The sequence below is a fragment of the Muntiacus reevesi genome, chromosome 5 (assembly GCF_963930625.1).
Source record: "Muntiacus reevesi chromosome 5, mMunRee1.1, whole genome shotgun sequence".
Lineage (NCBI taxonomy): Eukaryota > Metazoa > Chordata > Mammalia > Artiodactyla > Cervidae > Muntiacus > Muntiacus reevesi.
Window position 1 is genome coordinate 83,755,082 of NC_089253.1, and position 67,698 is coordinate 83,822,779.

The following is a 67,698-nucleotide window of genomic DNA, read 5'->3' on the forward strand; positions in this document are numbered from 1 at the left end:
TTGGGACACAAGTGAAGAATCCCCTCCAGTTTCTAATCTCAGGAGGAGACCTCAGATCTGCTTGTGTTCAAGCCCTTGCCTAAGGCCAGAATCCTATACCACTGAATGCATGTAAGATAAGATTTGGGTGGAAAAAAAAATCTAAGGTTTAAGGTTCAGTTCACAAAGCAATTTCATACCCAATCCTTGCAATAACCCTGTGAGGTAAGCAAGGCATACTTCATCTTTATGACTAAGTCTTAGGGAGGTTAAACCCAAGGTCTTTAAGGAATTTATTTTATGAATCTTTATTTATTTATGAATCTTTAAGAAATATCATGTGACATAATTCCTAAGATCATATAGTAGCCTCAGGACTTAAACGTAGGACTGTGTGTTTAAGTCTGTATATCTTACCCCTAAGTAGCCACCTCTACTTGTGCTCTTTGGTCTTGATATCCTAGTTGAATAAGCTCTGCCCTGTGAGTCTGTGTGGGTTGTGCTCTGCACAACTTTGAAGGATTTCTTCTAAGCTACATGAATGTGAATGGCACATCCTCAATTTATGGTGCACATCATGGAGAATTGTTTGCAAATGCCCTAACAAAGCAGAATCTGAGGTGGCTTTGAGGAAGGAAAATGTAATCATTATGAAAAAATGATTCTCATAACATGTAAAAGTTTGTAAGAAAGTTGTATTGGCCACGGTGCAAGGAGTATTTCCAACTAGTTTTTTACACAGGGCCCTATTCTCTTATAAGAATTAAGCCCTTGACATTAGATGAGTATCTGTATGGGTCATCACATGCCATGGAGAAAGAATTTGCTGCAACTGATATTGACAGTACACTGTATTCTCTTTCTGATTTATTTGAATGCACACTTACGAAGTATCAAGTTATCAATTAGACATTCCAGGGACATTACACAGTGTCTGCCTATAACGGGGTTAGAAATGCCCTGGGGAGAAAACACATTTAACGGTAATTTAAAAAATAACAAACTAGGTAATATTTTGTAAAAAAAAAAAAAAAAAAATTGTATTTAAGTACAAAAATTGCATGTTACTAATCTTGCAGTAAGAGGCCAGGAAGGGGAGATTTCCACAGTTTGGACTAGTTAAGGATTAGTTATGAAAACAGTGCTAAGGGTGGGGGATGCCTGAAATGAATCAGAAAGAGTAGATAGAATCAAGGTGAATACGTAAGAAGACTGAGGTGAGGAAGGAGGGGCATTTCAATCATGAGTCAAGACATCTCTTTCCACTTGCTTTAGCTCTTCTGTATGACATCAAAGAGATGCCTGCAGCTGCCATTCTAGTGATGAGTGGTCATAAGAGAAACATCTGGATGGGGCTAATAAAAAACAAACATTAAAACCTCAATCCAAAAATAATTAAAAAAATAAAACCAACAGTGTAGGCTTTCTCTTCTCTTCTTTTGTTTGGTGCTCATGAGCTGCTATATGTGGAAATGAGCCAACTGCGGAGAGATGGCTGAAGAAGGCAGGCAACTGGAGGCAGTTAAATAGGATGGCCTCTATTTATAGAGGCTGGGGCTACACTGCAAATAGGACTTTTCCTGGTTGGAGCAGATCCCCAGTACCACTCGAGCTGGAAAGTAAGGATAACATCATTTTATGAACTGCCCCCACAGTACACTGGAAGGACTAGGGAGATAAAGTGTGATCTGTAACAAAAGTGAGTCTAGAGTTGCATATGTATCAAATTTTCACTCTATTTAAAAGTACATATTATCAGGTACAGCATGGAATTGAAGCTGGATGCCAGAATCGAGAGCGAGAATGAAATCTGCATTTACATTCCATAGTACTCCTTTTTCCCATGGTCTTGGTAGTCCATGGAAAAAAGGCCAAAAGACTGAGCTATTAAACTCCCCACTGCAGGCTGAAAGGTGAGGGATGGGAGATGGAGCAAAGCGGGAACAGAAGGAGCAGCTGGTCATGTTGAAAACTCTTCGGGTGTGCTGGGAAACTCACACTTCCTCTTCAGTGTAGAAGATGCCATTAGCAAACCTTTTCATAAGAGGATTTGAAGGATCCACTGGCACTTTCATATTCCAAGAGTTTTCTTTCAGAGCAGGTCGTTTAATATGCATCAACCGTGCTAAATGAAAAACCAGAGAAAATAAACTCAGAAACTGAAAAACTGCAAAACTTAAAGTGTTGGTGGTAAAGATAAATTGTCACTAAAGGTCAGAAGCAAAGGAACTCCGTATTTCAGATGAGTTACAAGATGCAAGTCATTCAATGAGGCACAGGAATGAGAAGTCAACCCCAAAGCCATGCTCCTCACGATTTCAATTGCTTACCACACAGACATGGTGCTAAAACACAGACCCTGTTCAGGTCTGGGGGGACCTGAGATTCTGCATTTCTAACAAGCTCTTGGGTAATGCTCAAAGCAGCCAGACCTCAGAACCCACACGGAGAGAAATTTTGACAGTACAGACTTTGTCTTCAGATCTAATGAGTATGAAGGGCATTTTGATAGAATTTGAACAGTGGAAAGTCAGAAATGTAGAATAAGACATATTTAAATGGAAAAAAAAATCAGAGAGAATTGAAACTCGTGAAAGGTAGTGCAATAGTAGTTCTGAGGGCCTGATGCTGGTGGGATATGATTTGAGGAGGTGATTAGTTTTGTGAGAAAAAAAAATGACACTTGTGTATGTGTGAAACAATTGTCTTATTCTTGGAAAGAACAAGGGAGAACCAAATAGGGTATGTCTTAATAACACCCTTCAGAAGAAGAACCAGATTCTGAGACTCTGCTCTCATGATGAACTGCCAGGGTAAACCACAGTTCAGCAGCTGCAAGCACGCTTGCCAATTACAGAGATAAAAATGTTTCTGAAAACAAAATTTCACGTATTCCCCCCCACCCCTCTGAGGTTGGCATCGTATCTTCCTGTGTATCTTGGGTGTAGCTTTTACCGGGCAGAATTTAGACACTAGAAACCAAATGAGGTGGTAAACAGAGCCAGTTTGCAGAAGAGTCAAAATAACCCAGCAAGAATTGAAACCACAAATGCCCTAACAGTCAGTCATTCACCAACCAAATGCTAATAGGAATTGGCACAAAGGTCTATGCAGGTTAGCTCAAGGACTTAAAAACTGATATGCAGTGTTGTGTGTGATGTTCATTTTACCTTTGGCTTGTTTTAGAAACACATCCTACCTCTGCCACCCCACCCTTCCTCAGTGTCATCACAGAGTGGTTTCAGTGCAAAAAACTTACAACACTGGGGGAGGTGGGTATCTGGGACTTATTGGGTTGGTCAAAAAGTTCGCTTAGGTTTTTCCGTAAGACCTTATGGAAAAACCCAAACGAACTTTTTGGCCAACCCAGTACAACTCCAACCTCGGTCTCAAGAGATCTGAGTTCTAGAAGCACAGATGTTAAGATCTTCAGATCATGATGGGTGACCTGGATCATGGTCTTTGGATCTAGATGGGTGCAAATCTCAGCTCTGCCATTTATTCAGTGACCTCAGGTTAAGTTAAGTTCATTGGCCCTCCACCTTAAAATGGAAAAATTAATAGTACCTACATTCACAGGCTTATAGGCAATCTTTAATGATGTAAGACATGTAAGACACTCAGAACAATGCACAGCATGGAATTACTGGTTGATAAATGTCTGTTATTATTGTAACTAACTCTGTCACTAATTCAGGCACTGTAAGAAAGATATTTAATTAAAAGGAAAATTAAAAAATTCCTAGAAACAAATGACAGTGAAAACATGATGACCCAAATCCAATGGGATGCAGCAAAAGCAGTTCTAAGAGGGAAGTTTATAGTAATACAACCCTACCTCAAGAAACAGACAAACAAAAAAACATCAAATAGACAACCTAACTTAACACCAAAAACAACTGGATAAAGAAGAACAAAGAAACCCCAAAGTTAGTAGAAGGACAGACATCATAAAGATCAGAATAGAAATAAATGAAAAAGAAAGTTAATTAGCTCAATTATTAAGAGAGTATGAACATCAAAATTCTTTCCAGAACTAAAATTCTATGATTGTATGGTCACTTTGGCCAATAAATTTGAAACATCCCAAGGCATCTGGGCAAATAATTCCTCTCTGCTAGGTCCTTCTAGAATGTCTGGTAAAATATTCAAGACCTGTGTTGATGGAGCAAACCTTTCCTTCCAAGTTCTGTTCACAGTTCCTGTTCACAGCTCACACCATGGTCTCCAGGTAGCTCTACTCATTGGCCCCTAAATGTGCTTTCAGAGTCCCAAGATCATGTCATTTACATCATTTCCTCTCCAGACTGCCTTCCCTGCTTTCTGTTCATACCCCTAAATCCTATCTATCCTTCAGAAACTAACCCAGGTTCCAGCTTCTTTATAAGGTTTTCTACAATCACCATACTTCTGTATTGAAGAAGTCTTCAGTATAGAATTCATTTACCATTACCATATTCTGCCTTCATTCTTCTGAAATTTTTTCCTATATTTGTTAACTTTCTCAACCCACTCCAGTATTTTTGCCTGGAGAGTTCGATGGACAGAGGAACCTGGCAGGCTACAGTTCATGGGGTTGCAAAGTCAGACATGACTGAGCTGTCACTCCTTAGCGTTTCAACTAGATAATAAACTCCCTGAGGTCATGCACAAGGATTTACTCATCTTGGTCAGTTAAGCCTAGTATTTCCCCAACACACAGGTGTTTTAATAAACAGCTATTGATTGGTTTGTTGTAAAAACCTGTGAAGCACTTAATAAGGCAATTAGCTTAATATGGAACTTCACTTAATGCTAATACTCTTCCTGCCAGCATCTCTGTCTGCCCCTCAAAGACATCTGAAAAATTGATCTGCTTCCATCTAGTGGCAATTAAAACACAGGTGGTTCCTGTGGCCAGAAAAGACTTTCACTCAATGGGTGTGAGCGTGAAAGAAATCTATCTTGTGGATTTCCTGCCCACAGAGATAGGGAGGTCAGCCTAGAGAAGGGTCAAGGATTCCCATCTACATTATCTAATGGGAGACAGGGAGGGCAATAAAAGAAACTTCACTGACCCTATGTCCCCATCCAGTTACCCCTCCTGACTCTCTCATCTCACCTCCTTCTAGCCAAGTTTTATAAAACAGATGATGTATATATTCTGCCTCTACGTTTTCATCCCCACTGATTCCTCAACCTCTGGCTATAGGACTTGCATCATGAGCTCAACACTGAAAACAATTTCCCCACTGATACCCTTGTTATATCTAGTAGAAACTTATTGGTTCTCCTTGCAGTATTTGAAATAATTTTCATTTCCTGCTCTCCTTAGGATCATAACCACATATTCTCATTTTCCTTCTACCTTTCTGGTAACCTGTCCCTGTTCTCCTTTACCTCAGCTGACGTGTTGATATTGACCTTCCTCTGGCTCCTATCCTCTCTCCCACATCCTCTTTCCTTCTCACACTGTACATACTCCCTTGGTGACTGTACGTGTTCCTAAGATATGGTTACCTCCTATAATGTGAGGACCTACAGATCCGTTTCTTCTGCCCCAAGGTAGCCCCTTTGGGGCAGAAGAAACGGGCAGATAGAACCAACAGACTGTGGTTGAACCACAGACACCTAAATCTAAACGAATTCAGGTACAAAACTGAACTCGTGATCATCACCTCCAAAACTTCTCATTCTTTTGTGTTCCCTTCTCAGTAAATAATAAAACAGAGATGGTAACCATCCACCAGATCCCAGATCAGAACCATGGCAACTTATTTGAGTCTTCTCTCTCTTAATCAATTAATAATCATATTCAGTTGATTCTACCACCAGTTATGTCACAAACTCATCCTCATTGCTATTGCCCTAGATAGGCATCATTGGCTTTAACCTAATAACTTCAAATGCCTCCAAAATAGTTCTTTGCCCTCAGACTCACTCAACTCCCATGTTTACAAACTTTTATGGATAGTGATCCTCCCAAGATGCAAATTTCAGCATGACATTCACCTGCTTCAACCCCTGTTAGTAATAACTCAATGACCTCAGGATTAAGTCCATACTCCTTTGTATGGCTTATAAATTACTTTTTAATAGCCTCTGTTGCCTTCTGTCTCCCCAGGTTTTCTTTTGTACCCTAAGCTACAGCTCAGTAAACTACTAAGAACTTCTCAATAACAATCTATGGTTCGTAGGATGGTTGCCTGAACAAGAAACCAACCTCCTAAGGGACCATCTTGCTTCATTTCCTCCAGCATTTGAAAAGGAGCCCAGTTGTCTGACTGGGCACCTAGTCTGTCACCAAAGTCTCATCTTTGTTATTCATTTGACTTATACTTTCCTTCCTAAAATTTCAAAGCATGTCACCAAACCCTGAAACTGAGAAATGTTTTATTGTCTTCATTTCTGCCATTTGGGGCCTTATATTTTCATATGTATGTGTTTTTGCAATTGAAGAAATTCAAGACCAAATCAAACAACTTCCCCTTCTTTGGGGGAAGCTATAGGTAGAATTAATGCTCCCCACCTTTCCCACATTTCTGAAGGGCAGTGCTTACAGAGGTCTTTTACCCTCTTGTACTAGTGCTGCAGGCTCAGATTCTGGAAATATATCATTTTCTTAGAACCTGGGATTCATTAGTTTTTCAATAAATAAATCCTTGTTGACTTGATTGTTCACTGAATACTATATTTACCATTGCCCTCATGTTCAGTCAGGATAAGAAGAAAAAAACCATAATGCTTCCAATCCACAAAGAAAATTCTGAAGCAATCAGAAAAAGCTGTCTTTACATAAACTGTCCCTTCTTAATAGAGTATTACTTGTTCATTCGTTCAACTCCACTAGCACTGAAAAACCTGACAGCTATTAAGGAAGCTTAGTAGATTTATTACTTTATCTGGAAACTTCATTTGGGTGAGATCCCATGTAAATAACAGTGTGCTTGCGTGCTCAGTTGCTCAGTCATGTCCGACTCTTTGCAAAGCCACAGACTGCAGTCCATCGGGCTCCTCTATGTTAGTCTTCAGGCAAGAATACTAGAGTGGGTTGCCATTTCCTCCTCCAGGGGATCTTCCCAACCCAGGGACCAAACCCACGTCTCCTGCGTCTATGTCTCTCACATTGGCAAGAGGATTAATTCTCACTGAGCCACCTGCAAAACCCATGTAAATAACTACTAAGGAGTTAATAATGTCTCTAGCTATAACAGGAAGTATCTTACAGAAGTAGAGAATAGATCAACAGATGTAGAAACTTCTTTCTGATCAAACTTACCTTCTCCGAGACTTTTTGCCTAAAAAGAGAAGAGAAAAATGGTATCAGCAGAAATAGGCAATTTCACTATTTTATACTTAGAAGAGAAGGGAGATTCCCTGTCTCAAAACAGTTTTTTGAAGAGTGTTATGTTAGGTGGACCTCATCGGTGTCTAAGGGGATTTGAGGTCCTGGCTTAATGTTCTCATTTGAGCTTTGGTAGATACTCATTCGGAACAGACCCATTAATGCAGATGCTTCTTAGAGCACCATTTCATCCTTGGTGCTGCTCATAAAGACAGAAGGCTAGTCTGAACTGTCTGATGATCAAGGCCCCATGTACCCATTCTTGTGTTTACCTATTCTGATCTGCCATCTCATCCTACCTACAGAGTCTTCCCTAAGCTACTCAGCTGCAAATACTGTAAGAATATGTATTGTTACACCTCATGTCATCTTCTCTGTGAGAATATGCAAGAGAAATTTCACTCAGGTCTCAGTAGTAGGAACGACACACCTCATCTGTGTAACCATTGTGTTCTTATCTTACAAACACACTGAAGAGTATTACTCTTTATGTATCCATTGGCTGGATGCAGGAAAACAGGCCTATCTGAAACCTCTCTGTCCCTGCCTCTGACTTATTTGTGGTATTCTAAACCTTCAACCTTCTTTTTCTTATTTTTAAACTAATTTTAATTTGCTGTGTTGAATGCATTTGAGAAACCATCTTACATTCTTTTTGAAAAAAGCAGAGTATAAATAAGTGAATGAAACTGCAGGGTTAGGCTCCAGAGGAAACAAAAGCAAAAAAAATGCTTTTTGAGGAGAAAAAATATCACTAGGAGGCAATAAATTTCTGTGACTGTTAAGCTGGAGCACTAGATGATGAAATCTGGGTCCAGGTCCCTTTTTGCCAACTTAAGTGTGTCTTTGAATAACTATTTATTCTCTCTAATTTACCATTTCTTCATCTGTGAAAGAGGCTGATAATTGTTTTCCTCTCTGAGTTGATAAAATGTACTCAAGATATTTAAGTCAGGGCCTAGAGCATAGACAGTGCTCAATTCTTGTTTGAAACTTTTTAAATGTTAGAAATTGCTATTTTAATTACTTCTTCCAAAATTTAGCCTGCCAGTGACATGAGCCAAAAGCATTTGAGCAGGGAGAAATAAATCTGAGTGAATTTCAGATTCTGTTCATTTTCATACAAATATATTTTTCTCTCAGGAACAATGAAATGCATAACAATACATGAGCAAGAAGCTGTTCCTATTGAGAGAGTTTCTTTTTCAAGAAAAAGGGAACTGAGGGGCATCTGTTCAGTTTTGTGCCCAGTTCTCAGCCTGTGTGTTGGTTCAGGTGGAAAATTCTTCTCAGGGGGAGGGGGGTGAGGAGGAGAAAAATGGAGCCTCATTAATCTGAAAACCAGTGGTTTTAAGGGGCATATTTTGATGGAAATCTGATCTCTGACCCTGGCCCCTGGTGATATGAAATTTTAGAGATATGGCCTAAAACAGCATTGCCTCAGTTTCCTCATCTACTGAACAGGGCCAGTGATGCTGACTAATCGGAAAATGATGATGCTAGGAGAAAAATATATATATTTCTAGACAAGCCCATACACAGGGAAGCATGTTTCTGGAGCCCACCCTTACTCCTTTCTTAGGAAAAAAATAAAGAAAACTCAGGCAGGGGCCAAGTTCAGAAGATCTATCTGAGGACAGGATGGGGGTCAAGACTCTGGTCATTTTATTGGCTACTCTGCTTAAAATATTCACTTGTCCCTTTTTTCCAGCTTTCAGAACCCCAAAAGCCTACATACAATTCTCAGATTGATGAATATTGGATGCAGGCAGATTTATTGGCTTTGACCTTCCTTCTTATACAGGCATCAGCTCTATTGTATTAGAAAAGCTCTAGGGGCTTCACCTGAGAATCTATCCATCATTTCTAATCATTGTCTCTACAGGAAAAACATTCCTTTTCCCAAGAGCTAACAGCTAAAATTTTTTAGAAGATAAAGCCACTTGAGAGTTAGTGATATCAGAAGGCATTTCACCAGTGAGGATGACTGACCGTGAGACTAAAGATGCCCTGACTTCCTTACAAAGTCAGTGATCTCTCAGGGCTTCTGTTCGCTCATGCTTTTTGTTGGCATAACTGTAACTAGCCTAACTGCCCGTTATCTATTTCCTGTTTGCCCCACACTGATTCCCACAGTGGGGGCACAAAGTTTTCAAGGTATCAGTTTGAGATCTTGTACAGAAATGACTCCAAGGTAAAAAAAATTTAAAAACAACCCCACGGCTTTTCTCACCACTGGTTAGAACACAGCCTTAGGTAGAACCTGCCTCCTGCACCCCACTACTAAATACACTCTTCACTTCTGTTCTTTTTATTCCACTAGCACTTATTGAAATATTTAGTCATTTGGGAATATCTCCTTACTAAGGAACCTTCCAGCTCCACTGTCCTTAGTGGTTATTTAAATAATAGCTGCCTTATCCCAGAGGGCGGAGCTTAACTACCCCATCTATTCTCTACCACCTCACTTCTATCAGTGTAACCCAAGGAAGGAGGAAAGGATGATTGTGAGACAGGCTTTCAGTCTTAAGGGAAAGAATAATCAACAGTAGGAGAAAAAACTCATTTTTCTCTTGCCTTAGTGCAATATTTAAGTAAATAGCATAGTACTGTAAGATGGTGAGATTCAGTCTCAGCTGAAGTTGCAAAAGCAGAAGCAGAGACCCTTTAACTGCTCAGGACTCTTCACTTTACAGTTAATGAAGCTCTTGCACATCGGGAGCACCTCCTTCCATTGTATTTCTGGGTAGGTTATAAAACTGATCTAGTACCCTTGGTCTGGGCTTCCCAGATGGTGCTAGTGGTAAAGAACCCACCTGTCAATGCAGGAGATGCAGGAAAGGCAGGTTTGATCCCTAAGTTGGGAAGATCCCCTGGATAAGGGCATGGCAACCCACTCCAGTTTTCTTGCCTGGAGAATCCAATGGACAGAGGAGCCTGGCGAGCTACAGTCCATGGGGTCACAAGGAGTCAGACACGACTGAAGTGACTTAGCATGCAAGCACCCTTAGTCTTCTATTTGTAATGAAAGATCAGATCATATCAGAGGACCATTAAGGATTGGCAGATAATATTCCTGCAATTGTCAGTGAGAATGGGTGGTGTAGCAGTCTTTACATACTGTATTCATAGAATATAATACATACTAATTAATTTGATGGAAGTGAAATTAAAATGGCCCTCAACTGACCCCATAGAGGTAACACAGAGCAGTTGGTTAGCCATTGTTTTGAGGTCACTGATAGTCCCTGAAGTTGAAGCAGGGTTATCTTTAAATCTGCCTAATAACTATACTCATCATGCTCTTGAATGTTTCTGCCTGATGATTTTGGCCAAATGTGGGAGCACATACAAGGCTTGCCTGATTATGGGCCTATAACCAGCAGGTTGGTTCCACTTGAGAGTTTGGACACACTCAGAAAGGCAGTGAGGGGAATGATGCTTCTGTTCTTCACTGATGGTGTTTTGCCTACTATGCTAAGCAGCAGACACTAACTTCTTGAGGCAGTCCTCCTTATTCTCTTTTCTTTTCCAGCCCAGAGTGGAGGGGAAGCATAAGTATGGGGTGCATTTAGTTAAACCTGTGACCTTGGTGAATAGACACAGGGATGAAAATGTGGGGATTTCCCTAAGGGGAAATGCAACAACTCCCACACATTAGAAGCCAGACAGGTGTCTGACTCTTGACAAAGTAAAGGTATTTGGGAGCAGTGCTTTGAAAACATTGCATGCATGCTCAGTCATGTCTGACTCTTTGCAACTGCATTTACTGTACCCACCGGGCTCCTCTGTCCATGAGATTCTCCAGGCAAGAATACTGGAGTGGTTTGCCATTGCCTACTTCAGGGAATCTTCCCTATCTAGAGATCAAACCTGAATCTGCTCCATCTTTTACATTGGCAGGTGGATTCTTTACCACTGCGCCACCTGGGAAACCCTTTGGGACATTAAATTCACTTCCTAGTAGAATTGCACTGAAATCAAAAGCATGTGGGCTCTTATAGGACCAGATCACACATTCTTTTTTTTTAAGAATTAAATAATAGCAAAGAACCATTACAATTTCTCATATGTCTGTTAATACCCTTGCAAGATGCTCAGATAGTAACAGGTGCTTGAAGATAGTAGGCATTTTAAAAAGACTTGTCAGATGAAAAGAAAAAATTAGCCAACTTATTGTAATGAAAGTGTGTACTGGGCTGCTTCATGCATCTCTAGGGACTGATGTTTATAGAACCCAAAGCTTGGTATTCTGCTTTAGTCAAAGCTCTTATACTTAATTTTCTGTGGGTTTCCACATTTTCTTCCTCTTGAAAGTTGTATTATTTTTACATGAAGGTAAACTCACGTACTTTTTTTTAGTCTCCTTGCCAGACAAATGATAAATATCAACCCAGAGAATACGGTAACCATGACTGCCACCGGGATGAAGAGGGGGTTATAATCACTCTCTTCGTTTATTGAGATAGTCCAGTTTATTTCTGAAAGAGAAATCAGTAAAGCATTTAGATGAGGCCACAAGCATTACTTCCTTAGTGCCTTTTCAAAACATTAAACTTTCTTCCTCCTTACATCTTCTAATAATTGTCCATTTGACGCTATTAGAAAGATGAGGAAACTGGCCTGGGAAAACACATGATGAGTGTATGGCAGAAACAAAGACTAAACTAGCTTTTCTGGCTCAATGCCTACAGAATCTCAATCTTCAGATTTGTGAGTCATAGAATTCCTGGGAGAGGTACCTAAATATTTTGGTAAAAAGTGATCATCATTGTATTTAGCTCCATGATCTTGTTCAGTGCCTAGGACTCAAACACAGAGAAGAACTAAAAAGTCTAGTACGACTACAGAAAAAATAAAAGCCAGTGATCTGGACCAGGTAACTTTTCAATCAAAGCAGTATTAAGGCTTTGAAGCAGCTGTGCAAACATAGGCACATACAATTCCATGCCACGGACTTGCACTAATTTGTCTTTCAAATGCTGTAGTCCTACCATTTCCTCTACTTCCTTCACAAATAAGTAAAAGGATACATTTACATATCCTCTCATAAGGGTGAACTAAGTTTATGTGGGGATCTTTACTGAAAAAAATACTGATACGAAAAAATTTATCATCTGATACCACCAGTTGAAGAAACTTACTTTTGCATATCGGCACAGGGTCTCACTGTCCCTTATTCTTCACATCACTTTGATGAACCCTTTCAAGGTGTTTCCATCCCCACACCCAAATGTATAATCGAAAGGAGGTGCAATTCCCAGAGGATCCTAGGTGCAATTCCCAGAGGGCGCCTAGGGCCGGTAAGAGGTTAAGGCGGCAGACACTAGCCCAGCCTTTAAAGGAAACGCCCACGAAGCCTGCAGTATGGTCCCCCTATAAAGCCCCCAGGCCACCTCCCCAATTCCCTACTCCACTTCCTGGCCCCAGACCACAGAGAGGTCAGCTTCCCTCTTAGCCTCTACAGATCCTACCACTTAAAGACTGCTGCCGTGGGATCTGTAGATCCCCAGTGCTAGGGGAGTAGCCCTGACTTATTTACACCACCATGTATAAGTGTAAATAGCTCGTGGGAAGCTGCTTTACAATACAGGGAGCTGGCTCAGTGCTCTGTGATGACCTAGGTGGGCAGGATGGGGGTGGTTCAAGGGCTGAGAGAGAGGAGACGTGTCTACTTAGAGCTGGTTCAGGTTGTTATACAGCAGAAACTCAGACAACATTGTAAAACATTTATACTCCAATAAAAATAAAATAGAGCCTTTAAAAAAGGCAAAAATAAGAGAGTTCTTTCATTGGTGTTGTCTTGGGGCAGACATGGGTAACTATCCTGCCAGATGCTAATTGAACATGGGTTCGTTTAGCTCCTGTTGCCAGGCGCTGTGTTAGGTGGATGGTAAACAGAGATGAGGAAGACACAGTTCTTCTTAGGCACAGACAGATTTGGGAGGCATCAACTTTATGATAATTGAGAAGTATCCATTACTTTGGGAATTAGGTGGTCATCAGTGACTTCTGTGGAGACATTTTAGTAGACTGACAGAGAACTGAGATTGTACTGGAATAGAAAAATGGATAAGAAATAAGTCAGTAGAGACAGTGAGTTTAGATGGTAAGGGGGGAGGAGTTGAGAACTGGCTGGGAAAAAAAAGCAATCTCTGTCATTGAAGGAAGAGGAAAGAGCAGCCAAGGATTTTATGGTAAATCAATGTATATGAATTTATTTTAAGCTACATATGTCTTAGCAACAAAACTTAAAAGTTTAATATTTTTCCCCACCATCTGCTTATTCATCAAATACCTCTGTAAGTGTTGAACATATTGGGCCAAACTTACTTACTTTGACATACTGGACTAGGGCTGGACCAATTTCCAGACAATCCACAAACAGTTTTTTTCTCCCCAGTTAACTCAGCTCCTTCTGAACAACTGAAGGTGCATGTGGAAGAAAAGCCGAAGTCGACAAGGGGGTGATTACAGTCCATGGTTCCCAAACTGGGTGCTGTTAGAGGCTCACATTGAATCACTTCAATGAAAAAGAAAAAAAAAATCAGTATTTCTGAGCAGAGACCCTCTGTGAGGAACAGCTTTTAGCCAAACTGGGGAACCACTGACATGAATCTAGACATTTCTAATTTCTAGAAATTACTTCTGATGGTGCTTCCAGGCTTTCTTTTCTTGAGAATGATGGAGAGTGGTGAGTCAGAGGTAGAATGGAGAGAACCCAGAAAGCCCATGGTGAGAGGGGAGCAGTGGGGCTGGGGAGAGGAAGGGAGAGCTGGCTGTTTCATCTTGCTTCCCCAGCCCTAGTAACTCTCTAGCTCTTCTGGAAGCACCATGCTATGTGGCCTTGGCCTCAAGAGCTCTTATGGTGCATTATCAACGAAGACAGAGAATTTCCTGCCTTTTACCTGTTCTAACATCAACCCAAGAAGTCTGAAAAACACCCCCATTCTCTGAAGCAAGTTCCTCAAATTTTGTAAAATTTAGCAGGTTTGTCAATTAGTTCTATGATTTCAAAAATGATTTGAATAGTTGCTTTGAGAATTAAACCACTTAAACTAGTGAGTCAAAAGCATAAAGGTTGACTATGTAACCAAAACTTCACAAGTTTAAATACCACCAGTTTTTTTCCCCTAAAGAAATGATCTTGACAGTAAATAAGGAATAAAAAAAAAAAAAAACCACCATGTTTCAAATGAAAAAAAAAATCAAGAAATTGTATGTTTGTCTTTCACAGATTTTGCTATTCCCCTGAGAGTTCATGGAGGAGGAAAGGTAAAACATGATTCTGAGAATAAACCAAATAAAACAATCAATAAAGACCTCCAACCCCACCACCCCTCAATAAGGAAATCATTGGTGTCAAGCAGAACAGCATATAAAATAAGTGTTATTGAAAGGGAAGAACAACCAAAGTTCAACAGCAGTTCAGCAAAACTGATTATTCCATAGCAATGAGAAAAATAAAAATAAAATAAAAAATACAGTATAACCACACTGTTCTGCTGAAAATTATGTGTGTGTGTGTGTGTGTGTGTGTAGTGACATAGTCTCAGAGATAGTTGGTTGTTATTTTTTTGTTTGTAGTTTTTCTTTTAAATTAGAAAAAAATAACCCCTTTGAAAAGTATCAAGGTAAAATCTAAGTTAGGTTAAATTATGTTTCAAAAGAGGATATCGAATTCTTAGCAAGGCTCCACCACATTTTCTTAGTTTATAAATCCAAGATTGCCATGACAACGCCTCTGATATGAACATCGGCTCACCTCGACAGGTTGGTTCTGGAGATGACCAATTTCCAAATGGTCCACAAGTGGTTTCTTCAATCCCCATTATGTCTGTCCCCTCAGAGCAGTTGAAGGCACACTGCGACGTGAAGCTGAAGTTTCCCAAAGGGTGAGTACAGGCCATGGTACCCAGCTCTGGGGCCTCCAGAGGCACACACTGAGTCACTTCAATGAGAAAAGAAAGCACACAACAGAGTTAAGAGGACCTGATAACCGGGTCTGAATCTTAGCTCTGATACTTGATAACCAAGTATCTTTAAGCAAGGTGATTTAACCCTTCCAGCTTTAGTTTCTTTATCTATAAAAGAGGGATCATGATAAATGTATTGACTTCCCAGAGTTTGGGAATTAAATAATTTCATGCAAGTCAAGGATTTAAAGTCTGGTTCATAGGAAACTTTTAATGAAATATTAGCTAATCTGCATGCACACAATCTTATTATCTTTGGCATTACCTGGACAGAGAACTTTCAAATGTAGACAGGTTTAAGTGGGAATGAGCAGCTTGGTTTGGAAACAGCTACCACATTAGAGACCCTAAGTATGCTAGAGTGTTGGAAGTAGGAGGTTCAGAGAAAGGCTGGGTATCCATAACTGTCTTCTCTACAAGAGGAGAAGATAAAAGCTTTAGGAAGCATCTAAACCTGGATTCTGTCTTCACTGTCTCTAGCTCAGTTCCAGAACTTTGGTTCTTCTGATTTTGACAGTCCTTTGCAGAAACTGTGTCTACTTCCTTTCTCTGATCAGTGGCATAATAGATTAAATTAAGACTTGAAATTCAGTCTTCATGTTTTAGGTCCTGCGACATCATTTAGGCAAATACTGCAACTCTTGTGTCTTATTCCTTATCAAATATGAGCCATCACTTTAACCTTGTTCTTAAGAGAATTAAAGAATGGATTCAAGAAATTAGCAGAATTTTAATATTTTCCATCTACAGTACAAGTCCAAATGAAAGTCACTTATGTTGTCCAGTTCAGTTCATGCCCACAAGCAGGTGCCTAAGTCTCAATCTTACAGATGCAGTGATAAATAAAATACTGACTGATCTCAAGTTGCTGTCAGTCTGCTGAGGCATACAGACAACTAAATGGATGATTTCAACAAATGTCAGATAAATAAGAAACAAATATGTGGAGCTATTGGAACACAGAATAGGGATGCTTAGCCTGTCTTGGCATGCAACGAAAACTTCCGGATAGAAATGGTCCCTGAACTGTTGTCTTCCAGTTGAACAGGTATTTTATCCATGTGCAAAATGAGGAAACCATGAGCAAGTCAATGAGTTATAAAGCAATATGGTAAGTGTGGAAGACTACAAGCATTTTGATGTTAATACTAGAAGGAAAGAGGAAGCAGGGGATGGTGTGAGAAGAGACCAGATAGAAAGACAAGTGCTAAGGCAAAAGGCCCCTATCTTTTCATCACTTTAATGAGTATCTACTATATATCAAGCATTATTCTATGCCTTGAGGAGTTCAGAGTCAGATTTAATCCTATAGGACAAATGATAGGTAGAAATTAAATGGTGGATGGCCACATATGTGTGACGTTTACTTGATTTTTTTAAACTGATCAGACTGCCTGTAGTATGAATAATGTATTTGAGGGAGCTAATTTAAAGATGTGGAACTCAACTCAGAAATTATTGCAATAATCTAGGAGGAAGATAATGAAGGCAGTAGTGTAGAGTTAACAAGTAGAAGACAAGTTGGAGAAACATTAAGTTATAAAAATGAGTAGTGTGTTACTTTGCATAAATGTAGGAGGAGGTGAGAGAGTTTTATACCAGAGTACCCATATAAATGGTGATACCACACACTGAGATAAGGGATACAAAAAGGAAAGCTGGCTGGGAAAATTGATTTTTCAATATTTGGGGCATCCCACAGATTATGCTTAGCGTATTTGGAGTTCAGGACTGGAAACAGATTTGTCTATCCAAAGCTCACATAGATGTGTGCATCCACAGAAGTTGCTAGGTTTGATGAAAAAGGACATGTAAAGTGAGAAGAGCAATGGATGAAAGATGGAAGATAAGAAATAGCAATAAATACATGGACTTGAGTAAGTGCCCATGAAGAAACCCAAGGAGAAACAATCATAGCTAGAAAAAAAAAGAGGGAAGAGTGGTATGATGGAAACCAAGACAGAAAAAAAGAATAAAATGTTCAAAAAGGAGTGAAATGGGCATGCTGATGATATAAGAATTTTTTTTTAAATTTAGAAATGGAGTGTAAAGTATTAGAAGTCAGAGCTTTTAGGAATTGAGTGAAATGGGCCAGATCTGTTCCAGTTGGTTGATCATATAAATTTGTTTAAATTTGTTTCACTTTAATTCTTTACTCATTGCAAACACTGCTTTTTTCTTACTATAATTTTCTATTTTATGCCCCAGATACTTCAAATATAGTTTTGAAACTCCACCAATATCAATCAAAGGACTTGAAGTTTTTTCAGTAGTGAGTTGACTAGGTCAAAGACTCCATGTCTTTCAATCTATGTATTCTTTCCTTTCTGTTTCTACCACCACGACTCTGAATGATTTCAGTGGACTCCTAATGATGCTCTCCATCATCCCATCTTCTCTCCTTTTTGTTCTCCGGTCCATCTCATGCACTGCTTCTAGGATAATTGCCCTAAATGCTGGTGTTCAGATACTAAGTGGTTTCTCACAATCGAATAAAGGCTAGAGATTTTTATTAGGCAGTTTAGGAAGTCTTCATAGGCTTCCTCCAGCATGTCTGACTTTCCATCAGATTAAATTATAAGCATAGAATTTCCACTGTGTGCATGCTCAGTCGCTAAGTCATATTTGACTCTCTATGACACCATGGACTCTAGCCTGCCAGGCTCCCCTGTCCATGGGATTTCCCAGAGAAGAATACTAGAGTGGGTTGCCATTTCCTCTTCCAAGGTATCAAACCCCCGTCTCATTTCCTGCATTGGCAGGCAGATTCTCTACTGCTGAGCCACCAGGGAAGCCCATAATTTGCACTAGTTAACTGTAAATCCTTTATCTCTAATAGATTTGTCCTCATCCCCTAAAACACCAGCCAATGTGTTGGATTTATTATTCTATTTTCTGACAGATACTTATATATCTTTATGTGAATTTTTCATTTTGGTCTTGCCTTTGTCATGATCTTGAGGATAATGTAAAAAGACAAGATGGGTGACTCAGCCTTCTAATGATAAATGGTATTGTTTCCTTCAGATTCAGAGTTCTAATGAACCCAACAAGCCCACTAGCTTATGCATTCCTTAACAGCAGGAATCTATCAGGCCTGATTCATTATTGTAATCCTTACAGCTTTTATTCCAATGCCAATGCTCTTGTGGCACTCAAAAGGACTTGTTGAGAAGTGAATTGAAACTTCATGCTGACTTGTGAAATCTTTATGTAAAAGTAACAATATTGTGCAAGCATGGCCTACTGATCAAAACTTCTCTTTTCTCAGAATGGCTAGTATCATTTTCCTCCAACCAACTTCCATAAACTATAATACTTTACATAGGGAGAAACAAAGAAACAAAAGCATCTTACCGAACTGACACTCTGTCCCGTAGTACCCCAAATCACAGTTGCAGGTGTAATTATTGATGACTTCCACACATTGTCCATGGCCGCTGCATGACCAGGGTTTACAAGAAGCTTTAAAGGGGTCAGAAATTATTTTTAGGTGGATACTTTTTTAGTACTCCTAGTCATTTCTTTAGATATAAACAACTTTTTGGCTGTGGTTATTTTAACAAACAGGGAAAAGTACATTTGTACTTTCATACCATTTTTGCATAAAAACCATATCCTAAAATTTTTATTTATACAATATAGTTGTCATACAGCCATAGACATTTTCTTAGAATGAATTTACGGAAGCTTATACTCTATAACATTTAGGGGAAACAGTGATATACATTGAAACTCTTAAAATTTCTTTTTTTTTTTTTTTGAATGCAGTAAGTGGATTAAGTGATAACCCGATCCCAATCACTTTTGTAGTATGGCAATCCCTTTCATTATAGAAAGTACTGAACAAAAATTAGAGAGTCAGAACTTACTAAATTAGTACGTACATGAGTGCTCAGTCATATTCAACTCTTTGTGACCCTATGGACTATAGCCCACGAGTCTCTTCTGTCCATGGAATTTTTCAGGCAAGAATACTAGAGTGGGTTGCTTTACCTACTCCAGGGGATCTTCCCAACCCAAAGATTGAACCCGAGTCTCCTGTGTATTCTGCATTGGCAGGCGGATTCTTTACCACTGAACCTCCTGGGAAGAAGCCCTGCTAAATTGATAGAGTCCAAGTGAACAAGAGACTGAATGAATGTTTCACTGTTAAAAAATAACTTGGAAAAATACTGATTACTTTTGAACTGTCACCATTGTCTCTACAGAAATTTTCACATACCACGGATAATGAAACACTGCAAAGTTTCATTACATAGAATTCTATAAGATTAGGGCTCCCCAGATGACTCAGTGGTAAAGAATCTGCCTGCCAATGCAAGAGATGCCAGAGAAGAGGGTTTGATCCTTGGGTCAGGAAGATCCCCTGGAGAAGGAAATGGTAACCACTCCAATAGTCTTGCCTGGATAAGCCCACGGACAGAGGAACCTAATGGGCTATGTAGTGCATAGGGGCACGAAGAGTTGGACATGACTGAGCACTATAAGATTAGGCCAAGAAGGACACATGTAGCATCAAGTCGCCTGCTTCATGAGGAGGAAACAAGATGTGAGCCTAAGCTCTTGGCCCTCTGCTTCCGCTTCCCTGCCTTATTATCAGAGACACTCACTGTCTAGCTCTTCCTCTTTACTTTCCACATGGATTTGTCATCTTAATGTAAACTGATTCAGGGATATAGATTTGGGGCACAGGGCCTAGTCTCACCCACCAACAACGCTCAGACGTGACAAGACTCAAGCTTACTTGGAGCACTGGCCCTATTTCAGAATGCCCTAGAGCTGCATGTGGGCCCAGGTTCCCATGGGGTCGGCGCGTTAGATCTCTGCACTCTGCGCCCCTGAGAAGTGCAGCGGTCCGGTGCATCCCTACCTGTGTAGCAGAGGGCTGTCTTTGCTTTGTGGCAGGAATCATCATTCCATTTCCCCGAGTCTTTGACCCTCTTGATGTAGATTTCCACACAGTCCTCCTTACTCTTCCTGTTGTTGGGCTCCCCTTCGCCCCAGTTCTTTGCTTCTTCAGTGAGGGATTTGTTGGTTCCCACCCAAGTCCACACCCCTGCTACTTTCCGGATGCCAATCCAGTAGTAAGTACGACTGAAGGGCAGCGTCTTATTCAGGTATTCGATCTCTCCCTTGTTTTGTATGGCAACTAAATCTGTGTAATTTCCCCTGCAGAACGCTCTAGCCTTTTCCCAGGGCATGGGTTTTCTAGAATAATGGTAAGTCCAGCAATCGGTTCCACGATGCGCAAAGAAATCTGAAAGACATCAGTGTGAACTGTGTAGCCTCATGGTTATAGCCGAAAAGAACCCAGAACTAATCCAAGCTGAGCCTGCCACTTAGAGACGAGGAAGCTGACACCTCAGGAGGGTAAGTTACCTACCTGCTTGCCGTTGTGGAATTAGTCATCTGCAGATCTGAAGCAGAACCTAGGACTTCTAGTCCCAGTCACTTTTCACCATAATATGGAATACTTTTGCTCATAGCTCTATTTTAGATGAATTTGGTGGCTCTCTAGATTGATTTTCATAAACTAGTTTTTTCCTCAAAAATTATTTCCAGTAAAATATTTTAGAAATTCATATTTCTTAGTGGCTCTCAATCATTTAAAGTTAATTTAAGTATAATATCATATAACTCTAAAATTTACTGCCCACTCTTTTATTCTGGGATGATCTCCTAAAGACCAATATTTATGTTTCTAAAGGAGAAGTAAAATAAGAACAGGAATAATGGCATACTTTGAAGTAATCTCTTTTATACAAAAAAGATAATGCTTTGCCATAAAAGAGCTGCTTCTGGGAAAACAGACAGCCCAAGCCTTGTATACAAAATAGAAGAAGAACAATTTACAAAACCAGATGAGGTAGGATTATGAAACTGATTTTAGATTTTGTTACACACACACAGATACTCAACTGATGGTGTTTAATAATTACATGGGTGCTTCAAATATGAGGGCTTTGAAGAAATCAAAACCAACACATAATTACACAATGACACTATAATAATACAGGCCATTCTAAGCATGGTATGAGCAAATGAAGCACTACGATAGCATAAAGTGCAAGTTTTCACAGCCATCACCATTTGCTGAGTTTTCACTGTGTAGGGCAAACACTATGGAGAAATACCAAAGAAAACACAGATTCAATTTTTACAGTTTCCTAAGGACTCTGAGCAAGGAATAACAGAGGCAAAGAATACATAATTAATCTTGATAAAATTAAACATATATAAAATGTACAGAGAACAGGGAAACAGTTATGATTAAGGAATAAATAATATTATAAAATAAACCCTGCAGGTGAGGGTGGGTCAAGGCTAGGAGTTCTCTGGGGAAGGAAATATTAAAAGTGAGAGGAAGAAAAGAGATGTTTGTAGAAGGGGTAGAATTAGCAGCTATCTACCTAATACTTTTACCTGCCACTTTTACCTATGTACACTCTGTAGATATTTACCAAAAACTGAACATATGTTTTTTAAAAAGCTTAGCAATATATAAAAATCATAACATACCACAACAGAGCATAATCCAGACCCACAGTTTAAAGACATTCCATAAGCCCCTCTGAGCATTTTGACATTTCCATGGACATAGCTGCAAATAGAATACAAAATTTTACTCAGATTTATACTCTAAATCACCATTTTACAGGTACCTTGAAGAGGTACTTACAACTTTCTCAAAGTTCAAAGTATAACATGTATGCCTACTAACCTTGTCTGAGGTAAGAGATTTCTCAGACATGGGCGAAAAAGTAGAATTAAATTTGCCTCAAAACTGGTATATAGTTGATTTTTTTCTCCTATTTTAACCTCAAGTTGCTATTTTTACTGTTCTGATTTTTTTTTCCGTACATTTCAGTAACTTTTTGTATCTACTTATCAGCCGAGCTGTCAGATAAAGCTATGTATATTTAGTACCTATATTTTTAAAGTGTTCTTTAGTCCTTAATTGGAGAAGGAAATGGCAACCCACTCCAGTATTCTTGCCTGGAGAATCCCATGGACAGAGGAGCCTGGAGGGCTACAGTCCATGGGGTTGCAAAGAGTTGGACACAATTGAGCAGCTGACACTTACTTACTTAGTCCTTAATGAACTATTAATGTCTAGATTTAATATTAAAATCTTACACTTGACTATGATGTGTCAGTACTCCAAATTCCTAAAAGAATTAGGTAACCAAACAGACACTACTGAAAGAAAGGAGTTCATTTTTTCTCAACTAAACAGAAACACATTTTGAGCAACTCAAATGACAAGACCATAAATTTTCTTCACACCGTTACATCATATTTTCTGAAATGTATCAATTCTCAGATAGCACCAGCGTTCAGTCACAAGAGTGCTAATTTCCGCAAGATAATAGAACTTCTTCAGGAACCCTCAATAGAGACAAGTCAAGGAGAAGAAATCAGCTCCCATGAGAAGAGAGATTCTAGGAACACTTTTTAATTTAGACTCAGCAATTTTAGTTTTGGCTTTTTTAAACCAAAAATTAAATGTGCTGCTTCTTGTCCTTTGCCACCTGCCTCTGCATCCCAAGACGAGGTTCTGTCTGAGCATCTGGACATATTTTAGGCTGAAAAGCTTACCATGGCTTTGCTCCGTCCTTTTGTAGCCCTCCAGCCCCTCAGCTCAGCACCACAGGTCTCTGGGTCCTTGCCCAAGGCTGGGTGTGCAGGGAGACTGCACTCACTGTCCCCAGAAAGGCTTACTTTCTTTCATATCTCTAACCAAGGCTCACATCCTCCCCTTCCCCTTCTTCCTCCCCTTCCCCCACCTCGTCTGCACCTCTTTCTCCACCCCTTTCCTAGTCTGCACTCTAACACCAACCCTAAGAGAAAAAAGAACCGCTGACCCAGGATTAGTGCTGGATTTTCCTTTCTTCCCTCCTTTGCTCCTTCCCTCTTTCCTTTCTCGCTTCCTTCAGACCTCCTCCCCACCTCTTCTCCCCCTTCTTCTTCCTCTCTTCCTCCTTTCTCTGTCTCTCTCTCCTTTCTTTCTATAAGCATTAGACTAGCTCCTGGCTATCCATGGTAGAGAGCCCCTGATAGTTTCAAGCACCACACTCTCAAAATATTACTATTTTGGCTGGATTTATAAAGTCTCACACCTCTGTGTCTGTGTGCTCGATTGTATCCGACTCTTTTCGACCCCATGAACTGTAGCCCGCTAGGCTCCTCTGTCCATGGAATTTTACCAGCAACCATCTCCTTGCATTGGCAGATGGATTCCTTACCCCTGAGCTACATGGGGAGGCCCTATTAAACTCCAGTAGAGCTAACCCAACAGACTGGATTAAGGGTAGCTCGTTCTCCTCCCTCTTTCCTTGCTCACCCCCTAGTGGGCATTCTTATCAATGGCACCCCCTGAGGAGAGGCGACTCTAGCTTTTTGCCCTAGCAGGTGTCAGGGCCTACAGGTATCTTTGTATTTCTAGACCTAACATGTAAAGGAGATAGACTGCATATAAAATCAGGACCCATATAGTGGAGGGCAATGTAAAGGACGAGTTACTGACATAGTCAGATTAACATTTTTTGAAAGACAGTAACAACAACAATCGTGTAGAGCTCCACAGTCCATATTTATCACCTTATTTAACCTTTATAAAGCTTAATATCACTGCTCTCCAGTAATTATATTAAATAGTACCACTTAAAAATTACTATATCTAAGCAGTAATATTTTTTCAGTCGTATTAAAACAATAATCCAGTAATTATATTAAATATTACTGCTCTCCAGTGGATATAATTATTATCCCCATTTTTTAAAGTCTCAGAGAGGTTAAAAAAGGTGCTTTAGTCACAAAGGGAGTAAGAGGCAGGGCTGGGGCTTTGAACCAGGGTCAGTCACTTCTGGAAACCATGCTGTTGATGGTTATGCTGCAATTCTGGAAGGAACCCAGAAGACATGTTAAAGTGGGAACCAACCTGGGAGCTAGGAAGACCAAGAAATGCCAGCACTCCTGCTATATATACCCCCAAGACATGTCTAGACCTGTGTTTCCAAGTCCTTCCCTTCAATTCTCTCAACCCTTGTCTATCCAACCATGCGCATCCCTAGACACTGCTCTTGCCAAGGTCCTTCACTTCACTGAACCCAAAAGCCAGTTATCTGTCCTCATCTTATTTGGCTCATCAGCTCCTGGATTTCACTTCCCTAGTGGCTCAGCAGTAAAGAATCCACCTGCCAATGGAGGAAACTCAGGTTTGATCCCAGATTTGGGAAGATCCGCTGGAGGAGGAAAGGCAACCCACTCTAGTATTCTTGCCTGGGAAATCCCATGGACAGAGGAACCTGGTGTGCTGCAGTTCATGGGGTCGCAAAGAGTCAGACATGACTGACCAGCTGAGCACACACACACTCCTGCATTTCCTCCTACTTCCCTGATTAGTCCTTCTCTATTTCATTTGTTGATTCTCCCTCATCTCTCCAACTGCCAGACCTTTGGAGTGCTCCACCGCTCACTGCTTTTTCTCTTCTTATTTACCTTCATGGACTTGATGATACAATCCAGTCTCTACACTTTGATGACCAGCTAAATGCTGATGACTTTCAAATTTATATCTCCAGCCAGGCCATCCTTGGTCCCTAGGAATGCTCCCCATTCCTAGAAAAATGCCTACTTGATATTGCCATTTACTTTCTTAATAAGCCTCTCAAATTGTACATGTACTGAATTGAACTTCTGAACTTCCACCATACCTGGTGGGTTCTTCACACAGCCTTTCCCATTTCAGTAAATTATAACCCCATCCTTCCAGTTACTTAAATCAAGGCTTTGGAGTTAACTGGGACTCCTCTCTTTTTCTCACAACTCATATCCAATATGTCACCATCTTCTGGCTTTTTCATCAAAATATTTTCAGCGTTCAATCACTTCTATTTTATTATTAATCCAAATCATCATCATCTCTCACCTATATTATTGTTGCAAAAGCCTCCCATCTGGACTCCATGTTTCTACTCTTTTCCTCTTATGGCCTGTTTTCAACAAAATTCTTTAAGTGATTCAGTAAAAATGAGTATCATTCAGGGGCCCATGCAGAAACAAAGCTGGCCCCAGATTAGTGAATTCTTCTCCCACTGAGGAGCCTTTCATGGAGGGGCCACTTACAACAGATGAACAACAAGGTTAAGAAAACAAACAAGAGAAAATGAGTATCCAGAGACTGGCAATACAGGAAGCTATTGCATCCTTGGGACTGAAAACTCAAGAACAGGACATAGTGTATCACTTAGGACTAGGACCCTGGGGAGAAGTCCCCCATCAGAAGATGTAGTAGAGGAAGGATGCAGCTGCTTCCAAAAATAGCACCAAAGAGGGAAAAGAGTGGGTAGGAAATAACCTGACCACTCTCTCTTCTCATTTTCTGGTCTCCTTTTGTGGTTGCTTAGTCATTCAGTCATGTCCAACTCTTTGCAAACCCATGGACTGTAGCCCGCCAGGCTCTTCTGTCCATGGAATTCTCCAGGCAAGAAAACTAGAGTGGGTTGCCTGTTCGTTCTCCAAGGGATCTTCCCTGACCCAGGGACTGAAACTTTATCTCCTCCATTGACAGGTGGGTTCTTTACCACTGAGCCACCAGAAAGCCCACTGCCTTCCCCCTTAATCGTACCTTATGGAACCTCAAGGATATTACCTAGTTCCTTTATTTCTAGCCATCAGCTTTCTCCTTTATTTCCATTTTATACTGCACTATTGCCAAATATATTTTGCTCCATAACTGGATATAAAATTTTTGCCTTCTGAGACAGCTCATTCCATTTGTGAAAAGCAGTCCTGCTGCTTAGGATGAGCCCAAAGCTGCTTTTGTTCATACACTTCTTTATTCGTTCACTCAATAAATATTTGTTGAGTGTCTACCATGTGTCAGGAATAGGCCAGCTTCTAAGATTATAGCAATGAATAAGGTAATAAGTTCCTACTCCTAAGAAGCATAGAATCTAGTGGGGAAGACAGATATTAAACAAATAATTATTTAATAACAGTCAAAGAAAAGAAGAAGAATATGGGCTATGAGAGCATTAAAGAGGGGACCTGGTCTAGGGAGTCAATTGTCATGAAGGGAAATTTAAGCAGGGAACCTGAAAGATGAGTAGGAATCAGGGACGCAGAGTAAGGGGTTTCTAGATGGGGAGAGGGAATAACTGCAGACAGAAGCTAGTGTCTCCAAAGCAGGCAGAAAAAGTTCTCCATTGTGGATGGAGTACAATTCCTGAAGTGCTGGTGTGAAATGTGTTTGGGAGGTGAGGAAAGACTAGATTTGTGTGCTTGTTGTGTCAATGACTCGGAACCATAGTACATCCTAACAGTCAACTGAGAACCTAGAAGCTAATGAGTTTGTGGGGATTTTATCATGTAATCCAGGGGTGGTAATAAAGACCCATTCTGAGGACTCTCAGTGGGAATCAGTTGATGAAAGCTATTAGAATAGCTATTGATAGGATTTTGCACTATTGGGAGATCAAGGAAAACAAAACATCTCCTTGATTTTAGACTTTAACCTTATAAACCAACAGCATGACTACATATGTGCATAACTAAAGAGAGAAATATTTTAATTTCTCTTGGCTTAGAATCTTTTGGGAGAGGGCAGTTAAAGTTTTAAGGTAGAAACTATATTTTTTACAACTGAAAGAGGGCCATGAGCTCTTCCTGCTTAGGTAGATTTTTGTTTGCTTTCATTAAACTTCTTTTCTAATCTTTTGATCGGCTGAAACCAAGAATTGTTCCACTTTGCACTACTCTGTGCACTATACTGGTCTATGTCCGTTTGCCTTGGGTATCTTCTAAATGCATTTAATTTGCTCACTTTTCTCTTTGGGGGAACCAGGGAAAGCTAATATTCCTGCTTCCTCTGCATTTCTAGCTGATGTCTCAAATGTGTACCTATTTCAGTCCTACATGAAAACATCCCTAATTAGCAGGATCTATACTTGTTTTTCCCCTTTTCTTTAATTTTATCTTAAGTAGTACTTTGAGCTAAGAAGAAGTATAAAATCAAAGTGAAAAAAACTTTAGCCTGTAACAATGTTATAGCCACAATTTTTTTTTTTTAAGTCTGGCTAACCAAGCCAAACATTAAACCCTGTTTTCTTAGGAATTTCAGATATTCCAATTCTTTGATAACAATGAGATTCACAAGGTGGTTTTTAGCTTGGTACACACAAGGCATTTTGTGTTGACACTATTTCAGCAAAGAGAAGGCACATGTTCTGTGTAGGAAAAACTACTGTCTCTAACGCTGGAGAATAACTGAATCTGGAGGATAAACCAAGATGAATTGGTTGACTTGAGCAACCTAGAATTGAGGCTAGCATGATGCACAGACTCCAGGAGTTTTTGTTTCATTGCGTTTAATGATTGTTTTTAGATTATTAATATTTTTCCAACAACTGTACAATATTGATGCAAAAACCCATATGTATACTATTTCATACACACGAGGGTGGTGATAATCAAAACGACAGGCAATAACAAGTATTGAAAGGAATGTGGAGAAATAGGAACCTTCATCTGTTGCAGGTGGGATTGTGAAAGGGTGCTGCCCTTTTGGGAAACAATTTGGCAATTCCACAAAATGTGAAGCATGAAGTTACCATGTGACCCAACAATTCTACGTCTGGGTATATGACCAAGAGAACTGAAAACATAAGTCCACTCCAAAGCTTGGGCATGAATGTTCATAGCAGTGTTAGTCACAATAGTCAAGAAGCAGAAATAACCCAAATGTCCATCATTTGATGAATGGAAAAAGAACATGAGGCATATTCCAACCATAGAATATAATTCAGTAATGAAAAGGAATGGAGTACAGATACGTGGTAAAAAAAAAAAACAAAAAGGTTGAACCTTGAAAACATTATGCCAAACAAAAGATGCTAGACATAACAGGCCACATATAGTAGGATGATTCTGTTTTTATGAAATGTCTGGAAAGGTAAATTTATAGAAGGAAAAATTAGGTAAGTAGTTATCAGGGGCTGGGAAATATGGAGAGTGACTACTATTGAGTCCTGGGTTTCTTTTGGGGGGTGATAAAATGTTCCAGAGTTAGATAGTAGTGATGGTCACAGGATCTCGTGAATATACCGAAATCCCTTGAATTTTATATTTAAAAACAGTGAATTTTATGGTATGTGAGTTTTACCTAAGTAAAATAGATTTTTAAGAGTCATTACACAGGATAAATATAAACATGTTTATTATCAAACTTTACATGTTTGTAAAGTTGTGTACAATAAGTTAATTACAATAATTATTAAGTATAATATTTGCATATTTGTTAAGTACAATATTTGTGATTGTAGACATTTGTTGTTTAGTCACTAAGTTGTGTCCGACTGTTTTACAACCCCATGGACTATAGCCCACCAGGCTTATCTATCCATGGGATTCTCCACACAAGAATTCTGGAGTGGGTTGCCATTTGTTTTTCCAGGGGATCTTCCTATCTCAGGGATTGAACCCACATCTCCTGCTTGGGAGATGGATTCTTTGCCACTGAGCCACCTGGTAAGCCCAGGTATGATATAAGCTTAATAAATACATACTTAAAACATTTAAAATCATAACTTAAAATACTTGTACTGAATTAAGACTTATGGCATTTATACTATATTCAATGCAAGCAAAAAGAATGCAACCTCTAAAAGCACTTTAGTTCTTAGTCGTTCAGTCGTGTCCTACTCTGTGACCCCATGGACTGTAGCCCACCAGGCTCCTCTGTCCATGGGATTTCCCAGGCAAGAATACTGGAGTGGGTTGCCATTTCCTTTTCCAGGGAATCTTCCCTACAAAGGTATTGAACCCACATCTCTTGCATCTCCTGCAGTGGCAGGCAGATTCTTTATCACTGTGCCACCTGGGAAGGTAAAAACACTTTAAAAAACACTGAATCCCACAGGGATCAAAGTGATTGAGACTGTACTTGCTGTGCTAAATAGAATTTCCACTATTAACAACTTTTCACATGTCATCACCCCGTGGCATTAAACTTTTGTCATTTCCCCCCAAGTCTATTAACAGAATATCTATGACCAGTTTCCTCTACATTCTTGACAATTATTATTCATCCCCATGATAGCAACTACAGAGTCAGCAGCTGAAACACCATGAGGGACAAAAGAAAGAAACAGTGCCACTAAATATTGTATTACCCCACAAGATTTCAAAGTGAGTGAAGGGTGAGTTAGGAAAGGAATTCTGAGATTCTAGAGCCTTAGTCTCTTTGCTTTTGCATGGAGAAGAATATCCTTTCCTTCCAGTAGCCAGCACTGGAAAGGAGAGAATTGAGTCTTTTTTGGTGGCAGACTGGACTTGCTCGTTGGATTTTGTCCACTGAAGTCCTCATGGGTACCATGGCCCCACCTGTAAATGTAGCCAGTGGATGCAGTAGGAGAGAGGAGCTGGAGACCCAAGCAGACCTCTGTCTCTGCCATCTTCAGGGTATTGCTCTCATTCCCTAATTTGCTTGTGCTCCTGCAATGAGAGTGCATGACATCAGGATCCTTAATATTTTGCATACTCACAGCAACAGCAAAATTCCCCTTCTAGCACAGACAACTGTGTGTACTCTCACAAGGCTGGTCCAAATATGAACAGCAAATATGAACACTATCCTATTCAGTTGGGATAGTGAAACTATTCTGTACAATACTGTAATGATGGATACATGTCATTATATATTTGTCAAAACCCATAGAATATACAGAACCAGGACTGAACCCTAATGTAAACTGTGGGATTTACTTAATAATGATGTATCAAAACTGGCCCATCAATTTTAACAAAATACCATACTAATGTAAGATGTCAATAATAGAGGAAATCAGAGGGTATGAGGGAGGTGTGTTGGAACTCTGTTCTTTCTACTGATTTTTTCTGTAAACCTAAAACTGCATACATAAAAATGTCTATTAATTAAAAAAAAAAATCTATTCAGACGTGACTTGAACCTTTCAAATTCTCACAAAGCAAAGCAGAGTGTTTTTAAGAATACAGATTTTAGAGCCAGACTACCTGAGTATGATTCCTGACTATATAACTTAATAGTTTTGAGATGTTAGGCATTACTCAACTTCCCTGTGCCTCATTTTCTTCATATATATATAATAATAGATACAATAGCCCTTATCTCATAGAATCCCTAGCTTAGAGCAGTTCCTAGAACATAGTAAGTGCCATAGAATGGTTAACTATCATTATTATTATTAATTTTCATAAATGAAATGACTCAATGAAGGCAAGATTCTTGTTCCTTTCCTCTCCTACAAAAAGAAAGAAAGAAAGAAAGTGTGCCAAATGTGTTGATGTTGTTATTTTATATTATTTCCATAAAATAACACCAAGGTGGTGATTTCCCCCCTAGAAACTAGCAGGTTTGGAGGGTTCAAAGAACAATAGAATATGTGGGGAACATGTCTTTTTTTCAAAACCATATGTGATTTTCAAATCTTACCTGATTCCTTTGGACTTAAATTAACTCGGAAGGTGCTGGGTAGCCTCCATCTGATTTCAGGCTTGAGCAGCTGCTGTGGAACACATGAGACACCAAGGTAAAGCACTGGTTTCCAACATGAAGAGAAAAATGTGTAAAATGTTCAATGGCATGCTTTACATTTAGGTTGGTACAAAAGTATTTGTAGTTTCGCACTGTGAATTTTAAATCATAACTAGGCTCAAACACATCATTAACAATCAAAATAAGAACCATTACAATCAACATGTTTTTGCCAATGAGAAATAAGTTGCTCTATTCCTGTAGCATAAAAATTTGTGCTTTGGTATTCAGTGAACTCTTGGCAAGGATTTTCTGCCTCAGGCTGGCTGTAGAAGCGTTTTCCCTGCAAAAAGTTGTAAAGCTGCTTAATGAAGTGCTAGTTGGTTGGCAAGAGGTCAGATGAATATGGTGAATGAGGCAAAATTTCATAGCCCAATTTGTTCAACTTTTGAAGCATTGGTTGTGCAACATGTGGTCCAGCATTGTGGAGAAAACTGGGCCCGTTCTGTTGACTAATGCTGACTGCAGGCATTGCAGTTTTCGGTGCATCTCATCAGTTTGCTGAGTACACTTCTCAGATGTAATGGTTTCACTGGGATTCAAAAAGTTGTAGTGGATCAGACAGGCAGCAGACCACCAAACAGTGACCATGACCTTTTTTTGTGCAAGTTTGGCTTTGGGAAATGCTTTGGAGCTTCTTCCTCGGTCCAGCCACTGAGCTGGTTATCATATAAAATCCACTTTTCATCGCATGTCACAATCTGATTGAGAAATGGTTTGTTGTTGAGTAGAATAAGAGAAGACAACAGTTCAAAACGATAATTTTTTTAAAATTTGCGGTCAGCTCACTTATTGAGCCTTGTCACCTTCCCAACTTGCTTCAAATGCCGAACAACCATAGAATGGTCGACATTGAGTTCCTTGGCAGCTTCTCACGTAGTTAGTTGTTAGAGCATCAGCTTTGGTGATACTTTCAGTCTGTCATTGTCAACTTCTGATGGCCGGCCACTGTGCTCCTCATCTTCAAGGCTGCCTTCTTTGCAAAACGTCTTGAACCACCACTGCACTGTATGTTTATTAGCAGTTCCTGGGCCAAATGTGTTGATGTTGCAAGTTGTCTCTGCTGCTTTACAATCCATTTTGAACTCGAGTAAAAAAATCGCTTTGAGTTTTGCCTAACATCATTTCTGTAGTCCAAAATAGCAAGCTTGATGCATGAAGCAGGGCACTCAAAGCTGGTGCTCTGAGTAGGGGGATTCAGGATGGGGGGACACATGTGCACCTGTGGGTGATTCATGTTGATGTATGGCAAAAACCACCACAATATTGCAAAGAAATTATCCTCTAATTAAAATAAATTAATTAATTTTAAGAAAAGAGCAAATAGGAACAGAGTAGGAAATTATTGCTCTTCATTATAAATAAATAAATAAACAGCAAGTAATGCCATTAGCGGGGCTTTCCTAGGGGGCACTAGTGGTAAAGAACCTGTCTGTCAATGCAGGAGACATAAGAGATTCAGGTTCGATCCCTGGGTTGGAAATATCCCCTCCAGTATTTTTGCCTGGAGAATCCCAAGGACAGAGGAGCCTGGTGGACTACTGTCCATAGGGTTCCAAAGAGTCAGACACAACTGTAGCGACTTAGCACACACAATGTCATTAGCAAAAACACATAAAGTGAGCAATGTGCATTAAAATAATGTATAACATAACCACATTTATTTAAGAATGTATTCCAATATCAAACAGCAAATTTCAACAGTGCAAAACCGTAATTACTTTTGCACCAACCTAAATTCAAGAATGCAGCTTACCTGGTAGGAGAAAATTTTTTTGCTGCAAGAGAAAGAGAACTATTAATTGGGCTAAATGAATTTCAAGGACATTTTAAATCCTGAAACAATATGACTCTATTTATCAGGGATAGCAAACTCAAGGCCTTCAAGGCCCCTATAATTATCAGAACACAAGCATATCAGACAACAGGGCAGGGTGAATGCAAAGTGCACATTCATGCAAAGGGCATGGCAGCTTCCTAAGGCAAGCAGATAGCCCATAGGCTCCACCTGCCAAGTTTGTCCGTCTTCCAGTTGGTCATGAGAAATCTCAAATCTGATTTGACATGAAATTTCCTATTTTGTAAGTGTCAGAATTTAGTTCAAAACAATTTAAAGACTCTGTAGGCCAAACAGATCAGGAGTGTGGCTAGATGTGTCTGCATATTCTTTGTGTGTGCTTAGTCGATCCATCGTGTCCAACTCTTTGTGACCCTGTAGCCCACCAGGCTCCTCTATCTATGATTTTTTCCTGGCAAGAATACTGCATATTTCCTGAGATGCTCCCAAATTTAAGCCTGTATTCCAAATACAGTTTTTGGAAACATTTTCTTCATTTTCCCAGGGCCACTAATTATGGCAGCCTCCGTGTAGCAACTCCTCAGACCATAGCATTCAAAGTGAATAGCATCCCCTGGAGTTGTACAATGTTAACCTACTAACATTTGTATTAAAACTCTTTTCCTAAGATTTCTGCTTATTTATCCTGCAGTTTATTCATGTTTATCATTAAATGACTAGTGATTTGCTTCTAATTACTTTTTAAATCTGTGAGAGACAACATGACTCATCAATGAGAAAAAAATTTTTTTTCCAAAACCTTTTCGGAGTACATTCATAAATGCCCTCACCTTTCTTCCGAAGGCGTTTCAGAAGCCAGAAGAGAAAGGATGGTATTGTCACAAGGGAAACTCCAGCAGTAGAAAGTCCAACTGCCAAGGGAGTTTGGGACACAGTGGGAGCTAAGGAAACAGAGGGTGAACTGTCATGAGAAGGAATTAAATTTAAATCTTCCCATTCTGTCCATTTGCCCTTTTCTTTGTACACTGGTTATAATGTGCAAAGGAGAAGAGTCATCTAGTCCAATACATGAGGCAGAGACATGGGACTAAAGGCCTTTGAGATCAGACCAAACCTCTTTGTGAGCTTACCTCCCAAAACAGTCAGGCAGAGCTCTAACTTGCCAAGCTTTTACAGCACACTTTGGTTAACCTCGGTCTCTCTTTCTCTTTTTCACTCATTTTCCTTTCCCTTCCCACTTTTCCCACTAGCTCTCCTTTCTCCAATTGTCAAAATTCTGACAACACGTCACTCCTGTTTTCTCTCTTCCCTATAAAATGAAATATCCATCCATTAAATGTTAACCTGGGTAACCTTTCTGACCTTCCTGGTTTGTATATACCGGATAGTTCATTATTGTAGCCAGATAGCTTCCTTTCTTAGCTCCCATTCTTCTCTCTGATTCCCCCGCCCCAGACAACCAGCATCACTCGTGCTTCACCTTCGCAGGTTGGCAGCATCCCAGACCAGTGTCCTGTGGCACCGCAGGTCAGCACTACAGAGCCGTTGAGCGTCCATCTTTCAGGACATGCAAACGTACACTCAGTGCCAAGCACAGGCTCCCCACTGCAGTTCATGCTGAGCTTTCCAGAAACGTCCAAACGTGAACATCGTACCACTGAAAATGATAGGATACGGGTAGCAATTAAGAAAAATCTACTGGAAGACTTCTAAAACTGACAAAGTCACAGTCTAAGTACTACATAGTTTTCAGTATGGATGAAATTAGAATTGAGTCCTTTGGGGGCAATCTGCAAAGCAGATAAATTTTATGTGGCCCAATGTGCCTCTTCATTGGGCTTCCCTAGTGACTCAATTGGTATAGAAACTGCCCTCAGTGCAGGAGACCCAAGTTCGATCCTCAGGTCAGGAAGATTCCCTGGAGAAGGAAAAGGCAACCCACTCCAGTACTCTTGCCTGGAGAATTCCATGGACAGAGGAGCAGGGCAGGCTGCAGTCCATGGGATTGCAAAGAGTTGGACACGACTGTGCCTCTTCATTAGTTCCCAGACAAATGGGAAGATAGCTGTGTTTTCTTTGAATTCCAGTCCCTCTGTTGACAGTGGTACTAGACAGCCTTTTACAGGATCAATGGCTCCTGTTCTCACATGTGATGAAGTTAGGGTCAGGAGAAAGATTTTAGGTAGTCAGGGAGCAACTTATGAGTCTTGAGTACTTAGAGATGAGGCCAAAAAGAAAGGAAGATAAGCAGGCAGCCACATCAAGTTTATCTGCTTTACAGTTTGGTTTTTGTCTTGTGGTTTTCTGCCACTAGAAATAACTCTGTGCTGTATTTGGCTACAAAAATGTTAGCACCTGATAGTGAAACCTGCTTGTTTTCAACACCCTTGCTCTTGCTTTATTAAACTAAATTTTAGTGCTTATGTATGTTTTAAGGGTGTCTCTAACTGAGACCATACTAGAAACATTTTCATCACTGCTAGTTATGAGCAATTTCAGAAGAAGGGCATGACAAGAGTTTTAGAGTCAGATCATAAGGAGAAGTGGGTGGCAGAGGATGAGTTGGTTAGATAGCATCACCAACTCAATGGACATGAATTTGAGCAAACTCCGGGAAATAGTGAAGGACAGGGAAGCCTGGAGTGCTGCACTCCATGGGGTCTCAAAGAGTCAGACACGACTTAGCAACTGAACAGCAGCAGCAACAACATGTTCTCATAATTCTATTTTGTAAATTTTCTAATGCGATTTCCCTTTAGGTTAAGATTTCTGCTTACTTGATGCCAATGTTTATAAAGTTATGTATATTTACATATTTGAGTGTGTGCTCAGTTGTGTCAGACTCTTTGCGATCCTATGGACTGTAGCCCCCTGGTGACTCAGCAACAAAGAATCCACCTGCCAGTGCCTGAGTCCAGGAGATGTGGGTCCAATCCCTGGGTTGGGAAGATCCCCAGGAGGAGGGCAACCCACCCCAGTATTATTGCCTGGGAAATATGGACAGAAGAGCATGGCGGGCTATAGTCCATGGGGTTGCAAATTTAGCCCAGGACAATGAAGAAGCCAGCAAAGCATCCACTCTTATTCCACACAGTCCTTTCCCTGGACAAGCATCAGCTCCTTTATATGAATCTCAAAAACAAAATGATTGTTGCCCGTCAGATCTGATTATTATAGTTAAGGTAGGCATCTGGTTTCATTTTAAGTGCCCACGTTTGCAGACTGCTGTTCTTTGAGAAAGGAGACTCTCAGGCTTACCTTCACAAACCGGGACCTGCTGTGTCCATTGTCCCTGGGCAGTGCATTCAACCTGGGGTGGCCCCTGCAACACGAAGCCCTCTGCACAAGCGAAGCGGCAGGATGACTTGAAAGCAAACTCTCCAACCGAGGAGTGGCTGCAGTTCACAGTGCCGTTCTGAGGATGGCTGATGGCTGTACAGGTCACAGCTGCAACACATGTCCCCGTTTATATTAGCAAGTCAGGCTTGCCCATTTGGAGAAAAGGTTGAGATGTTACAGTAAATCTTGATGTGGAACCACCTTACCTTTACATATTGGCTGCTTGTTGTCCCAAATCCCAGAGGAGGTACACTGTAGGTGCTGGGGTCCAGTGAGTTTATATCCTTCCTGACACTCAAACGTACAGGTGGTGTTCCAGGGGAGGCTTCCATGGTTTTGGGAACAGTTTACAACTCCGTTGTCCGGATTTGACAAAGCATCACACTTAACCACTAGGGATTTGAAAAAACACCATGATATTTTACAGAGGAGTGAGATATTCACTTCTTATTGAACTTGAGTTTATAACACAGTAAGGAAACTACCTCCAGAGGGTAGAACTCAAAGTCCGAGGTTAACTTCTGGGGACAAGCACACCCACAATAAAGTTGTTATGGTTTTTCCTTGATATTTTTATTCTCTCTGATTGACTTTGACTATGCTAAGTGGTTCCTGATCATTTTATCTGGCTTATTTTACAAAAGGCAAAAACAAAGAAAAATAGCAGATTCTAGATCAGGATTTATGACTAGTTGTGATTAAAAAAAACAAATCCCAGCATGCACAGAACATTCATTTATTTTAGCCCATCAGGACCTGGAGGATGGAGAAGGAAATGGCAACCCACTCCAGTATCTTTGCCTGGGAAATCCCACAGACAGAGAAGCTACAGTCCATGGGGTCACAAAAGAGTCGGACATGACTTGGCACCTGAACAATAAGACCTGGAGGAAAGAGTTTTTCTGTCTTTGGCCCAGAAAGATAAGACAGAGAGAAAAGGATATATTGAGGTTGCTTGGTTATCATGATCTTCCATGGTCCAGTTGCATGGATGAAATTAAACAGAGAAAGGAGAGAGGAAGTCATTCAGATTTTGAGAGGGCAGTTCCACAGTTCTGTGTTCCCTTACATATCACGAGAGCCTCAGAAACACTCATGTCAAATACAGGATCAAAACCTTTCTCAAGGCCAGCTGATACCATATTGGCCCTATCTACGCTGGCTGAGAGAACAAGTTGAATTAGAACTTGTTTAATTAGAACGAGTTTAGAAGGAACTTTCCCTGAAGTGCTGAAAATGGCATGAGTTGGATAAAAATCAAGGGGATGAGAGACGGATTGGAGAATGTTCTGTGCTTTCTGAGAGAGACTTACCATTGCAGGTTGGGAGAGGAGCGCTCCATTCTCCAGAGGACGTGCACCGCGTGGCCTCCGTGCTGCTTGGGAGGTAGCCCTCTGCACAGCTGACGGAGCAGGAAGAGTTGTAGCTGAATTTCCCCAAAGGGTTGCAAACCAGATGTCCATGCTCAGGATGTTTCTGTGCCTGACAGGTCACAACTGAAAAAGGAAAACAAATCAGTTCTGCGCCTCTCTCACCCTGTCGCACGTGGGAAGAACCCTAGAAACCAGAACTATCAGTCAGTCAGTTCAGTCGCTCAGTCGTGTCCGACTCTTTGTGACCCCATGAACCGCAGCATGCCAGGCCTCCCTGTCCATCACCAACTCCCGAAGTCCACCCAAACCCATGTCCATTTTGTTGGTGATGCCTTCCAGCCATCTCATCCTCCATCATCCCCTTCTCCTCCTGCCCTCAATCTTTCCCAGCATCAGTGTATTTTCAAATGAGTCAGCTCTATGCATCAGGTGGCCAAAGTATTGGAGCTTCAGATTCAGCATCAGTCCTACCAATGATCACCCAGGACTGATCTCCTTTGGGATGGACTGGTTGGATCTCCTTGCAGTCCAAGGGACTCTACTATTTATCAAATGTCAGGCACCAGGCTTCCCAGGTGGCACTAGTGGTAAAGAACCTGCCTGCCAATGCAGGAGACAAAAGAGACTTGGGTTCGATCCCCGGGTTGGGAAGATCCCCTGGAGGAAGGCACAGCAACCCATTCCAGTATTCTTGCCTGGAGAATCCCATGGACAGAGGAGCCTGGTGGGCTACAGTTCCTGGAGTCGCAGTGAGTCGTACATGACTGAAGCGACTTAGCAAAGGACAGGCACTATGAAAATGTCGTGTCTGCATTTGTTCACATCATCCAAACCACAAGCCTATGAAGTTGGTACTCTATCGTCCTTGTTTTACAGTGAGAACTAGGACTTGAGAGTTTACCTCTGTTGTCAAGGTGCTGTAACTACTAAGTGGTAGATCTGGGATTCAAACACAGGAGGGTCTGATTTCACAGCTTCAGCTCTTAACCTCCTTCTGACTCTATATGCTCCAGGGAAGGGAAAGCATGCAGACCTGACACCAAAACCAGCCAGGACATAAAATGCTCCTACAACCTCGGGCAAAGGAAAAGTTGAGACCAAGCCTTACCTTGCTCACATTTGAGGCCCTTGAAGCCAGGGTGGCACTGGCAAGTGTAGTTGTTGATGGTCTCTACACATTCACCGTGGCTGCTGCAGGGTGTGGGGGTACAGGCAGCTGTGGAAAAGACAATCCGTGATGACTATTGTTATTATACTTCAGCTGAGTTTCTTTGAATTTAGGATCAAAGATGTGTAACAGGGATGTCACCAATGATACAGAGTGTCAGAGAGTTTAACGGAGGTGCTTGATGAAATGCCCAAGCTGAGTTTTAAGCTCAAAAATTTCAAACCCTGATGTTAATATCAGAGGTAGAGCTGTAACTGGCACCCAAAATAGAAAATTCATTTTATCACAAATTTAAAGAGAATTCTCCTACTGCAAATAAATAACAAGTAACTAAAAAGTATATTACACGTGTGCATACACACTGTATTAAGTATGTGGTGGTTTAGTTGCTAACTCATGTCTGACTCTTTGCGACTCCATGGACTGTAGCCTGCCAGGCTCCTCTGTCCATGGGATTCTCTAGGCAGGAATACTCGAGTGGGCTGCTATCTCCTCCTCCAGGGGATCTTCTGCACCCAGGGATTGAACCTGAGTCTCCTACATTGCAGGTGGTTTCTTTACCAACTGAGTCACTGGAGAAGCCTATATTTATGTATACATATATGCATGTATGTAGGTCTATACTTATATATGGCTTCCCTGGTGGCTTAGTAGGTAAAGAATCTGCCTGCAATGCAGGAGGCTCAGGTTCAACCCCTGGATGGGGAAGACCCCCAGAGAAGGAAATGGCAACCCACTCCAGTATTCTTGTATGGGAAATCCCATGAACAGAGAAGCCTCGTGGGCTACAATCCATGGGGTCACAAGAGTCAGACACGACTTAGCAACTAAATCACCACCATACATAAACACATACATTCTTAACTACATTCACACAAAGAAGCAAAAAGAGGCAAATTTCAGCTGTTTAAATATTTCAAATAGATTGTTTGAAAACTGTATCTTTTTAGAACATAAAATCCACACAATAAAGACCAGATTTTGTATACAGTCAACAATCTGTCAAGATGCTGACACACAACATCTCCCTCCCACAGCTGCCGCAGACTCCTTACCTTTATAACACAAGGCGAGCTTCCTTTTGGTGCATCTCTCATCATTCCACTTGCCTGAGTCCTTTTCTCTCTTAATGTAGATCTCTACACAGTCCTCATCACTTTGCTTATTGTTTGGTTCACCTGGAGCCCAGTTTGTGGCTTCTTTGGTCAAAGACTTATTGGTCCCTATCCAGGTCCATATATCGTTGATCTTTCTGATTCCAATCCAGTAGTAACTTGGTGAATGGCTGAATGTGGAGTTCAGGTATTTAATCTCTTCCTGGTTTTGAATTGCAACTAAAGCTGTGTAAGTTTTCTGGCAATACTCTCTGGCCTCCTCAAAAGTCATGTTTTTCTTGGATGCATGGTAAGACCAGGTTCTACTTTCTTTAAACAGGAGAAGCACTAAGGGGGGAAACATGAAAGGAATGGGAAAGTTTAGCCCTGCTGTGGTTTGACTCTGTTAGCTGAATCTTTTGTTGTCGTGTTTTTTGCTTCTAGTGGCCATGGTGTGCGTGCCTGCTCAGTCGCTTCAGTCATGTCTGACTCTTTGCGGCCCCGTGGACCGTAGCCTGCCAGTCTCCTCTGTCCATGAAATTCTCCAGGCAAGAATACTGGAGTGGCTTGCCATGTGCTTCTCCAGGGGGGTCTTTCTGACCCAGGGATTGAACCCAGGTCTCCTGCAGCTTCCACATTGCAGGTGGATTCTTTACTGCTGAGCCACCAGAGAAGCCCCCTGAAAGCCCCCAAAGGATGCTCCTTTGGGATGATTCAATTTTTTTTCCAAAGTAAGAATTTTTTGGAAAATTTTTTTCCAAAGTAAGAATGGGCACGAATGGAGAAACTACCATTTACTGTGTTTCTCTCTTGTAATTGACCTTCCACTTAGTAAACTACCATTTACTGTGTTTCTCTTTTGTAATTGACCTTCCACTTCCAATTCACCCACTATAACCTATCAATACACCTACCTAATAGTAGAATAAAAATCAGAATAACTAAGCTTTTTTGAGCACTAAATATGCACCACCAAGCACTGTCTGAGGCACTTTACATGAACCATGATACTGAACCCTCCAAAGGCCTCTGGGAAATAGATTATTTATGATCATTCTTTATACCTAAGGGAGCTGAGACACAAAGAGGTAAACGGCTCCTAGCCCAGGGCACAACACATTATGAGGAGGAGCCCAGGATGCTGCTAAACAACCTACATTACACTTGGCAGCCGCCTACAGGAAAACTTATCTGGTCCAAAATGCCAGTAGTGCTAAGGATAAGAAATGTTAGTCTATTAACTGACATTGACTTACCGAAAGTGAGAGCAGAGAGATACTGTGAAGCAATCATGACTTCAAGAGTTCTTTTGATCCAAAGATTAGACTTGAAAATGCTTTTCTGGGGGGGAAAGTACAAAATTAATTATAGGATGAACTCCCAGGTTACCAGATACCCAGATCATTCTACAATGATGTGTAGAGCGGCATCATAAGATGTTTAAAGGATTATAATCTTTTGCCACAAGGTTTATTTCAAAGAAGTTCGCCCAAAGGAATAAATACAGAAGTTAAGATTTTCATCATTTCAGTCAAAAAGAAAAGCCAGGTTTAAGTAGTCTGAATACAATAAGAGCTTGCACAGATCTGTGGAGGGCTTTCTGCAAATCTGTTCATATTCATGATCTGTGCTTCATGGTCAAGACTGTTCTTGTGAAGATTTCTTGCACTTACTGTTTGGTGAAGTGGTCGTTTCAGTATCAGATTCCTCCCGTGTTGCTGCTGCTTCTCTTTTGTGCCACTCCTGCAGGTTTGATGTGAGGTCTGCCAAGAACAGTGGAGCCCTGCTCCTGCTGGAACCATCCTTTATAGGATAGGGTGCTTCCTGTGAGTAATACAGATATGTCCAAACCCATAAAGAGGAATTCCCAGCAATTCCACAGTGCTAAAAATGACAGTGATGTCAAAATGAAGTCTCCTTTTTATTTTAGATGAATTCTATTAATATGACACAGATGCACAGTTTAAATTCTATTAACATAAAATCTATGTCTTTAGAAAGTTTTAAAACGTGGCTCATTAGCGATCCCTTTCCTGAAATTGTGGTAGTAATCAGAATTTTATCAACTGAAGTGAACTAAGAATAGTGTTGTCATCTATAGGCTATTACTCTTGATTTTCTTACTGCATACCATCACTCACTTTTTTTCTCTTTCTCACCTGCCAACTCAACTCATTTTAAGGTACACCGTCTCACAGAGGTAATGTTAATCACAAAATAAATGTTAATCCTCAGATTCTATGCATAGGTTTGACTAAATTACCAGAAATAGTATCTCCCACTTGCATGTCTGAAATAATTCCTTATTTCTTAAATATAAGAAAAATGAGAAACAGACTTAGATATTCCAGCTAGAAGGTGTTCGTGATTTGTTCAGTGAGAAAATAAAGATGAAAACTATACATATTTGTATTTAATTGAACAAAATTTGGTTTTAAAAAAATTTAAATGTGAATTGCAAAAAAAAAAAATTTTTTTTAAATGTATCAAAATGTCAACAGTAGATTTCTACAGGGCAGGATTTAGGGGTTATTTTTATAAGTTTTGTGATTATTTTCAGCATTTTCCAGTTTTTGCAATGACCCTCTATAGCTTTTATAGTAAAATGAACACAGTTTAAAAAATTCTGTGTCAAATATAACTATATATATAGTTATCACCTTCATGTATGTATATATAATATCACTGATTCCTACTCTTTATATTGGCATTTCTTTTGGGGGATTACATACAATATAATCACCATTTCCCATCTCTGCATCCCATCTAATTCAAATGGTAGAGACAGTAAATGGGAATCTTTTAATTTCCATATTCTGTAGAGATCAAGTAAAGCTAAATTCTACAGTTACAGCTTTTAAAAATAGGACACCTAACAATGTACTCTCAGCAGACATGAAGTAGTAGTGAGGGGGTTGAGGGGGACATAACAGGTTTATTTTTCTCCTTACTTGTTAGCGCCCTGGTTCTTTCTGTGTACATAAAGACCTAAACCAAATAGGAAAAGAGAAGAAAAATTCCAATAAATACAAGTGACTTAAAAAGTAAATGAATAACCCAGTTAGCTAATTTAACGCCTAAATATGCCCAACTTTTAACAGAGAATATATACCATCCACCCTCCCACTGTCCTATGTTTTCCAGATGTAAGCATTATTTTAACTTTTTATCAAACTTTACTTTTGTAAATGTGGTTGTTGTTGCTCAGTAAATGTGGAAAGTAATCAGTCACAAGTGTTTGCTTAGATTTTAGAGAAAGATGTGAAGCTGGGTTAATATTAATATTATTAATCTATATGTATGTTAATTTTAATAAGTTGTGAACACATGATTTGTCATTTTAAAATGTGTACTGTAGGCAGATCTTTATCTGACACAATAATAAAGTACCTAATAATTATTTTGAAAATAGAAATTAGTCATAACAGCCTGAGATAACTACATTTACTATAATGATTTTTCATAACTAAATTAAGTTTATCTTTTTCCTTTCTCATTAGTTCACAAATATCTAAAAATACCTCCAATGGTGGTACAGTCCCTATTTCATTTACTATATATGTCCTGGACTCCCCAGTTATCGTCTGTAGCATGTATGGATCCTTCACCATGGGACAGGCCCTGTTCTGCTTTTTACATATTCATCTACATAATTATTTAATTCTTACAATAGCCTATGCAATAGGCACTCTTATGATCCCCATAATACAGATGAGGAAATTGAGGAACCAAGGATTTTATGGGTCTCAACTAAAAGCACAGAGTTAAGGAGCTGAAACCTGGGCAGTCAGTCTTCAGAGCCAGCTTCGTTAACTGCTATATTCCAGTCTGTGGTTTCTCGTGTTATTTTGCCCCATGACGAGCCTCCCTATTCTTCCCAAGTCTCCAGTCTTCCCTTTGCCTTCTTCTTCCCAAGCCTCCAATCTCTTTCTTCTTCCCAAGAGCAGTGTGATAGCCCCCGCTCTCCCTCAGAGTGGCTGTGTCCTGGGTTCGGAGACATGAAGGCAAGAAGTGAACTAGGGAGCAGTGAGCAGTAGACAGAAGATACAGAGAAAGTAGACTCTAGGCTCTCAGCTGTGGGGGTAAAGTGGATGAAGAAACAAGCAAGGCAGGCTGAGCTACACCAGGAAAAGTTTCGATCCCTGTGTCACACTTTCCAGTAGATCCTGATTTTAAAGCAGATTCTCTCTATGGCTAAAGGGTGCAGGGACGTACCCCAATACCAAACAAGAGGGATATGAAAAATAAGGAATAGAAGTGATTGTGAGTAAAGGTAACTTATTGTTATTGTTATTACCACCAGAAGTATAATATTCCAAACTCACTCACCCTTACAGTTATCCTGCATTCTCCCAAAATATTTTCCACTTGCCTGTCATCTGAGGTTGGGACCACAAATCAAGTACCTGGCCACAAAGAGTGGGGGGCTTTCTCCTGGCTGTAGAGTTGCTGAAAGAGGCCGTAGACAGACCTCATTCGCCTCTCACAGAGAGATGCCAGCACTATGAGGGCCAGGAGTGGGTTGACAGCTGGACTATAGCTTCTTCACCTGCTTTTTTTGTATCAGAATCTGATGAGGGGCACCCTCACTTGGAGGATCGAAGAATGAGTTGAAGAGGAAGTCAGGTGAGCACTGAATAGCTGGGGGTGTTGAATATTATTTCCCCTTCCCCAAATGGACCTAATGCCCCCACATAGCAGGCTGATTAGAGGTGCCTCAAGGCCACATGGAATCTCCCAAGCTCAGAAGATGCAGCTGGTTATCCCTAGATAGCTCCATTTTCAACTCTGGCCTCATATGGACACCCCCTTACAATCTCTAACTTGGGAAGGCAAGGAGAAAAGGAAAGAAGATGATCCAAACACGGGCACACCTCGGGCTCCGTCCACTACCAGGGCTATTTTGTGTGAGGTGCCGCCCTTCCTGGCGTCATCATCACTTTCCTGAAAGTGCTCTGTCTGACCTCTCCACATCCTGTAATGGGGCACCAAGGACTTTAAACACTTTTCCTGTTGCCCACCCAGGCAAACTCATTCTAATCTTTATGGTGAAGGGACATCCCTGAGGAAGTGAGGGAGAGCCGGAAGAGGATGTCAAGGTTCCCAAGCAAACGTTAAGTTTTACTCAAGGCAATCCAGTTCATCTTTCATAGCGAAGGACAATAAAAGCTATGGACAATATTGTAAAGTAATTAGCCTCCAACTAGTAAAAATAAATGGAAAAAAAAAGAATAATTTTGAAGAAAAAAAAATAAAAGCTATGGACAGGAGATTATTGGGTTGAATGGGAAGTAGCATGGGTCGTAAGTACATTTAGCTTTGGTTCCTCAGTTCCCTCAGCTGAAAGGAACTAAGACGCATGGGCAGTGGCCTTCCTGAGGTCCTGGGTTCCCTCACCTCTGGGCAGTGTTGCGAGGTGCTTCTTTTTGAAAGCCTTGGTAACTTGCCCCCAAATTTGACTCTGCTAACATCTGAAGTACTTCTGTAGAGTCTAAGGTAGGGAGTGTGTGCGTGCTAAGTTGCTTCAGTTGTGTCCAATTCTTTGTGACCCTTTGGACTATAGCTCACTAGGCTTCCCTGTCCTTGGGATTCTCCAGGCAAGAATACTGGAGTGGGTTTCCATGCCCTCCTCCAAGGGATCTTCCCGACACAGGGATCGAACCTGGGTTTGATGTCTCTTGCTTCGGCAGGCGAGTTCTTTACCACTAGTGCCACCTGGGAAGCCCAAGGTAGGGAGGGGAAATCCTAATAAAGATTCAATCCTACTTGGAGTATACAAATATGATATTTCTTGCACACTCAAAATTGTGAAGTAAAATTAATCAACAATGCACCATCATGGTATAGAAAGGCATTTCTTGCATGATTGAAACATGAGTATATTTGATAGAAAATGAGTCTGGTTCCCTCTAAATTCATTCTGCAGAAGGGCATGTCCACTTTTGGGGGATGTGTAGGCTTCTCAAAACACCTGGGTCAGGTAAGAGCCTTGGGCTGATAGTCTGCACTCCCAATCCTAGGGAGAAGTGGCGTTTTCAGACTTCTCTCTTATGAAGTAGACTCACCTGAGCAGCTCATTTAAAATGTGTATGTGGGGTTTCCCTGGTGGGTCAGTCGTAAAGATCTCTCCTGCCAATGCAAGAGACAGGGGTTTGGTCCCTGCTCTGGGAAGGTCCCACGTGCCACTGAGCAGCTGAGCCTGTGCACCGCAACCACCGGGGTGTGCCCTAGTACCGGGGAGCTGATCCTGTTGAGCCCACGTGCCGCAACTACCGAAGCCTGCGCACCTAGATCCTGTGCTCTGCAACAAGAGAAATCACCTCAATGAGAAGCCAATGAACCATAACCAGAGAGTAGCCTCCACTCATCACAGCTAGAGAAAGACTGAATGCAGCAATGAAGACCCAGTGCAACCCAAAAAAAACCTAATGTCTTTTAAAAAATAAAATGTGTATCTTGGACTTGGTGGTCCAGTGGTTAAAAGTCTGCCTTGCAATACTGGAGACATGGGCTCAATCCCTAGACCAGGAAGATCCCACATGCCATGGAGCAACTAAGCTTTGAAGCCTGCAACCCTAGTACCCAGAGCTCGTGCTCTGCAACAAGAGAAACCATGGCAGTGAGAAGCCCATACACTGAAACTAGAGAGCAGCCTCCACTCACCACAACTAGAGAAAGCCCAAGTGTAGCAATGAGCACTCAGGGCAACCAAAAAATAAATAAGCAAAATAAAAAAAAGTGCATTGTCTTCAAGCCCAACACTTAGAGACTCTGACTCAGTAGGTCTAGGGCTAGGACCAGGAATCTGTAGTTTAAATGAATATTCAAGTGATGCTGATACAAATGCCCCAGTTCTACCACATTTTGAGATATGTTGGTCCAGAGTCACCTAATTTGGGAAAGAATACCAAGAAGACTCTGTGGCTGGTGCTCAGCTCTCAGTAGAATTTTGACTCAAATATCAGTACAGTTACTGACACCCTTTCTACTGGAAGACTAGAGGCACTGTTGGTAACAGTGCTGAGCAAATAAAGAAAATAATTGGGATGAGTTGTTGTTTTGATTTCTTATACATGGAAAGTATTTTTTTTTTAATTTTTAATTGGAGTATAACTGCATTATAATGTTATGTTGTTTTTTGCCACATGATAGCATTAATCAGCCATGCGTATACATATGTCCCCTCTCTCTTGAAGCTCCCTCCTACCCCCACCCCGTCCCACCCCTCTAGACTGTCACAGAGCACAGGGCTGAGCTCTCTGCATCCTAAAGCAACTTCCCACTAGCTATCTATTTTACGTAAGGTAATGTACATGCTTCCACGATACTCTCTCAATTCATGCCACCCTCTCTTTCCCCTGCTGTGTCTGCAAGTCTGTTCTCTATGCCTGCTTCTCTATTCCTGCCCTACAAATAAACCACTTAGGAGTAAACCTACCTAAGGAGACAAAAAAACCTGTATACAGAAAACTATAAGACACTCATGAAACAAATCAAAGATGACACAAACAAATGGAAAGATATATCATGTTCTTGGGTTGGAAGAATCAATATTGTGAAAATGACTATACTACCCAAAGGTATGTTCAGATTCAGTGCAATCCCTATCAAATTACCAATGGCACTTTTCACAGAACTTGAACAAAATATTTCACAATTTGCATGGAAACACAAAAGACCCCAAATAGCCAAGGCAATATTGAGAAAGAAAAATGGAGCTGGAGGAATCAACCTTATTGACTTCAAACTATACTACAAAGCTATAGTCATCAAGACAGTGCATTACTGGCACAAAAACAGAAATATTGACCAACAGAACAAGATACAAAACCGAGAGATAAACCCATGCACCTATGGGCACCTTATCTTTGACAAAGGAGGCAAGAGTATACAATGGAGAATAGACAGTCTCTTCAGAAAGTGGTCCTGGGAAAACTGGACAGCTATGTGTAAAAGAATGAAATTAGAACACTTCCTAACACCATACACAAAAATAAAATCAAAATGAAATAAAGACCTAAATGTGAGGCCAGAAACTATAAAACTCTTAGAGGAAAACATAGGCAGAACACTCTGACATAAATCGCAGCAAGATCTTCTACGACTCATCTTCTAGAGTAATGGAAATAAAAATAAACAAATGGGACCTAATTAAAGTTAAAAACTTTTGCACAGCAAAGGAAACCATAAACGAATTGAAAAAACAACCCGCGGAATGGAAGAAAATAATTGCAAGTGAAGAAACGGACAAAGGATTAATCTCCAGGATATATAAGCAGCTCATGCAGTTCAATATTAGGAAAACAAACTGCCCCATCAAAAAAAATGGGCAGAAGACCTAAACAGACATATACTTCTCCAAAGAAGTATATGGTTTTTAACCAAAGAAAGCAAGTTGCTTTAAAGAAGTACCATAAGTATGTATATGTTTATTCTCCTTTCTGCTCTGATTCAAGAGTGAAGTGAAGTCACTCTGTCGTGTCTGATTCTTTGTGACCCCATGGGCTATAGCCCACCAGACTCCTCCATCCGTGGGATTCTCCAGGCAAGAATACTGGAGTGGGTTTCCATTTCCTTCTCCAGGGGATCTTCCCGACCCAGGGATCAAACCCAGGTCTCCAGCATTGCAGGCAGATGCTTTAACCTCTGAGCCACCTCCATAATTTCACTAATTTCCCTTTTTAAACTTCTGACATGATTCTGAGATTTCAATTCTCATGTGTTTCCTTGCTTCCTGCTTGGCAGCACCTTATTTTGTTATTGTTCAGTAGCTAAGTCATGTCTGACTCTTTGCAGCCCCATGAACTGCAGCACACCATGTCCTTCACTATCTCCTGGAGTTTACTCAAACTCATGTCTGTTAAGTCGGTGATGCCATCCAACCATCTCATCCTCTGTCGACCCCTTCTCCTCCTGCCCTCAATCTTTCCCAGCAACAGGGTCTTTTCCAGTGAGTCAGTTCTTCACATCAGGTGACCAAAGTATTGGAGTTTCAACTTCAGCATCAGTCCTTCCAATTTAGGATTGACTTCCTTTAGGATTGACTGGTTTGATCTCCTTGCAGTCCAAGGGACTCTCGAAAGTCTTCTCCAGCACCACAATTCGAAAACATCAGTTCTTAGCACTCAGCCTACGTTATGGTCCAACTCTCACATACATGACTACTGGAGAAAACCATAACTTTAACTATGTGAACCCTTGTCTCCAAAGTGATGTCTCATACACTGTCTAGGTTTGTCATAGCTTTCCTTCCAAGGAACAAGCTTCTTTTAATTTCATGACTGCAGTCACCATTAGCAGGGGTATGGGAGCCCAAATAAGCAAAATTGATCACTGTTTCCCTTTCTATTTTCCATGGATGGGACTGGATGCCATGAACTTAGTTTTCTGAATGTTGAGTTTTAAGCCAACTTTTTCATTCTCCTCTTTCACCCTCATCAAGAGGCTCTTAAGTTCCTCTTCTTATTCTTCCATTAGAGTGGTATCATCTGCATATCTGAGGTTGTTTATAGTTCTCCCAGCAATCTTGAAGCTCCATTTTCTGTTTTGGAATCTAAGAAATAACTAGCAGGAATATCTTCAAAATGAGCCAAGCCCAGTGAGTTCCCAAAGTAGAAGAAATAAGGGCAGATGGGCTGATAGATTGACGGAATCCTTCCTGAATGTAGCCAGACTGTTTGCCGTCTGTCATTAACAAAGAAGGGAAAATCCCCCTGGATTTTGGAAAACTTTCTTTGCTTGTTTTCCTTGGCCATTGTGCTGCTTGTTTTGTAATCAGGAATTTCCTAAGTGATTATTATTAGCTTTGCTCTCAGAGCCCTACATCAGGAGAAAAACCTGGCCTCGTCACCTTTGGAATAAAAAGATCTACTCTGTTTCCCTTGTATATTGTTGTAATTTTTGAGCATGTAAATGTACTATATAAAAAAAAAAAAAATCTGCTGTTTTACACCAACACTGTGACTTGGAGCAAGCTTCTTGTGCTATTTAAGTCTCAGATCTCTCATCTAGAACTAAAGGTGTTTGACCCCAGTCCCTGCTAGCTGTAACATATTATGATATAACATAAATACAGAAAGAAACTCTAAATCCAAGTGTTCATCATTTTTCCTTGCTGTGATGTTTATAGCTAATGATTAATAATGATACCGTGTACTATTGGCATACATGTGTGCCTAGTATGTGCCAAGCACTTTACCTGCATTACTTCATGCAAATTTCACAAAATGAAAAGTAGATATTATTAATTTCATTTGCAGAGGATGAAACACAGACCTCAAAAAGTTAAGTAACTGGCCTATGTTTTTTCAGCTGATATGTGGTCAAGCAGGGAATCAAATCCATGTCTTTGTTATTCTTCAGCCCATGTCCTTTGTGTTGATTCCATGCCTGCTCAGATTGAAACCTCAGAAGGAAAATATACTTCAGTTTTTGCATTTAAAAAAATGTTACAGCAACTTCCTCGGCTTCCTGTACCTCCAACCAGCCCTGTAAGTTCAGTGTCTTAGATTGAGTTCCTTCTGAAGCAGATCCGGCTATAAGGATGTAGGTGTAAGTCAATTATTTGTGAGGTGATCCCAGCAAGTACTAGTAGGGGAGTGAGAAAGTGAGACAAGCAGGAAGGAATCTAGTAAAGGGTGTGCTAATCAGCAGGTAACCACTGAGGGAACCAGGATTCAGCCCCACTAGAGTACTGGGGGATACCTCAGGGTGTTCTCAAGGAAGGGCAAGGGAGGTGGGGGATGTACTTATTAATCCCAGTCGTCATTGTCTAGAGGCTGATCCTAGGCAGGAGGAGGACATGGTTAATTCTCCTGCTCTTCCAAGTGGATTCCTGAGGCCAGAGAGAGCCCTCCACAAAGGGATGCAGGTGCTTGTGGTTGGAAATGACATGATTTGATCTGGGTTTTTAAAGGATGGTCTATAAACTGTATTGGGACATAATAGGCAGGTTAGTTTTCTATCATTGCTTTAACAGAATACTACAAATCTAGTGGGTGAAAAAACCCCAATGAATTGTTCCATCATTTCTGTAGGGCAGAAGTATGGGGTGCTCTGCTCTGGGTTTCACATTGCCAAAGTCATGAAGTCAGCCAGTTGGGCTATTCTTGGGGGAGTCTGGGGAAAATATACTTCCAAAATCATCCAACTTGTTGGTAGAATCTAGTTCCTTGTTGTTGTCAGACTGGGATCTCATTTTCTTGCTGGCTGTCAGGAGTCATTTTCAGTCACTAGGGACAATTTGTATTCCTTGGTTTATGGCTCTCTTCACTGTCCAAAATGGCAATTTGTTCTCCTCTCTTCAAATCTCTCTGACTTTCCCTTCTGCTTCATCGCTTGTTGGCCTACATCTTCTGCCACATTTGTCTGCCTTACTTTTCTGCCACCACTTTACTACTAAGGGCTCATGTGATTACATTGGGCTCATTCAAATTATCCAGGATAATCTCCCTATTTTAAGGTCAATACATTGATAACTGAGTTTAATCTGCAAAATCCCTTCCCGACAGTACCTAGATTTGATTGGATAATCAAAATGTTTGATTAGATAATCAAAGAGGAGAAGTGAATTTGTTGGGATGGAGGAGGACATCTTTAGCATTTGTCTGCCAGAGTAGGGACTTGGTCATAGGGATGCAGTATAGAAACTAGGTAAATGGCTATCCTAAATTAGTGCTGCTGTGCTAAGGCCAATTCTGTTCTGATGTTTTCTCCTCTATAGTAAGCCCCCCATATACAAATGAGTTCCGTTCTGAGAACATGTTAATTCCAATTTGTTTGAAAGTCAACAAAGTCAGCCAAAGTACCCAACTAACACAGTTGCCTATATAGTACTGTATTGTAACAGGTTTATAATACTTTTCATACAACTAATACATAAGAAACAAACACTAAAAATAAAGAAAACATTTTATATCTTATTTTAACTTTGAAAAGTACCAGCTACATTACTACTGTCTTCATGCTTGCTTCTGGACTTGCTGAGCTTGAAATAATAAAGATACTGTAGTACTGTACTCAATACATTACTGTACAGCAAGAGACACAAATGTGCAACCACTTATAGAGGATGCACACGCTTGACAGTGTACACCATACACATGAACTAACTTACATGATTGGTCATGAGCATACACTTTGAATCTTTGAATGTTCTCAAGTTGAAAGTTCTCATGTAGGGGACTTACTGTACTTAGAACTGGGACTAATTCCCTGAATCCAAGGATGTTCCAGACCTTTAAGTGGGGATTAGATATAAATAGAGATTTATAGCCTGTAGAATCCAGGACTGGCTCACCTCAGGCCAAACAACTAAGAGGGAGGGAGCACAGCCCCATCCATCAGCAGACAATTGGATTAAAGATTTACTGAGCATAGCCCTCTCCACCAGACCAAGACCCAGTTTTTCCCACAGCCAATGTCTCCCATCAAGAAGCTTGCACAGCCTCTTATCCTCATCCATCAGAGGACAGAGGGAAGAAACAAGAACTACAATCCCACAGCCTCCAGAACAAAAGCCACAATCACAGAAAGCCAACCAATATGATCATATGGATTACAGCCCTGTCATGGCAAAGGTGCTTACATAACTCAATGAAGCTATGAGACGTGTGGTGCAGAGCCAGTCAAGACAGATGGGTCATGGTGGAGAGTTCTGACAAAATGTTGTCCACTGGAAAAGGGAATGGCAAACCACTCCAGTATTCTTGCCTCAAGAACCCCATAAATAGTATGAAAAGGCAAAAGATATAACACAGGAAGATTAGTCCCCCAGGTCTGTAGATATCAAATATGCTACTTGGAAAGAGCAGAGAAATAGCTCCAGAAAAAATAAAGAGGCTGGGCCTGAAGGAAATGATGCCCATTTGTGGATGTTTCTGGTGGTGAAAGTAAAGTCCAATGCTATAAAGAAAAATATTGCATAGGAACCTGGAATGTTAGGTCCATGAATCAAGGTAATTTGGACATGGTCAAGCAGGAGATGGCAAGAGTGAATATCGACATTTTAGGTATCAGTGAGCTAAAATGGATGGGAATGGGCAAAATTAATTTAATTTAGATGACCATTATATCTACTACTGTGGGCAAGAATCCCTTAAAAGAAGTGGAGTAGCTCTCATAGTCAACAAGAGTCTGAAATGCAGTAGTTGGGTGCAATCTCAAAAATGACAGAATGATCTCAGTTTGATTCCAAGGCAAACCATTCAACATCACAGTAATCCAAGCCTATGCCCCCAACCACTAATGCCAAAGAAGCTGAGGCTGAATAGTTGTATGAAGACATACAAGACCTTCTAGAACTAACACCAAAAAATGAAGTCCTATTTATCATCGGGAATTGGAATGCAAATATAGGAAGTCAGGAGATAACCTGTAGTAACAGGCAAGTTTGGCCTTGAAGTACAAAATGAAGCAAGGCAAAGGCTAAAAGAGTTTTGCCAAGAGAACACACTGGTCATAGCAAACATGCTCTTCCAACAACATAAGAGATGATTCTACACATGGACATCACCAGATGGTCAATACTGAAATCAGATGGATTATATTCTTTGCAGCTGAAGATGGAAGAGCTCTATACAATCAGAAAAACAAGACCAGGAACTGACTGGCTCAGATCATGAGCTCCTTATTGCACAATTCAGGCTTAAATTTCAGAAAGTAGGGAAAACCACTAGACCATTCAGGTATGACCTAAATAAAATCCCTTTTACAATGGAGGTGGTAAATAGATTCAAAAGATTCAATCTGATAGATAGAGTGCATGAAGAACTATGGATAGAGGTTCGAAACATTGTACTGGAGGTGGTGACCAAAGCCATTCCAAAGAAAAAGAAATGCAAGAAGGTAAAGTGGTTGTCTGAAGAGGCTTTACAAATAGCTGAGAAAAGAAGTGAAAAGCAAAGGAGAAAGGGAAAGATATACCCAACTGAATACAGAGTTCTAGAGAATAGCAGGGAGAGAGGAGAAAGCCTTCTTAAATGGACAATGTAAATAAGTAGAGGAAAACAATAGAATGGGAATGACTAGAGATCTCTTCAAGAAAATTGGAGATACCAAGGGAATATTTCATGCGAAGATGGACACAATAAAGAACAGAAACAGTAAGAACCTAACAGAAGCAGAAGATATTGACAAGAGATGGCAAGAAAACACAGAAGAACTATACTAAAAAAAGTCTTAATGACCCAGGTAATCACGATGGTGTGGTTACTCACCTAGAGCCAAACATCCTGGAGTGTGAAGTCAAGTGGGCCTTTGGAATCATTACTATGAACAAAGCTAGTGGAGGTGATGAAATTCCAGCTGACCTATTTAAAATCCTAAAAGATGATGCTATTAAAGTGTTGTACTCAATATGTCAGCAAATTTGGAAAACTCAGCAGTGGCCACAGGACTGGAAAATGTCAGTTTTGATTCCAATCCTAAAGAAGGGCAATGCCAAAGAATGTTCAAACTATTGTACAGTTGTGCTTATTTCACATGCTAGCAAGGTAATGCTCAAAATCCTCCAAACTAGGCTTCAACAGTACATGAACCAAGAACTTCCAGATGTACAAGCTGGATTTAGGAAAGGCTGAGGAATCAGAGATCAAATTACCAACATCTGTTGGATCATAGAAAAAGCAAAGGAATTACAGAAAAACATCTGCTTCTGCTTCCTTGACTACACTAAAGCCTTTGACTGTGTGGATCATAACAAACTGGAAAATTCTTAAAGAGACAGGAATACCAGACCACCCAACCTGTCTTCTGAGAAACCTATATGCAGGTCAAGGAGCAACAGTTAGAACTGGGCATGGAACAAAGGGTTGGGTCAAACTTGGGAAAGAAGTACATTAAGGCTGTTTAGTCACCCTGCTGATTTAATGTCTATGCAGAGGACATCATGCAAAATGCCAGGCCAGATGAATCACAAGCTGGAATCGAGATTCCTGGGAGAAATATCAACAACCTCAGATATGCAGATGATACAACTCTAATGGCAGAATGGGAATAGGAACTAAGGAGCCTCTTGATGAAAGTGAAAGAGAAGAATGAAAAAGCTGACTTAAAAACTCAACATTTAAAAACCTAAGATCATGGCATCCAGTCCCATCACTTCATGGCAATAGATGGGGAAAACATAGAAACAGTGGCAGGTTTTATTTTCTTGGGCTCCAAAATCACTGCAGATGTGACTGCAGCCTTGAAATTAAAAGATGCTTGCTCCTTGGAAGGAAAGAGATGGAATAGTCAACTCACTGTATGAAGTCATTTTTCACTACCTGATGTTTGCTGTAATCCAGTTTTACTGTCCTATAGTCCCTGGTGTCCAAGTTTTTACTGAAAAGTGGAGGTAATTTTGGAAATCACAATGATGGTCTTCTAATGGAGTATTTTATTAGTTGTCACATTCCCAGGTCCTGACTCAGCCTGTCTTTTAGTAAACAATCAACTGATACTTATTGAATGAATAAATGAAGTCACTTGAAACATGTAAAACATTTGTTAATGTGTCCTACTCATGAGTTTTAGAAAGGTTGGCATCCTAATAAAAGTGCATGCACTATTCTTTCCACTTAAATTTTTTGCCATTGTAAAAACAGAAAAGCATCTGGGAAAAGCTGTCAGCCTCAGTGTCTCCTAATAACAAACTGAGTGCCTGAGTCAGAGGGTTGCTGAGCCTCACCCACATGCCTCACCATGCTGAGAGCCCTGTGGGTAGTCAGATCACAGGAGATCAGAAAGCACCCCTCCAGGGGCACATTTCCACACTGGAAATAATTAGGCTCAAATATTAGAGGCATGGGGCTTCCCTGGTAGCTCAGCTGGTAAAGAATCTGCCTGCAATGCAGGAGACCCCGGTTCAATTCCTGGGTTGGGAAGTTCCCCTGGAGAAGGGATAGGCTACCCACTCCAATATTCTTGGGCTTCCCTGATGGCTCAGATGGTAAAGAATCTGCCTGCAATGTGGGAGACCTGGGTTTGATCCCTGGGTTGGGGAGATCCCCTGGAGGAGGGCATGGAATCCCACTCCAGTATTCTTGCCTGGAGAATCCTCATGGACAGAGGAGGCTGGTAGGTTACAGTTCAGGGGATCACAGAGACTTGACTATATGACTAAGTGCAGCACAGCACAGCATTAGATGCATAGATAAAATGTTTTTTATATTTAAAGGCAAGAGGAAGATTGCTCAATAAAGAATGACTCTGATCTACAAAATCTGCAAACCCTCTTTAATACTTTATTTTTTGCCACACCTTTGGGCTTATGAGGATCTTAGTTCCTTGACCAGGAATTGAACACAGGTCCTTGGCAGTAACAGTGGGCAGTCTTAACCACTGGTTCACTAGGGAATTCCCTGAGACCATCTTTGAAATATCTTAATCCAACTAATTATTAATCCAATTTATCCAGTTAATTATAGGAGTGCTAGCACAAAAGTGGGAAACTTTTTTTTTTTTTTTTAAAGAAACCAATCTTTGGACATCTAGAAAAAAGAGTCCTGATCTGGAAACCCCACCTGAGTCAACCATCCTGGCATTGCCTCTGTGTGTCTTGTCTACACACAATAGACATCTGTGTAAGACATAGGAGTCAGGGTAATCAACCACATTCCTTTCATCTAAATGGCCAGTGTTATAGGATGAAGTTAGTGCTTATGTGGGGCAGAGCATCCATGGTTATGAAATGATAAACCTGACAATGAGGAGTTTGCATGTATTGTTCAGGAAAGAAACTATGAAAGAAGATTTAGGGTTGGCTTTCAAAGTGGAATTTCCTTGCTTTCTGGGTGTTGGCTTTCTTGGACTTTGATGGTTAGAAGTTCCTTTTGTTGTTCAACAATGTTGATTTTGGAGAGAAAACAACATTTGAAAACCCAGAGGTCATTTTCTAGAAATTGTTACAGGAATACAGAGGGCAGTTTCATGAAGCCGGCAAGGCTTCATCTCGGCTTCTAATAGATAGGAAGAGAGGAAGATATGAACAATACATTTTTAAGAAGTTCAGCTTTATTTCCTGGAAAGACCCCTCCAGTCAGTCTGGCTAAGGGTAATTGGCATGGGAGCATTTTTATGATTCTAAAAACTAGAATATTTTCCTTAATTAAGAAAGTCTTGTCTGACTCGGGGAAAATGAAACACTTTCTCAGATATGAGTGGACCATTATCCCCACTAAAAAGACCCAAATAAGGGCAGTTGTCTGGAGTATCAGAAATGAGTCATATTCAGAAAATTGAAGCAAAAGTATATATTTTTGTATTTTCTTTGTCTAACAGATAATTTTTTTTTATAAAATATAATTTTATCTTTGCTACTCTGCTGTCATATAAGGCATAACATTTTCACAAAACTCTTTTAGACCTGCAGTCAATGATTAGCAACACACAATAGTGGTCCAACTCTCTAAACAATAATCACTAGACATACAGGATGCCCTCTCACATGCACAAATCTACATGGAAAAGTACTAAAATTTTAGACTCAGACTTGTGTACTTAAGCTTCTTTCCCCTTTCTAGTGTATTAAAAAATGACACGCACTTCTATTTGCCAAAAGCAATGCTTGTATTTTGACATCAACAGGTTACTTCTATTACATGGTGAAGTGAATACCAGTACTCCAAAAGCAGCAGGTGTAAGTGAAGTGAATTTTTATTGGGAAGAGAAATTGTCAACTTAAATATGAGCAAATGAAGAACGTATAAGGAAACTCTGTTGTCATAGATACACCAGACCTCCATCATATATGACACAGGAGGCATTTCAGTTTGTGATCCCCAGCCCAGAAACGTTGAATAAAAATTTTCCATTCAACCTGATACTTTTGGAATCAGTTGGTAGGAATCCTACCAGTAAGGAATACATTAATATGGAAAGTTGCTTACTGAAAGGAAACCCTTGAAGAAAAGTAAGAGTTCATATATAGAAATTAAGAAGCTATGGGGACCTACCTGGTGGTCCAGTGGCTAAGACTTCATGTTCCCAGTGCAGGGGGTCTGGGTTCAATCCCTGGTCAGGTAACTAGATACTGCTGCTGCTGCTAAGTCGCTTCAGTCATGTCCGACTCTGTGCGACCCCATAGACGGCAACCCACCAGGCTCCCCCATCCCTGGGATTCTCCAGGCAAGAACACTGTAGTGGGTTGCCATTTCCTTCTCCAGCGCATGAAAGTGAAAAGTCAAAGTGAAGTCGCTCAGTCATGTCCGACTCTTAGAGACCCCATGGACTGCAGCCTACCAGGCTCCTCTGTCCATGGGATTTTCCAGGCAAGAGTACTGGAGTGGGGTGCCATTGCCTTCTCCGAACTAGATACTACATGCTGCAATTAAGACCCAGTGCAGTCAAATAAATAAATAATTAAATTTTTTTTAAAAAAAAGAAGTCATGTAGAACACTCTTGACATTAATTAATTATTTTCACATGTTCACAGTAATGCAAAACACAGTCATTAACACAACTGGCTTAGATTACTTAAATACCAGATACATGTTTAGCCCTCTACATTAGCACTTGGAAGTTATGTTTATATGAAATAAAGCTATTAATACTTTCCTACAGCAATAACTGCCAAGGAAGGTCAAGACAAACACAAATCAGGTTTTCCCAAAGGTGCAACATGATACCACATGGCTTTACAGATGATGAACCTGAAGTTCAGAGAGATTTAATATCTAGGTCAAGGTCACGACCAGTCTGTGGCAACACCCAGAACTGTTTGTTTGTTTTGCTGATTTGCTTTATGGGCAGTATTTCTGTTTATTTTCCTTCACTCAATCCAGAATCTATTTCTCAAGGAAAGGGTTTCATGAAGCTAGACCAGAAATTTCCCACCTGCCCAGGCTGATAGACTCCAATGTAGGATTGACGCTTTGCTAAGAATTGTATCAGGGAATCCCTGATAGCTCAGTTGATAGAGAATCCACCTGCAATGGAGGAGACCCTGGTTTGATCCCTGGGTCTGGAAGATCCACTGGAGAAGGGATAGGCTACCCACTCCAGTATTCTTGGGCTTCCCTTGTGGCTCAGCTGGTAAAGAATCCTCCTGCAATATGGGAGACCTAGGTTCAATTTCTGGGTTGGGAAGATCCCCTGGAGAAGGGAAAGGCTACCCACTCCAGTATTCTGGCCTGGAGAATTCCATGGACTGTATAATCCATGGGGTCACAAAGAGTCAGACATTACTGAGTGACCTTCACTTCACTTTCAAGAATTGTTTATTCCTATCCTAAAGATGAAGTAAATTCTTAGTTGCCATCTGACATAGCTAGCCTTGGCTGATTATCTCTTAATAGCTAAGTCTAAAATTAGGATTTCTATGCAAATCAAAACTACAATGAGATTTCACCTCACACCAGTCAGAATGGCCATCATCAAAAAGTCTACAAACAATAAATGCTGGAAAGGTTGTGGAGAAAAGGGAACACTTTTGCACTATTGGTGGGAATGTAAATTGATACAGCCACTATGGAAGATGATATGGAGATTCCTTAAAAAACTAGGAATAAAGCCACCATATGACCCAGAAATCCCACTCCTAGGCAAATACCCCGAGGAAACCAAAATTGAAAAAGACACACAGATCACAATGTTCATTGCAGCACTATTTACAACAGCACTGGAAGCAACCTAGATGTCCATCGACAGATGAATGGATAAAGAAGTTGTGGTACATATACACATAATGGCATATTACTCAGCCATAAAAAGGAACACATTTGAATCAGTTCTAATGAGGTGGATGAACCTAGGGCCTATCATACAGAGTGAAGAAAGTGAGAAAGAGAAAGATAAATATCATTTACTAATGCATATAGGGAATCTAGAGAAACGGTACTAATGAATTCATTTGCAAAGCCGTAATGGAGAAAGAGACATAGGGAACAGACCTATGTACACAGGGAGGGAGCAGAGGGTGAGATGTATGGAGAGAGTAACACGGAAATTTACATTACCATGTGTAAAATAGATAGCCAATGGGAATTTGCTGTATGTCTCAGGAAACTCAAACAGGGGATCTGTATCAACCTAGAGGGGTGGGATGGAGAGGCAGATGGGAGAGAGATTCAAGAGGGAGGGGACATATGTACACTTATGGCTGATTCATGCTGATGTTTGATAGAAAACAACAAAATTCAGTAAAACAATTCCCTTTCAATTAAAAAATAAAAAAAATTTTAAAAATAAAAATAAATAAAGTTAGCATTTCTAACAATATTTTACACAGTAGTATTTATTGAGTGATTATGCCAAGTGCTTGATTCATGTTATGTCATCTATTAAAAAAATTTTTTTAAGTATTTATTCATGTATTTGTCTGTACCAGGTCTTAGTTGCAGCATGTGGGATCTAGCTCCCTGACCAGGGAGGGAACCCTATCCCCCTGCATTGGGAGTGCAGAGTCTTAGCCACTGGACCACCAGGGAAGTCCCTATGTCATCTATTTTTACTTAAAAACCACAGAATTACAATATAGAAAGAATTCCCATTTTACAAATAGCATAGCCCATACACCACAACTAGAGAAAGCCCACGTGCAGCAATGAAGACCCAGTGCAGCCCAAAATAAATAAATAAATAATTTTTAAAACTTATAATACCTTAAGACTGTAACCATTCAATTATTTCTCAAACACACACAAAAAAAAGGAAAGAAAGAAAAGAAAATAGTCCTGTTGCTAAAAGTAAGGAAAACACTTTGTGCAAGAATAAAGTTCTCCTAGCCTCCTACCTATCTAAGCAGAAATGTAAGCTGTTTTCCTATCATCTTCTATGTCTGCCTTATAATCTTTGATGCTGTCTTGGACATTCATTTTCTTTTTTGCACATAATCATGTTAAAGTTCAAGGTAGGAATAAATTATACCAATATCTGTTTTGCCGAGTGATTAATCCTAAAAGAAATTTGGCTTTGCTTTTGTGAAGTTCAGCATGATATGGTGTGAATTTTTCATAGTTCACCAATTCTAGGAGTGGTTTGGCTTGTTTAGATGTTCTAAGATTATGAAGCAGAACTTTCCTGTCCTAGAACAGACTGGTTACAAATAAGCAACTTTACTGTTAATGTTGTAAATGTAAAAACTCCAAAGCAAATATGATATATTCCTAGTCTGCGCTGTTTCTGGAGACTTGACAGAACCAAAAAAAGTCCTGACAAGCAAAATAAATTAGTATAAAGACTATGAGAGATGGGAGGAAGAAAGAGAATAGAGACCATATGAGGCCAAACCATTTAAAAGGTAGTATCTTCACAACCTTTACAGCATATACTCTCTTGGTGAGGCTGAAGGGAAGCATTCACTTCTATATATTGCTCGTGTGGATGAGAAACAGTAACCCACTTACAAAATGGAATTTAACAATATGGGGCTTCCCCAGTGGCTCAGCAATGAAAGAATCTGCCTGCAATGCAGGAGATGCTTGTTTGATCCTGGGTTAGGAAGATCCCATGGAAGAGGACATGGCAACCCACTCCAGTATTCTTGCCTGCAGAGTCCCATGGACAGAGGAGCTTGGTGGGCTACCATTCATAGGGTCACAAAGAGTCGGACACAACTGAAGCGACTGAGCATGCAGGCACAACAAAACTACACATGAATTTATTGTTTGATCAAGCAACCCAATTTCTAGGAATTTGGGGTGAATATGCACTGCAACAATATAAAAATATATATGCACAAGAAGGTTCATTATGCTCTAATTTTAATAAAAAATTATTGGGAACAATCGGAGTGGACAAAATAGGAGACATTAAACAAACAATGGACTATCTATACAGTGGAGTGCTATTCAATTACTTTGTTAGTTTTTTAAAAATCGAGGTACTTATTTTACAATAAACAGATAGATGCATATTTACCCTGATTTTCCTTTCTTAAATACTTGAGTATGCTACCTTTAATATAAAAAAGGGAAATTAAGTAAATATGTATGCATCTGCTTATTTTGTAATAATAAGCACAAAAAGGGTAAATCAGAAATTAATGAAATTGATTATCTCCTGGTGTTAGTGGGGAAAGGGTAGATAGAAGAGAATGAAGCATCTTTGGGTATACAACTATATATGGTTATGACTTTTGAGCCACAGTCATGTTTATACATTCACAACCAAAAATAAACTAACTTGAGTAGCAAAAAAAAAAAAAAAAAAAAACCCTAAAATTGAATGCAAACAGGAAATAATTGATCCTACTAGAATTGATAACATAAACTCAGAGAAGAAAAAAAAGAGCCAATCCAAGTATCAGTGGAGCATAATGCTCTCCCTGTGCATGGTCACCAGAAACATATGGACAAAAAGAATTGCAAAAATACCTTGAACTTTAGCTTGTAGGATTTTATTGGTAATGAAATTGACATACTAACCTTGAAATTATTTTTCATGTATTATAGGACTGAGTAAATGAATAAATATATTGATGTCACTGGGAACTAAAATTATCAATATGTGAAAAGGGATATTATAATATGGACTCAACAATCTTTATATGGTGACATATCTGTATAAGCTCATTACTAAATAAAATATATCTCCTAGCTCTGTGTGGCAGTGCCTAGATTCACTAGCAACCCTAGTAGAAATAAACACATCTATTGGTAGAACCTAATATCTCATTGGGCTTCCCTGGTGGCTCAGAGGTTAAAGCGTCTCCCTGCAATGCGGGAGATTCTTCACTAAATAATAGTCATTTTCTTGGGGGAAATGACTGACCCCAGGTCTGTAGCAGATAAAAAGCATGATGTAATCTTGGAATTTCTTGCTGGGCCAGAAATAAGTAAGTGCTCAAAAACTTATGGGAACGTACCAGAGGATATATGAGGCATCTTGATATAATCCTCACTGACCAAATATGGAGCAATTTGAACATGAAAAGAATATTGAGAATAATGAATTATAACACTTTGGTTAAAAAAGAATCCACGAGCCCACAGAAGGTGAAGAAGGGGAAGCTCTTGTTTACAGAAGAGTATCAAATAATAAATAAAGAGGAAGTGACAGAACTGGACAAAAATTGTTTTGCAAGCAATGATTGCAATAGTCAATTCAGGTAAGTATTATTTTTAAGTATTTGAATACATATATGAAATTTTTATAAAAATAGACTATGCTACATACCAGGGTGTTTTGTTTTTTGGTTTTGTTTTTGATGAGGAACCTTATTATTATATCTATTAATACATCAGGTTAGCTATCTTTTTACCTATTGATTGACAACCTTACATTACATTCCTCTTGATATGATACAATAGGAAGTATATAGTATCATGTATGAAGCATCTTTGACTAAATAAATGAACCTGAATCTAAAACAAGCATCTAAATCTGTCAGCTTATGGGAAATACAATCCCATATTCATTAAAATGCTAAAACTTGGTAAATACAACCTTAGCAAGTTTGGTGCATATATGGAACATTGGAAACTCCTGTCTTGCTGGTAGGAGTACAAATTGGCTCAAGCAGTTTGAATTTGACAGCACTTAAATTATAGAGAAAAAAAATCACCTTCTTTCAGGCAAGTGTTATGAATGGATGTGTTAGGGGAAGCACGCTGATTGAAACCACCCACCCTGGCCAGGCACCATAGTAACTATTTGCATGAGTTGTTTTACGACAGGAGGTCTTGGTAAGGAACAGGGAACTAATAAGCCACCACCAACCAGAAGAGTTCGGGAAAGGTCAAAAGGAGACACCACATGCCCGAACACCTCCCAGAACCCTTCTCTCTGGCATCCATCTTAGCTGAACAAGGCATGCACCATCAGAAAGGACTCTGAGTCAGAATGATTGGCTAAAGACAACCCGGAAACTAATCCCATCACCATAAAACCGGAGACTGCAAGCCATGTGACAGAGCAGTTCTCCTGGGTTCCCTTACCCTACTGCTCTCCGCCCGGGTGCCCTTTCCAATAAAATCTCTTGCTTTGTCAGCACATGTGTCTCCTCGGACAATTCATTTCCAAGTATTAGACAAGAGCCCAGTTTCGGGCCCTGGAAGGGGTCCCCCTTCCTGCAACAGATGTATTACTACTGGGTAAAGATACTATTGGGTAAAGAGAATGAGGTATTTATACAGTTTTAAGGTAACACCCTAAAGATAACTTATTCATTACAGATGGGGAGAGGTGCCTTTACACGGGGGAAGTCTGACAGATACTGCCTTAAATCTAGTGATCAAACTTAATGTCACCAATAATGCATCAAATTGAATTATATGTCTCTTTATATGATATCATACATAGGAAAAATACAAATTATCAGTGTGATACTCTTCTGTGTTGAGCAGTACCCAAGGTAAAGGAGAGCTTTATTACTTACTTTCCAGGGTTGTTGGTTTTAATCCATTTTGAGGATCTCAGATTCTGTATTTTCTTGTCAGTTCAGTAATTCATTTAAAAGGCTTTTATATTTTATTCAGTATCTTGGTTGTTTTAATATGGAGAGTCTTTAAAGTTTCTAACTCATCAAATTACCAGGACTGGGAAACAGGATGGTTTCCTTTGAAAATAGCTAACTCTGCACTTACTTATGAGTGTCACTTAGATTCATAGAGCCCTTTTGCCTAATAATGTGGCACCATGTGGGAAGGGCTATAAAAAAGGTTTATACCCGTTTATTCAATAACATGGCTCTTGAGAATTTTTTCTAAGGAAATAATTTAGTAGCAACAAAACACTTAGCACAAAACATAATTCGATTTGGATGACCAAATACTGGGAACAACCTAAATGCCCACTGGGGAAATCATTTACTCTGCAACCAATAAAACACTCATTATGAAGACTGTGGTAATATGGATGATGGTTCTGACGCTAAATTTTAAGAGTGAACATAAAATTTGCTTATAGGCCAATCACAACTTCTAGAAAAACGTGCAAATAAGATTAAGATGGTACTGTGAAATGGACTATTTCTTGCCATAGCAGTAAACAAGGATGTCACAGTCTTCATCGGGATTCCAGCCTCCTAAACGTAAATTTCCAAGCTCAGGAAGAACAATGCTGCTATCTAGCAGCCATCATTTACCCCCCACTGTAAGTGGTAAGCGCTGAGGAACTGGGTGTGGGAGCGAGCAGGATGTGAGAAAGCGCAAAGGCAGCCATCAGGCCACATCCGACTTTCTGATTTACAATAAGAGGTGGTTGATATGGTGGATGACTACTTCTTGTGTTTTTCATGTCCCCCCCAGCTCCTTATCGTTCGCATGAGGTGGTTGTTAATATAATCATACATAATGGCCTGCCTCAGGGAACCCTGCCCGTCTGCCTGACTTTTTAAAAAGATTTATTTATTTTTTAATTGAAGGATTATTGCTCTATAGAATTTTGTTGTTTTCTATCAAACCTCAACAGGAATCTATATAATTTCCTTTGTTCAGCTCACAGGGAGATAATCTGACCCTGCCCATCTGTGAATGGCTGCTAGAATGAAAAGATTAACACATTCCTTCCCTGAGGTTGGCCATTCCAGGAGATATTTGCAAGATAATGGCCTTTACTTCCTAAGATCCTCCCTCTCTCTGTTTTATAAAGGAACCTGGCATCCAGGCCCCAACACAATGGTTATTTTGAGACATTAGTCTGCCATCATCTCAGTTCAGCTGGCTTTCCAAATGAAGTTATCTCAACGCCTTGCCTCAACACCTTGTCTCTTGGATTCATTGGCCTATCATGTGGCAAGCAGAGGGAACTTGGACTATTAACAGAATGAAAGTAAAGGAAACAAAAATAAGTTTACGTTTAGCTATTCACTGTGCTATTTAATCTGCCTTTAGTCTTTCTTGTCAGCTCAAGCTAAGATGTGGGTCTTAGTTTAAGTCCTTGTTTGGCCACTTAGAAAGTGACCCTGGGCAAGATACTTGTATTCTCTGACCCTCTATTTCTTCATTTGTAAAACAGGGATATTAATGTACACCCCACTTGTCTTGCAAGTGTTTTGCAAGGCCTCTAACCTAAACTTAGTTAACTCACTATTATCTTTATGTTGGTAAACTATTCTGAGATACGATAACAAAAATGTTTGGTGTAATTCCACTGGCATATTCCAAGTTCAAAAGATGGAATTAAAAAGCCTTATCCTTAAAAAGTGACTTCCTTCCTACTTTTTCATCCCCATTCATCACCACCAAGCCCTCACGAAATGGCAAGTTTTGCATGGTTAAAAATAAATCTTATTGAGTATTTGACATCCACATATTCAAACCATATTTTGAAAAAATTGCTATATTTGTGCTGTCTCTATAGAAACCAGGGAGATATTGTAGAAGAGAGAGGACTGCACATTTTTTTCAGCAAGTCTTGCATCTTTTACAGAATGTCCCAATAGCAATTCCTGTGAGAGAGATTAGTGGCCAAAGATTAATGGCTATAAAGAGTACTAGGATGTGGATGAATGGGGCAGTCAAATGAAGCTCCTACAAATTCATGTGAGGACAAATGGACGGTCTAAATAAAAAGATAAGAGGTTGTGACAAATTGGTGGCTGTAAAAATTGTTACAATGTATTCTGGAGGAAACTGTCAATAGTTATCAGACTTTTACCAATTGACCCAGCAATTCTATTTCTTTCTTCAGAAATATTCATATAGATAAACATATTAAAAGTTGTTCGTTGCAGTAATAACAACAAAAAGGAAAAAAAATCAGAAACATCCTAAACTGTTGTACATATAGGTCATCAAAATACTATACCACCACTAAAAATGTTAATGTAGGCATACATTTTTGGTGAACATGACTTAGGTCTTCAGCAACTGACTTTTTAATGTTGCTCACAGAATTGGACTTAGCCACTTAAGTCTCTGACCTCACATGGCCAACACAAGGTCTGTACAGCAGGGGCAATGCCTTATACCATATATCACTAGGACACAAATTCTCTATGGACAAGCAAATGCCAAAGAGAAGAGAGGGAGGGACTGAAACACTGTGGGCTCAACTTCTTCTCCTGATCTCTCCAACAAAAGAAGGTGAACAGTTGCTGAAAAAATTTCTCTAGTGAACATCTCTTCACAATAACACAATAGCCCTTTGCCTGAATCTCTAGTGTTGCACTCATTTCATGCCCTCTCAAGTATAATATCTATTTCATCTACTTTCTACAACAGTTAGCACAGTGGCTGATACAAGAAAAACAAAAGGCTCAATAACAGCTGGGTGAGTTAACTAATAGCACCACTGAAAATGAGAATAGCAGACCTCATAGAATGAGCCAAGTATTGACATCATACTGAAAGCTGGTTTAGTATATGAAGATAGCAGTTATTTAGAATGTAGGAAATGTGGGTTATGGTCAGTAAGAAAATATCTTTGTATTGTCTTTGTTGTTGTTGTTGTTTAGTTGCTAAGCATGTCCTACTCTTTTGCAACCCCTTGGACTGTAGCCCTCCAAGCTCCTCTGTTCATGAGATTTCCCAGACAAGAATACTGAAGTGGGTTTCCATTTCCTCTAGGGGATCTTCCCAACCCAGAGATCAAGTCTGAGTCTCCTGCATTGGCAGGTGGATTCTTTACCACTGAACCACCAGGTAAGCCCCTTTGTATTATCTTACCCAACCATATTATCAGTATCACAAGTTGCTGAGGCTTTTTTCTTTTTCTTTCTTCTGTTTTTCTCTGTTGTATGGCAATCTTTCTATTTTTCAGACTGTGTAATTCTTATTTAGAATGAATGACTTCAAGTTCATTCATTCTGTTTGGTCATCTCCAATCTACTGTTAAGTCCAGTCAGTGAATTAAAAAATTTTAGACACAATGTTTTTTAGTTCTAGAATACCCATACTTTCTTGTAGTTTCCATTTCTCTGCTGAGATTTCCTATTTGTTCATTAATTATGACCATATTTTCCTCTACAGTATTGAGAATAATTATAATAGTTAACCTAAAATCTTTGTCTCAGTTTCCAACACCTGAGTTATTTTGGAGTCAGTCTCTATTACATTGCCTTTTTTGAAAAAGTGTGCATTGTATATTCTGGTGTATTCATATGTACAATAATATTTTGGTGCTACCTGAACATTTTGAACTGTTCATTGTGAAAAACAAGTTCAGCTGGATTCCCTGAAGAGTATGGAATAATTTTTTCTAT

The 67,698-nt window shown here is 40.1% G+C and overlaps 2 protein-coding genes across 2 annotated transcripts; both read right to left on the minus strand.

The window, feature by feature from the left end:
- Window positions 1-913: 913 nt before the first annotated feature.
- SELL (selectin L) lies at window positions 914-23,006 on the minus strand. Its single transcript, XM_065936766.1, has 9 exons — window positions 22,882-23,006; window positions 21,802-21,883; window positions 20,153-20,539; window positions 18,637-18,744; window positions 15,069-15,254; window positions 13,641-13,826; window positions 11,656-11,784; window positions 7,238-7,256; window positions 914-2,104 (listed from the first exon to the last, which is right to left on the minus strand). The coding sequence occupies exons 1-9, from the start codon at window positions 22,882-22,884 to the stop codon at window positions 2,086-2,088; spliced, it is 1,119 nt and encodes a 372-aa protein (XP_065792838.1). The 5' UTR covers window positions 22,885-23,006; the 3' UTR covers window positions 914-2,085.
- Window positions 23,007-28,547: 5,541 nt separating this feature from the next.
- SELE (selectin E) lies at window positions 28,548-41,347 on the minus strand. The gene is made up of 12 exons (XM_065936767.1): window positions 41,305-41,347; window positions 40,888-40,972; window positions 39,593-39,979; window positions 38,478-38,585; window positions 37,310-37,492; window positions 36,203-36,388; window positions 35,916-36,104; window positions 34,138-34,314; window positions 33,488-33,598; window positions 32,616-32,637; window positions 30,758-30,830; window positions 28,548-29,778 (listed from the first exon to the last, which is right to left on the minus strand). Exons 2-11 carry the CDS (start codon window positions 40,922-40,924, stop codon window positions 30,773-30,775), a joined length of 1,458 nt encoding a protein of 485 aa, XP_065792839.1. The 5' UTR covers window positions 40,925-40,972; window positions 41,305-41,347; the 3' UTR covers window positions 28,548-29,778; window positions 30,758-30,772.
- Between the last annotated feature and the right edge of the window lie 26,351 nt (window positions 41,348-67,698).

Excerpts from the sequence above, each read along its gene's own strand:
- SELL (XM_065936766.1), bottom strand. Across the intron at positions 18,745-20,152 it reads GACAGCCCTCTGCTACACAG|CTTCTTGTAAACCCTGGTCA; the intron begins GTAGGGATGCAC and ends ACCCCTTTAAAG. Across the intron at positions 15,255-18,636 it reads CGGGACAGAGTGTCAGTTCG|TGACTCAGTGTGTGCCTCTG; the intron begins GTAAGATGCTTT and ends TTCTCATTGAAG.
- SELE (XM_065936767.1), bottom strand. The coding sequence starts at position 40,924 with ATGATTGCTTCACAGTATCTCTCTGCTCTCACTTTCG. Across the intron at positions 39,980-40,887 it reads TCTCTCTGCTCTCACTTTCG|TGCTTCTCCTGTTTAAAGAA; the intron begins GTAAGTCAATGT and ends TTCCCCCCTTAG. Across the intron at positions 36,105-36,202 it reads CAAGCAGCCAATATGTAAAG|CTGTGACCTGTACAGCCATC; the intron begins GTAAGGTGGTTC and ends CATGTGTTGCAG.